At 50.1% G+C, this 60,948-nt stretch overlaps 1 protein-coding gene across 1 annotated transcript; it reads left to right on the plus strand.

The window, feature by feature from the left end:
• Positions 1–11,976: 11,976 nt before the first annotated feature.
• On the plus strand, positions 11,977–47,827 carry LOC142423243 (integrin alpha-M-like). The gene is made up of 30 exons (XM_075528470.1): positions 11,977–12,004; positions 14,530–14,635; positions 21,482–21,585; positions 21,923–21,993; positions 22,120–22,237; positions 26,471–26,601; positions 27,006–27,151; positions 28,649–28,802; positions 29,658–29,808; positions 30,332–30,405; positions 30,517–30,646; positions 30,927–31,069; positions 35,554–35,694; positions 35,791–36,000; positions 37,482–37,612; positions 37,718–37,881; positions 40,896–41,050; positions 41,155–41,286; positions 41,712–41,785; positions 42,485–42,626; positions 42,722–42,844; positions 43,257–43,336; positions 44,175–44,258; positions 44,609–44,684; positions 45,657–45,764; positions 45,965–46,048; positions 46,164–46,277; positions 46,365–46,466; positions 46,744–46,854; positions 47,360–47,827. The coding sequence occupies exons 1-30, from the start codon at positions 11,977–11,979 to the stop codon at positions 47,429–47,431; spliced, it is 3,459 nt and encodes a 1,152-aa protein (XP_075384585.1). The 3' UTR covers positions 47,432–47,827.
• Positions 47,828–60,948: the final 13,121 nt, after the last annotated feature.

Below are 60,948 nucleotides of genomic sequence, written 5' to 3' on the forward strand. Positions count from 1 at the left end.
CACCTTTCTGTTATTTGTCCCCCTGGGGGGTGGTATACAGCCAACCTTGTGGTGGCTTCCCCCTTCCTCCCCCATCCCCCATCCCTCTACCCTCCTGATGTTGCTACTCCCACCACTGTCCCCGGGGTTTGATTTCTTGACTGCTGCTTCCTGGGTGTTGGTTGTGGACACAAGGAAAATAACAGCCTCAACTGCGCCTCCATTTATCGTGATGTTGGTTGTTGTGCCAGCGGGAAGGAGTTTCTTTGTCGCCTTTACAATGAGTTCTAATCCATTCTGAAGGTGCAGGTCATTGTGTTAGTTTGGGTAAACAAGGGAAACAAAATTCTCAGACACTCATATTTTATGAGAGAGTTTAATATAAAGGGTAAGCATACATTAAGAAAGCATCCCAGCCCAGTGCTCTCCAAGTCCACAAGTCCAACATTAGCCTTTATGTCTGACACCAATCTACCGAGTCCTCCTCAGTCTCACCAAACACACGTGATGATGCCGACTGCAGGAGGAAAGCCGAGTCTGTCAGCGTGTAAGCATCTCAGCGTTGGCAGGGTCTCCACGCAGCTGCTCCAGCACCCAGGGCTGCACTGGGGGAGGTCCATGCTGCTTCTTCTCCTTGGGGATGTCTTGCAGGAAGTGAGCCTTGCCAGCTGAAGCAGGGAACTAGCTAAGGCAGCCGCACCCTGTTCTGACCATCAGAGGATGAGACAAGACAGGCGAGGCTCGCCGAGCCATTTATCTCTCCGCCTTTCAATTAATCCCACATGTGTTCATTGGCCAGGCTGGCACAATCAACCTCAGCAGTCACAGTGGTCTTGGATCTTCATCAGTTCTCTTCATTTCCAGCAAGCAAGCTTGGGCCACCTGTATATGGCAGGCTGGTAATGAGTCTTGTCCAATCCGCATGCCACGTTCTTCGTGCACTCCAGGCTCTCAGATAATTTTCTCACATGCAGATTGACTACGTATGGTGAAAAGGTACAACCCTGATAGATACGTTCCCTGCTTTGAAGCCACACAGCATCCCCTGGCGCTGTTCAAGTAACCGCCTCTTGGTCTATGTACAGATTCTGCATGAGCACGATGATGCGTTCTGGAATTCCCATTTTTCTCAAGGTTATCCAGAGTTTGTTATGATCCACACAGTGTCAGGTTTTTGCATAGTCAGTAAAATGCAAACATTTTCCGGCTAGTCGCTACTTTAGTCTCGCTCCATCTAATGTCAGTAATGATGTGTCCTCTGGTGAATTTGGCCATGAGACTCTGGCTGCTCTCTGTCGCTGTACTGCTGCAACCATTGTTGAATGATCTTCCGCAAAACTTTACATGTGATAGTAATGATATGGTTTGATAACTTCCACGTTCTGTTGGGTCAGCTTCCTTCGGAATGGGCAAACATATGGTTTCTTCCCGTTGGTTGACCATGTAGCCGTCTTCCACCTTTCTTGGCATAGACTAGTGGGTGCTTCTATCGCTGCTTTTGTTAGTGGAAGCATTTCAATTGGTATTTCACCAATTCCTCGTCTCCTTTCTGAACGATGCCTTCAGTACAGCTCGAACGTCTTCCTTCAAAATCATGGGTTCTAGATCATAGGCTACCTTTTGATATATTGAGTGCTAACCGATTCTTTTCGATACAGTGGCAGTGTGCATTCTCCTCTTTTTCTGTTGTTGCTTCCTGCAGCATTCAATGTTTTGTCCATAAAATCATTCAGTGTTGAAACTTGAGGCTTGGCTGTTTCTTTAGTTCTTTCAGCTTGAGATTTGTTGAGCAGAGTCCTACCCTTTGCTTTTCCAACTCGAGGTCTTTGCTCATATTATTGCAAAGCCTTACTTTGTCTTCTTGAGTGAGTTGCCTTTTGAACTTTTCCACTCAACTCTTTGCTTCATCATTTCTTCTACTTGCTTTAGAGACTCTGTTTTCAAGAGCAAGTTTCAGAGTATCTTCTGATATCCACTTTGATGTTTGTTTGTTTTAAACTGATCGTTTGCTTTCTCCATATATGATGTTCTTTTAAAAAATCATTTTCTCGGGGCCTCTTACAGCTCTTACAACGTTCCAGACATCGACTGCATCAAGCTTACTTGTGCACATGTTGCCATCATCATTTCCAAGACATTTTCTACTTGAGCTCTTGGTATAAGTTCATTTTTTAGCCCCTCCCTCCCCAACCCTCCCACCCATGTGAATCCTTGATCAATGATATATTGTTATTATTATTTCATATCTTACACTGTATGTTGTCTCCCGTCACCCACAAGTCTGTTATTCATCCTCTTCAGGGGTGGCGGGAGGCTATATAACCAGCCTTGTGATGGGTTCCCCCTTTCTCTCTCTTCCTCCTTCTGGACCATCCTCCGACCCTCCGTAGATGGTATTCTTGATGTCATATCACACCTTGTCTGGCCGTGGGCCGCCCGTGTGTCGTAAGCATGAAATCTGTGTTTGAAATGATCTAGAAGGTCATGTAGGAATTACTCAAGGCGACATTTTGGTTCCCAGAGACTTGTTTTTAATTTTCTGATTCAGCTTTAATCTGAACTTGCATGTGAGCACTTGATGGATTTTCATAGGAGTGACCGTTTCATAATCAGCCCGTGGACCTTTTCCTTTGGCTGAGGAGATTGAACTTTCCATGGTCTCTTCCCACAGATATTGATCCATTTGATTTTTAAATATATCTGGAGATGGACCATGTGCACAGTCGCCATTTATATTGTTGTAAAAAACAAAAAACAAAACCCACACACGGTGTTTGCACTGAAGAAGGTGCTGGTCTTAAAAGAATCCCATCCTGTCACCTCTAGCGTCATTTCTATCACCAAGGTTCTCTTTTCCAACTGTGGATCCTTCATCTCTGTGCTCAACATGTCCCAGCCACCACTATTGATCATGGCGGCTCAAGTGCATGTTTGATCAACTTCCGACGGAAGAAGCTGGCAGCTTCATTTTTCATCGTTGGCTTTACTTGAGTAATTACTGCATTGACGGGTTTTGCACTTCAAGACAGATCTCGAAATGTTCTTTTAAAACAGTTCTATCCTTTTGGACGGCAAATGTGATGCCATTTATCCTGAGATTTTCATTCCCAGCGTAGTGCATCCTCTGACCTCGGCTTCCCAATGGCCAACCCCAGTCCGTCTCAGCACACGAGCATGTAGCATGTTCACCTGCACATGAGGGACCCGTAGATGGACCAAGAGGCATCATGTGAACGGAGCATCCCCCTTTCATCCTACTCGTTCAGTCTGGACGCCGAGTAAGCAAGCGGAGAAACGGGATTCTAGAGGGAAGTATGTGAAAGCAGGATTGGAGGAAGATTCCTTACCAGCCAGTGATCTGCAAAGATTAAAGAATATAGCCTTCAGTATGGATCACAGATTGGTATTAAAGAAAAACACTACTGGGCCAATAAGCAATCTCATGCTAAATGGTGAAAAGATCGAAGCTGCCAAGATTCACAATCAACGGCCGCAGCAGTTAAGAACTCAAACAATGGGGCACCAAGAAAATGTGCACCAATGGATCGCCGTAGAGTGCTAAGAAGCGAAGGCAGCACCTTGATACCCAAGTACCAAGACACTCCTGCCAGGAGATGCTCAGTGGCCTCAAATGCGTGGGACAGTTGGACAACGAATAAGAACGACTGCAGAAGAATCGGTGCGTCTGAATTGTGTTCTAAAGGTGCCGTAGACTGCCGGAAAAACAAGCACATCTTTCTTGAAGGACGTTCAGCCCGATTCCTTCTTAGAGGAGAAGATGTGAGACTTCATCTCGTGGACGGTGGACACACCGGCAGAAGAGACCAGAGAAGTTGCTCATCAGGCTTTGTGAAGTAGAGAGTCAGTGAGAAGAGAAAGCCGCTCCAGAGGCCAAACTGACCCAGCGACTGCAGCGGTGGGCTCAGGACACAGCACGACGGCCTGGGAGGAGGGGGCTGGGCAGGCCGTGTTTGGTTTCGATGTGCGTCAGGGCGATCTGAGTCAGAACTAACTCAATAGCATCCCCAAAAGAGTCATGAGCTGAGCCATGGCTAAGTGTTGATTTAAGTACAGGGTTGACTAGGGAACAAAAACTCATTGGTAACGTGGGGGCTTCCTCTACTGCGTTTTGTGTATCTGTCCAGCTGTTGACGCACATTTTCGCTGTTTCACCATTGGGTTATTTTGAATGGACATGGCCATACACGTTTCTGGTTGCGACCCTTCTTTCACTTCTTCTAGGGGGAGACATGTGGCCGTCCTGCCTGGCTTTTTGAGGAACTGCCAAATATACTCCTCAGCAGCTTTGACTAGTTTGCATTCACACCAGCAATGGAGGAGGGGGACCAATTTCCTCACCAAGACTTGCTGTTCTGAAAAAAAAAAATTGGGGGGGGGATCATTGCTATTCTCACGGGGGTGAGGTGGTATTGTGCCTTGGCCTTACCACTTGCTAGTGGGCAATGGGCTGCTTCTGTAAGGATGGACAGCTCTGGAAACCCATGGGGCAGGTTCCGTTCTGCCCTGCGCAGCTGCTAAGAGTTGGTGTTGACTTGCTTGATGGCCCTGGGCTGAGCAGTCACCTGGCTAATGGCATTTCAGGTGACCTCTTTGGTGCAATCTTGGCTCGAGTCCTTTGCCCATTTTTGGCTTGGTCTGTATGAGTTCCTGGCACCCTACCGCATTTAAGTTCAGGAGGACGGATGAGAATCAGTAACGGCATGAAGCCGATTTTCCTATGAGGTGGAGGTTGGAGACGGCTCTGCTCTCCGTCTGTCTTTTTCATCATTGTAGACACCAGACACCAGCTGTCCTCCAACCCACAGTCCTCTCTACTTCTCTGTTGGCTTTGATCATGTGTTCTCATGCCCACAAAGACATCCGAGGCCACACTCAGTGTGGCTGGCTGGGGGAAATACAAGGTCAGAACTTGGGTTCAGGCTCAGCTTGGGAGCAAATGAACACCACTCAGGGGAAAGGAGGCCATCGGGACAGTGGACAGTCAGGGAGCTTCCAGCTTCTTCTCAGTCGTGCCTGCAGATCTTTGCTCTTGGCCAGGCCCATTTCTGGGCCTTCTCATCTGCTCTTGTCTCTCAGCTGTACTCACTGCTGGGCAAGTGTCACAGCCGCTCAGCTCCACTGGCCGGACCCACCTCTGCTAGAAAGCTTTATGTCCAAAGATGCTCAGCTCGTTTGCTCCATAGATCAGCAAGGCCTGGTACTTGTCTCATGGGCTCTGCCTCTCCCACTGCTGATGCCATTCGACTCTGCTGTGTTTTCTGTCGTTTGCCACCACCTCGAGCTGTTGTTGATGTTACAGCGCTGTCTCTCCTGTGTCACTTTATTTGTCCAATCACATATTGATGGGCATCTGGGCTGCCCTCACCTTTGGGCCATTGCGAATAACGCTGCAGCGAATATTGGCTTCTAAGCATGCTCATTTTTTCAGTTGGGTTCTGCGCATTGTCATTGTTCAGTTGTCCGAGTTCTTTAGGTGAGGGGGCTTCAGAGAGTTTGGGGAACATCAGAAGACCACAAACAAACAAACAAACAATCTGGTCGATAACGAGAGGTGTCAGAGCAGAGACCCCAAACCTATCTGTAGACAATGGGACATCCCTTCACAGAGGGGTCACGGGGATGGGGTGAGTCAACCAGGGCGCAGTAAAGCACCGATGAAACACACAATATTCCTCTGGTTCCTTGACGCTTCCTCTCCCCCCACTATGAAGACCCCAGTCCTGCCTTCCACCGTGGCTGGACTGGAGCATGTGCACAGGTACAGAGAAGAGATAAGAGCTCACAGCACACGGAATCCAGGAACAAGAATGGGAATAGCGATACCAGAAGGGTAGAGCGAAAGTGGGGAGGGGAGGGGAGGAAGGGGGAACTGATCACAATGATCGACAAATAACTGCATCCCCCTCCAGGGGGATGAGCAACAGAAACCATGGGGGAAGGGAGATAGTGGTCGGTGTATGATAAGAAAATAATAATTTATAATTTATCAAGGGGTCACAAAGGGGAAGGGAGGGGTAAAAAGAGGAGCTGATTCCAAGGGCTCAATAGATAGTAAATAATTAGAGAAGAATGATGGCAACATCTGCTTGATACGGTTGATGTATGGCTTGTTGTGAAAGCTGTACGAGCCCTCAATAAAACGAGGTCCGCATGCACAGTCACCGTGTTGCTAAAAAGAAGATATTTGCAATGAAGAAGTCCTTGGTCTTGCAAAATCCTATCATGTGGTTTGTTTCTATCACCAAGGCCGCATTTTCCAACTACGAATCCTTCCTCTTTGTTTCTAACTTTCACATTCTGATCACCAGCAGTTCTGAATGCGTCCACATTACGCATCTGATCCATTTCCGATGGAAGAAGTTGGTCAAGTTCTTCCGTTTCTTCATCACTGGTTTTATTGGTTGATGCGTACATTTGAATATTAAGTCATATGAACCAGTCTTCCTTATAGTTGTATAGAGATTAACCTATCACAGATAGCACTATTCTTCAAGATAGACCTTGAAATATCCTTTGGATGACAAATGCCACAGAGTGGCCAAGACCAGTGCAGTTCAAGTCCATGGGTTGGATGCTAGCTGGAGGCCTGTTCTGACTCAGCAGCTGCCAGAGCAATGAAGCAGGAGGCAGGCAGGCCACCGGCTGGTGGAGGTAGAGTCAATGGCAAACAAGGTTGACAGGCACCCTGGCAGGCCACTAACAGCTGTTAGCAGGCCATATGGCCCAAGTCCCAAGAAGCCAGACGCAGGATCCAGGCCAGCAGGAAGAAGAAGGAGAGCCAATTCTCCACGGCATTCACTTACAGCCACAAGCTAGGCCATGCATCTACCTTATGGGGGAGTCCTTAGTGCCCAACCATTGAGGATCCTGGTCCAGCCAAGTTGACACAAGACCTATACCATCATCACAGTGAGCTGACTTGAAATGGGCCAACACCAGTCCATTGCAACCCACGACTGCCTACGATATCTCTATTTAAGCATTCCATCTTACTTTCGATAACCTCTGATTTCCTAGTCTCACCCATGGCTCATTCCGGGTGCTCCCGATCAATGGATGTCGGTAACGGTGTCTTCTCGTCCTGAGGCACAGGCCATCGGCAAATGGAGGTCCCGAGAGCGGGGTTTCGTCTGGGCCGTCTGGGCCAGCTCTCCTTTGAGAGGAGGCAGCGCTTCGCATCGTGTTTTGAGTGCTTTCCCACCGCTCCCTGGGACTCGCTTCCTGGAACTATGTCAGGTAATGGTCTGCTGCCATTCATAAGGTTGTCAGGGACGAATTCCCAGAAATGACGGGCTAGTCCTTTTTCCCGTTCCTATTCTGGAAGCTCTGCTGAATCCTGCTCACCACGGGCGATCCTGCTCTTATCAGCGGGGTAGCTTCCAGAAACACGTCAGCCATCAGAGTATGAGAAGTCATTAGAGCAGGGGGTCCTCAACCTTTTTACACAGGGGGCCAGTTCTCCGCCCCTCAGACCCGGTGGAGGGCCCAACTATAGTTAAAAAAAAAACTATGAACAAACTCTTCTGCGCACTGCACATAGCTTATTTTGAAGTAGAAAACAAAACGGGGCAAGAACACCTGGCGGGCCGGATAAATGTCTTCGGTGGGCCACATGTGGCCCGCGGGCCGTCGTTCGAGGACCCTGCATTAGAGAGAGGCCTCGGAACAACAGAGAGATACCCTCTGCCTCCGGCGCCGGTAGCAAGACCCAAAACCAGAACCAACCCAGAGAGCAACGGATGCTAAGAGGGCGCAACCACGGTGGCAAACGGTATGGTGCAACTTCCGACAGTCGGAACCAGAGAGACCGTATTGGGGGTGGTGGTGAGGAATGAGGAGTTGATGCCACGGGTTCAAGTAGAAAGAAAATGATGATGGCAACATATGTGTACATGTGCTTGACACGGTGGATGGATGGATGGTCTGCGATAAGAGTTGTAAGAGCCCCTGATAAAATGATCAAAAAATAGAAACAAGGTGTTGCAACAGCACAGTCACCATGTATTTATGTGCATATATGGATCACTATATACATGATATTCCATATATATATATATATATATATATATATATATATATATATATATATATATGTGTGTGTGTGTGTGTGTGTGTGTGTGTGTGTGTGTGTGTGTGTGACCCAGCAAGCCCTCTACTTGGTACGTACTGTAAAGAAGAGCGTGACACGAACCGATGTCTGCACACTCATGTGTGTCGTGGCATCATCCACAGGAGCAGGATGACGGGTCGTTCTAAACGGCCACCAGTGGAAGCTCGGCGCACCAGACCGTGGTGCGCATGTGCCGTGTCATACCATGAGGCATGAAAGGATACTGAGGCATCTGTGAAATGCCACATACCAACTCGGAGGACATGGTGTTGAGTGAAACGAATCCATCACACAAAGGACAAACACTGCACATGAAAAAAATCAAGGAAAGGTTTTCACCCACCCACCGTATATGTATTTGATGGTTACCAAGGCTGCGGGGGGAGGGGGGTATGTCGTCACTGGCTAGAGGATAGACAAATGTTAACTTGGGGGAAGTGGAAACAATAAAGAAATGTGGTAGGGGAAGGTATTGGGAGGATTGTGAGTGTGAAGGGCTGGGGGCGAGGGGAAAAACGAGGAGCCCATTCCAAGGGCTTGAGTAGAAAGGCGATGTCTTGAGAATGATGATGGCAACAAATGTGCTCGACACAATGGATGGATGATGGATTGTGATAAGAGCTGTAAGGGCCCCCAATAAAATGAATTTTTTTTTAAAAAGAGACGGGCAAGAGACATAAATACTGTTACATACAAACATACCACAACAATGATCTAGGAGGCAATGCATGGCTGGGCACACAGGCTGAGCAGTGTGGGGGGAGATGGGAGTATTCCCACAATACGTATGGATTTGAAAGATTATATTTGTACATGGGTATTCAATGTTCCTTCAAATGTCGTTGTGAATGCGACGGAGTCTACAGGGGTTAAAATCATGACAATTTCTCAGAGATAACGGGATACCTTGAGACAATGAGTCGCTGGACTTCGGGGCTCAGGATCATGGTCTTGGGTGCCAGCATGCTCAATGGGCCTCACAGACACATCTCCTACACCCTACTTGGGCGAGCAGTGACTGGGGTCTTACAACTCGTGAGGGGCCACCTAAGGTGCACTTATTGGTCTCTCCCTGTCCAGAGGAAAGAGGACGGGTGGATATCAAAGATAGGTGAGAACACTTCCTCCAATGGATCCATAGACCACATCAGTCTCCACGACTCTGAGACCGGAAGAAGATGGAGCCTGGCTTCCACTAGCAACTGCTCTGACAGGGATCACCCGAGATGTTCCTGGGATAGAGGGACAGAATCATGCGGAACAAAACTCAGAATCACACAGAAGACCAGGGTTACTGGACAGGGACTGGCAGAACCCCAGGGACCGTGTCTTTTGCCGGCCCTCCTTTCTGGGGATGATTCCCTCCCCTGGCTCCGTTTTCAGTCCAACAATAGCCGGGAAGGGAGCAATACCTTGAGGAAGGTGTGCACACCTTACAACAGTCAGACATTGGAGGTCAGAAGGGAAGCATTTGCCCAAGGACACAGTTCACAAGGGTTGGGAAAGAAAGGGAAGGGGGACCAGGAACCGCAGGGAGGAAGCGGGACAAGTGATGTTTCCCTGCGGGGGTTGTGCGAGGAGACCAAGCGTGCATAAACTGTCGAATGCACAACAAGTGTGCTTCTCTGTAAGCCCTCACTCCACTCACAATGGGAGTTTCAAAAAGTCCAGACAGACAGATCACTAGACAAACAAAAATGAAACGCGGAGCCTCCAGAAAGACCTGCAGCAGTGACAGGCCCCCACAAAGACACAAGCTCCAGTGAAAACATGGGCAGAGGACACGAGCAGACACCTCACCAAAGAAGACATGCAGGGGGCCAGGAAATATCACCCAACAATGCTTGTGGTCAATAGTCATTAGAGGTCTTCAAATGCGAACAACACTGAGATACCATCTCACCCTGCATTCGGAGCAAGACTCAGACAAGAAAACAGGAAATAACAAATGCTACAGGTACAGGTGTGGAGGGGCTCACCGCTCAGCCACCGCTGGCGCGACTGCGCACCGGCACGACCTCTTCTTTATGAAACGAGACCCAGAGGACCATGTGAGCCCAGAACCCCACTTTTGGCTCTGCATCTTTGTGAATCAAGAGCTGGGACAGAGTAGATAAGTGCACAGTATGGTCATCACAACACTGTGGACAACAGCAAACACACAACCGTGAAAACACCCTAAATGCCCATTGACGGGAAAATGGATAAACCATCTGTGGTACATACACACAGCACAATCCTAGCCAACGTTAAGGAACAACGATGAATCTGCAAACAGCAGAAAACAAGCGTGGGTGAATCGGGAGGACATTGACTGAGCAGACTAACAGGTCACGGAAAGATGAGTGGTATACAAGGACCACGATAATCAGAAGCCAAGCAATGGCTTTCACACCAACAAATATTCTTTTAATAGTGACCAGGTATAGAAGGGGTGGGGGGATAAGTCACTAGCTAGAGAGTAGACTCATATCGACTTGGGGGAACGAGAGGGCAATACACAATCAGTTGGACGCCAGCAAAAATGACCAGGACACGGGGAGGGGTCTACGAGCGAAAGGCAACAGAGACCACTACTGCCATAATCACAAGCCTGCAATAACCATCATGAGAGGATCCATAGATAGATGAAATGAACAGGTGTAGGAAGGATCCCTCCTTGTATACGAGCCGCACGCAGATCTACCAATACAGGCGAACAGGCTGGGGCAAAGGCTTGTAGGTGTTTCAATCAAGGCCAAACACCTTGGAGGAATGTCTCTGGGCCTGGCACTCAGGACCGGAATTTCAGGGGACATCAAGGTCAACTGGCACACCGTTGTCCACACAGAGAACGCTCTGCGTCCTACTTTGGTGCATAGTGACCGGGGTCTTAAAACTTTGCGAGCAACTGTCTGGGGCACAGGTATGCTTCTCTCCTGGTCTGAGACCAGAAAACACAAACAAACAAACAAACAAACAAACAAACCCTGGAGCAAACCCTGGAGCAAATCAAAGATGGATGGAAAGAACCAGCTCAAAGGATCACTGGACTCTTAGTCTCCATGACTGGGAGACCAGCAGACCCAGAGGGTGCCTGGCTACCACTGCCAACCACTCTGAAAGGGCCCGCAGTAGAAGGTGCTGGACACCATGGGAGACAAATGTGGAACGAAGCGCAAAGCCAGAACAAAAGACCAGGGTCACTGGTCAGAGAGAGACCGAGACTCTGGCTCCTCGATGTCCTTTAGCACTGGAATGGAACCAATGTTTTCGCCAAACAACAGAGTCTCTGTGTTGAGCGACGGCAGGAGGGAGGGAAGCGCTCCTTAGGACTGCAGGCGGGATAAGAAGGAGGCGTGAGAACAGCGATGTTCCATCGCGGGGATTGCAGTCAGTGACATGAAACACAACACGTGTGCATTGTTTCATGGAAAACCGACGTGTGCTGTAAACCTCCGCCCAGTGCACCACAGAAGGCTAGAAAGAGAGACAGACAGAAAGAAGCAGGACAACTCTTGTTTCTGTGGGCTCGAGGTGCGTGGGACGCACAGAGATATGTTCCGGGAGGTAGACCCTGAGTCTACTTCACTTGTTTTTCAGGATGTGTTGGTTAACCCCAGCAACAAGTGGGCCACAAATGACACCCTTTAAAAAACAGGGGTGGGTGGGCCCAGAAGGTAGGCAAGGAAGGACACGAGGGTATGGGCCATCTGAGCAGGAAGGTCAAGCTGAGCTGTGTGCTGAGCTGTGTGCTAACCGAGCCTCCGCCCCCTTCCTTTGAGCCCTCAGTGAGATGTGTGCCTCTAACTTCTCTCTTTCTGCTCTTGCTGGCTTCCCCCGGGGGACCTCGGCAACCTCAGGAGTCGGCTCCGCGCCTTTCGGCCATGGCAAGCCGAGTTCTTCTGCTGACAGGTACACGGAGGGCCTTAAGGGAGCGCCACTGCTTGGGGAGGGGGAACTTCTGAATCTTTCAGTGGAGATGGGGGGCAGAGAAAAGCTAAGCAGTTGGACTGAGACGAGGAACGAGGCCATGGGGTAAGAGAAAGTGTGAAAGGAGGAGCCGAGGACAGAGCTGGACTAAGGTGCGATGGCCAGAGGGGGCTTGAGCAAATGGTGAAGTTCACAGACTTAAGCAGGGGGTTCTGCAGGTACCTTCCTTCTACCGATAAGAGAAGTCCAGAGCGGTGACATGACTGGCCCAAGTGTGTGGGGCCCCCAGTGGCGTTCCTCTCCCAGGGGGTTTGGGCATCTTCTGACTCGTCGTCCTTGACCTCCCGTTCCAGTTTCTAAGGATCCAGACTGATCCCAGTGCTTCCACATTTGCTCCCGTGGCTGGCTGTGTTTGGTGGTAAATGGACCATTGTTGAGAATTGCGTAGGCAGGAATTTATGTAATGGAGAGGCGACAGGAACTTGACTATTGGGCAAATTGACAGAATGGAAACAATTGCAGTGGACCCTTTCATACAGTTCCTCATGTGGTGGTGACCCCCAACCATAACATGATTTTCATTGCTACGTCATCACTGTCATTTTGCTACTGTGATGAATCAGGCGACCCCTATGAAAGGGCCGTTCACCCCTCGAAGGGGTCGCGACCCATAGGTTGAGAACCACTGCATTAGAGGAAAAACAGGCCTGTGAGTTGGAGATGGGCTACATGCACCCCACGATGGTGATCTGAATAGGCCTCAGGCCAGTGGTCCCCAAACCACAAGCTGTGGGTCACAAGTGATCCACAATATGCTTTGTACCACCTGTGAGCTAAGAATGGCTCTTATAGGGAGAAGCAGGGAGGGCGGAGAAGGGGAGAAAATGGAGAAAGGGGGAACCAATTGCAATGATGGACATATAACCCCCCACCCCAGGGGAACAAACAACAGAAACGTGGGTGAAGGAAGACAGCGGACGGTGTAAGATATGAAAATAAGAATAATTTACAATTTATCAAAGGGTCATGAGGGTGGGAGAGTGGGGGAGGGAGGGGAGAAAAGGAGGAGTGGACACCAAGGGCTTATGAAGAAAGAGAATGTTTTGAAAATGATGGCAACATATTTGCACATGTGCTTGGTGCAATCGATGTGTGGATTTTTACAAGAGCTGCAAGGGCCCCCAGTGAAATGATTTATACATAAAAAAGAGTGACTTTTACAGATAAACACTTGTAATTGATTTGGTGAGAGGAAGAGTCACTGTGCTCCTCAACTGAATGAAATTTTATCTCCCTCAAAGACTAACACTAGTCTCATTAGTAAGACCTTTATCACAGAAAGAACATGCTCAATTACTGTTGCTAGAATTCCTTCCATAAACATTCGGGGACACATATTTCATCTCTTGTTATATATGTACCCGTGTCACACAGTAGAGCCCCGGACCTTGACGCTAATCTGTTCTAGAAGGAACGTCGAGATGCGATGCGGTCAAGTTCCGAATCAAGTTTTCCATCAGAACTAACTGAAAATGGATCCCCCTGTTCTCGACCACCAAGTCTCTACCCGAACCTTGCCCTTTTATCCAAAACATTACACAGAAATTTAAAAGTAAATAGGTGCAGAGTTAAATAATATAATTTAAATCAGAAACACAACATTAACAACGTTTTTTAACAACTGCAGTATGGCCCATACCTTGAGACTGATGAGGCTCTGGATCTGTGGACACGGATGTGCAGAGGAGGGATGGAGAGAGAGTCATTGTTTGGGAGGGGAGTCCCCTTCCATAAAATCAACTGGTAGCTGCTTTTCAGGAGATTTTTCCCCCTTCTTTGCCTTTTTTCACTAAGACCTGGCTGACTTTCTCTTTAAAAAAAAATCGGTCTAAATGTGGTCTGCTGTTGGCATTTCCCTGTTTTCTAGAAGGGTTTACTAAATGATCATCAACAATATTGATAACATGGTTAGCCAGTTCCTTATCATGAAGATTCTTTTCAAAAAACTCTTAGGACCCATTTTTTTTAAAATCTAAAAACAGTACAAAAAGCCACAAGAACTAAGAAAATTATAGCAAAACGCTCAGAGCACCGCCGCAAAAGTTCTGAATACGCGTGCTGACGATGCCAACTAAGGGCGAGTGAGCACAACACGGACTGCCTTTGTGTACAACCTTCACGTGCGTGGGGTGGCTCGATTCCGATGCTTTGCCTGAGCTGTAATGCAAAAGACAGTCCGATGCTTTCTTCTCCACGTTTCCCATCCACATCCCAAGATGATGCTGAGGTCTGATGCGCCGCTCCAGAGTTCCAAGGGACTACTGTATATTCTACTTTGCCTTTGAACCACAAAGTCAAAAAAGTCTACCATTTGCCCCTTTTCAGGAAAGGAGCGTGATCCAGCTGGGAGGCAGGCAGGAGGCTGGGGGAATCCTGAGCTGAAAACGCACCGAGCGTGCCGACGCCTTTTCACCGCCTAACTCTCCCCCCCCCTTTTGCCCTTCTAGCCCTGGCCGTATGTCATGGCTTCAACCTGGACACAGAAAACATCATGACTTTCCGAGAGAATGCTAGGGGCTTCGGGCAGAGTGTGGTCCAGTTTGAGGGATCCAAGTAAGCAAAGACCCTCCCATGACTTCCCCTGTTTCCTATCTTTTGCTCCAGGGCTGAACTACCTGAAAAAGTGCCACTTTTCTTGATGTGATGTTTTGAATTGGGAATAAGCTCCCAAACCCACGGTCATTGGGTGGATTCCAACTCTTAGGGACCCTGTGGATCTCCGAGACCGGAAATGTTTCAGGGAGCAAGCAGCCTCATCTGTCTCCCTCTGAGTGGCTGGTGGGTCTGAACCTCCCACCTTGCAGTTCAGCAGCCCAAGCCCCAACCCACAGGGCTACCAGGGCTCCGTGGGAATAAATATGCAGGCTTCTAAAGGTAAAAGATGTCGAAGGGGGATGAGGGCCAGAAGTCTCCCCGCCTTCTCTTCCATATACCCGTAGACGAACTGTCTCCCGTGGACAGCTGGTTGCTTTTATAAAGACTATTTTATCAGGCGTGATCCCACCCGTTCATTACTCACTGTCTGTGGCTGGGTTTGAGCCTGAGTCGCTGTGACAGATGGTCTGGTTTGCAAAACCTAAAATAGTTGCAGTCTGGCCATCGACAGAAAGAAGTTTGCTGACCTCTGCTATATCCCACGCCTTCTTCCCTCCTCACCTCCCCTTTTCCTTCATTGGACCGGGCCTGTGGTCAGATAAATATACAAAGAACTTCTTCATGACCTCTAGTACTGGCATTTCACCATTCCAAGGAGGTCCGGCAATAAACACTGATGTGACATAAAGTCTTTTCTTTAAAAATTTTTTTTCTTAATCAACCTTCGGATTGATTTCCAAACTTGGCATGCATCAAAATATGATTTTGATGGCTACTCCGTCCACACCAGACATTCATGAAAATGACTTCTCTTCCACCTTGAAAAGTCCAGTGTGTCGCCCAGCATTGATACTTGCACATGGCCTTGGTGAGGAGTGGCGACAGACTTCGTCCTTCAAGGATTTGAAAGTGTGCTTCTGGGGCTTTTCTGAGATTCATGAGGTGGTGCACCCACCGTGAACCCCAAAAGTGAACCCCACTAAGCAGTCATCCTTCTGCCTCCCTCCTCCCCCTGCCCCTACATCTCCAGGCAACCACGAGTCTATTTCTGGCCCTGAACATAGGTCTATTCTGGTCATTTTCTTTCTTTTTTCTTTTTGTGGTCAAATTAGTCTCCATTGAATTTTAAAATGTCATATCGAAAAATATCGCAGAGTTAAATCCACTAATAAACACCCTGTAGCCTCTTTTAAATGCTGACCTAATAACTGGCAAACATCGACACATTAAATTTCCTCAGACTCCGGGCAGGTGCATGTGCGCATCTCTATTTTTAAGGATTAGAAAACGGAGATTTAAAGCAAAGATCAAACATCTAGTCTCAGGATTTGAACCCAAGGCTCTCTGAAGTACTTTGAATCACACGTTCCAATGTCCTGCTTTCGCTGACAAGGATTCTGAAAGCGAGGCACAAAACGACCCAACAGCTTATTTCTGCGATAAGACAAAGATGGCAGGACAGTTTAGAATAGACTGGTTAGTAAAACTATTAGAATCCTATCGATGATAGACTTTTTCATAGACTTCTTTTTGTTTTTTAAATGTTGATGTAATTTAATTTAATCAGGGCTCATTTTCTATTAATGCCACCAGACACTCAGTGGCTTCCTTCTTTCACTTAGCATAACGTTTTCAGATTCAGTTCATGTGATCCGTATGTTAGTCCTTCCTCTTGATGGTCAGGTCATATTCAATTGTATGGGCACACCCCCTTGTGCTTGTCCAGTCATTGGCTGAGGGACCTTTTCATTGCGCCCACATTCTAGCTATTGTGTGTGTGGGTGTGTGTGTGGGGGGTACTTCTGTGAGCATTTGTGCACAACTTTTTTGGGTCTGAATCCTTATTTTTCATTTGGAGGGGCACATACCTCGGAATGCAATTGTTGAGTCAGAGATGGTAACTCAAGTTTAAAATTTTGAAGAATGGTCAAGCTCCACCCCACCCCACCCCCCAGCTTCCCCGCTCACCCCCCTCCCCAGCTTCCCCCTGTTGATGTGTGAGGGTTTGGCTTTTTCCACATCCTCGCCAACACTTGTTAGCTTTCTACATTTTGAAAGTCTGGCCATCCTTGTGGGTGTGAAGTGGTTTCTCGTGTGGTTTTGACTATCATCTCCCTGGTAGCTAAGGATGTTGAGCAACTTCTAGCTTGCCTTTTGGTCATGGGTGTATCCTCTTTCTTCCAAGTCGTTTGCCCTTTTCTTCATGGGGCTGGTTGGACATTTTTCGCTGATGAGCTGACTGAATTCTTGCAGTCGTTTGCGCCCTAGACCCTCAATGGAAAGGTCACTTGAAACGATTTTTCTCTCACGTGTCTTTGGGCTTTCAGAAAAGGCTTCTTTGACACCTAAACTGATCACTCTGATGAGGCCCCACTTATCTCCTGCAGTGGCTGCTTGTACTTTTGTCGTTGTACCTTAGAGTCACTGCCAAGTTTAGATCGTGAAGCTTACTCCCTGTGTTTTCATCTAAGCGCTGCCTAGTTCCAGCTCTGAAATGCGGGCCTTTGGTCCATGGTGAGTTCATTTCCGGTGTATGGTATCAGGCAAGGGTCCAACTCCGTCCTTTTTGTGTTCGCCTGGGTAGACTGGAGAAACAAACTCATAAACACGCATATGTATATAAGGGAGAGGTTTAGATACAGGAGGATTGAACATGGAGAAAACATCCCAACCCAGACCAGTCCAAGGTCATAAGTCCGATATTAGCCCATATGTCCATCAGCAATCTATAAAGTCCTCTTCGCACTCATGAATCACATGCAATGACGCCGAATGTGGAAGATCACAGGCCAGTGGGTAGAAAGTCTTTGGTAGTAGAAGCATCTCAGCGCTGGCAGGGGTCTCCACGTGGCCATTCCAGCTCCCAGGGCTGCATCAGGCTAGGTCCATGTGGCATCTCCTCAGGGATGCCTCGCAGGAAGTGAGCCTTGTCAGCAGGGAGTTTCCAAGGGAATGAACCGAGAGAGTGTCTCCTGCCTCCAAGAAGGAATTCCCAGATTTCCTCGAATTTTCAGGAGAAGGCCACGCCCACACAGAAGTCTCATTGGCTATCTCCAGATTGACAGCCTAGACTCCACCCCTACACTCTTCATCCTCAAATGGACACCATAGTAGGTGACTGCCACTCATTCCAGTAAGATTTTATTGCGCCCGGGTGAAGGTTTATGCAGCACTAGAGACGCCCATTCAACAATTTCCATACAAGGGGTTCAGTTCCCTGCGGTCACAGTCTCTACAATGCGCGAACCTTCCTTTGATTCCTCTTCTGGTTGTTCCATTTCCATTCATCTAATGTCCCGGCCCTTCCATTAATCCCCTGTCCCCCTTGTCCACCTTTCCTCTCCCCTCCCTCTTCCTGCCTTCTGAACGTTGTTTTTGGGTAAATGATGGAATTGTTCTGAGAAGCGTCTTTTTCATAGGCCTTATTTTCACTCTATGGGTCTGTCTGTCGTTTGGCCCAAAGGCGATCTCCGGGACCGGATTGGTTCCATATCGGAAGGGTGTCCGAGGGCTGTCGGCTCAGGAGTTCCCCCAGTCTTCAACAAACCAGTATGCCTGGTCGTTTTTATCATTTAAAATTCTGTTCTGCATTTCTTCCCCCTCCTCCATCCAGGGCCCTTTCCTGTGATCGCCGTCAGAACGCTTGGCAGTGGCAGTTGGGCACCATCTAGCTCCTGTGCTCTCAGGGTCATGGAGTTTATGGCTTATGTGGTTCATTAGTCCTCTGGACTAATTACCTCTTCCAGTCTATGATTTTCTTCATTCTTTGCTCTGGACAGAAAGAGACTGATATTTCTTTCTTAGATAGCCATTCACAAGCTTTTTAAAAAGAATTGTGATTTGGGTGAAAGTGTATAGTGCAGATTGGTTTTCCATTAAGGAATTCATACACGTTTTGTTCTGTGATCTTGACTGCAAGCCCCACAATGTAACAGCACTTTGCCCACCTCCTTCCTGTGTTGGCATTTGTCCGTTTCCATCCCTTACTGTCTGAGCTTTCTCCCTGGGCAGGGCTGCCCTTTGGATTACCCTTGATTGCTCTAAGGAACGTGCATCTTGTTGGTGTTACTGTTGAGTCCATCATTTAGTTGCAAGTTAAACCATGTGTGTTACTCCAGGTAGACTAGAGAAGCAAATCCAGAAACACTCTTATGTGTGTTAGAGAGAACGTTAGATAAAAGAGCAGTTGAATATTGAGAAAACATCCCAGCCCAGTCCAGATCAAGTCCATAAGTCCGATATTAGCCCATATGTCCAATACCAGTTCATAAATTCCTCTTCAGACTCATGCAACACATGCAATGATGCTGAGTGCAGGAACATCACAGGCCAGTGGGTGGAAAGTCTTGTGGATCCAGTGATGGTGGGAGCATCTCAGTGCTGGCGTGGGTCTCCATGTGGCTCCTTTCGCTCCAGGGCGCTGGCTCCATCAGGGTCTCCAGGTGGCTTGTCCATAGGAATGTTTCTCAGGGAGACAAGCAGAGAGAGTCTCTGTGTGTTCCACCTCCAGTGAGCTATTTCTCTCCTTAGCACCTCCAGAAGAGGTCATCAAGCTGCGACCTGACTGACAGGCTAAACTCCACCCCTTCACTTTTAATAGTCTCAAGTTGACAACAGATTATGTAACTACTGTACCATGGGATCGGGCTTGAAGGGCGTCCAAGGGTCAGAATCTTGGGGGTTCCACTCCTCTCTTCCAGACCAGTAAGCCGGGTTGCTGCAAACAAAGACTATCCCAGTTTCTCGCCACGCAGCAAAGTAGAATGTACACATTATCTTGATGTCCATCTTACACCAATTAGACTAGACGTCCTTTGAGATTGTGAGCCTAAGCCCTTAAGCCTGGTGACTAAGTCCCTCAAAGTGCTTGGTGAGAGCTAAAAAGTTTGCATAACTTTGCCCACTAGAGGCTACATGATATACCTGCAGCCCAGATGTGTACATCTCTGTGGGTTCTACAAATAGGGATAGAGAGATGTTGCTATTGTGTGCCTCTGAGTCGATTCTGATCCCTAGTGACGCTGCACACTACGGAACAAAACATCGCCCAGTCCTGCGCCATCTTCACAATTGTTCCTGTCAGACCATCTCATTGAGGGCCTTCCTCCTTGTCACTGCCCCTCTGTCATGTGGGAATACCCACGGCCAAACCTATCTGTACGTGGGGTTTGCTCCCACACACCAGCCCACGCTGGCTCAGCTCCCACATCTGCCTGCACATCCACTCATCAATTATAGCTTGTTAGTACTGTTATTGTAGGGCTTTGTACCAAGGATTACTTTTGGTTCAAGGTCTAAGGAGTATCTCAGGGCAATAGTCTTGGAGGGTTCTCCAAACTCAATAAATAACATGTAGGTTTTTGTTTACTTTTTTTAAGGAATTTAAGGTTCTGTTCCACATGTTTCTGTCAGGGACTATTGTGGCCCTGATTAGAGATGGGTAGTGGTCGTCAGCGTCATCTCCTTCTTCTACTCTTGGGACGCACGAGGCCCTGGTGTTTGTAGATGATTTGTCCTGTAGAGTAGTTTCTTCTGTGCGTCTTTGGCTTTCCTTTTCCTCAGTTGCTCCAGGTGAGTACAGACCAATAGTTTTATCTCTAGCTTCATCCTTGGCGCATTGATTTCCAGTGGTCTCAGCAGCGTTTGTTGAAAGGACTATTTTTGGGGCCGTTGCGTGGTCTTGGCACTCTTGATGACAGTCAATGCTGGGTGTGTGGGCTTTGTTTCTCGACGCTGATTTCTTCTATTCTGTTGATTTATGTGCCTACCCTAATACCAACACCACACTCTTTTAATCAGTGTAACTTTGAAAGTTTTGAAATAGAAAATGTGAACAATTCATACTTTGTTCTTTTTTTTTCTTCTCTAGATTTTTTTTTTTTGCTTTTTGGGCCCCTTGAAAATTCACTTGAATTTGGAGAATAGCTTTTCATCTCTACAAGAAGGGCAGTTGGGATTCTTAGTAGAATTAAAACTTGTGTTTCTATTTTTATGCGTGATTCATTTTCTTTTCTGGGAGCCTTCTTTTTTCTTGCTACCAAAGTTTCTATTGGGGTGTTGCTTTTTGGGTTTATTTATTTATTTTAATTTTTTTTGTTATTGTTTGAAGTGAACTTGTTTGTCCCAAGACTCCAAGTCCACATCAGTTTCACTTTCCTCCTTTTTTCTGTAAGCCCCTCAGACCACTGTTTAGGTTTGAGGGCTAAGGAATCTGGAGGGGGGTTTATTTTTTATTGTATATAATTCACTCATTGCCAAGCGAGGGAGTCATAGTGACGCACAGTAACCCTGTAGGACAGGGTAGACCTTCCCCTGTGAGTTTCCAAAACTGTAACTCTTGATGGGAGCAGAAAGCCTCCTCTTTCTCCCTTGGAGCAATGTGTGGCCTTGAACTGCTGTCCTTAAGGTTGACAGCCCAGCGCGTAACCGCAGTACCACCAGGGTGTCTCTAATGCTTTCTAGAGCTTGGAGTCTATTAAGGAAATTGACTTGGGAGTTGAGTCACTAGCTGAGTTCCTGCTCCAAGCGTTGCTTTTGTCAGTCTACACGCAGACACTGATTTAAAAGTTTATGAGAATTCCATTGACCCAATTTTACTGAATCTGAATTTGGGGTTCTTCTTCAAAAGGGCCTTTCCCAGTTCAAGATGGAAAAGAACTCCATGCTTTGCTGCTCCAATTCCTTCTCTCGCTTTGGGGGAGGGGGTGGCTGGAGAATCCCTCCAACACTCTCCTCTGGGTGGTGGAACTCTGTCCCTGGTTGTCTGTTGTCCCCATGGTGATCTGCGCCAACCTCTCCCCACAGAGTGGTGGTTGCAGCCCCCCAGGAGGTGAAGTCTGCCAACCAAACAGGCAGCCTCTTCCAGTGCGACTACAGCTTGGGCACTTGTGAGCCCATCCCCCTGCAGGGTAAGTCTCTGCCTATGTCTGGAGCTCGCCCGGGCTTCCACCTGAACTATACTTGCTGGCAATTCCTGAGCTCTGGGGGAAGGTTGGAAGGGGGGTGGGTGGGGAAGAGCCCATGAGGGTGGGCTTAGGATTCCTATGTTCAGTCTTGCGTGTGGTCCACAGCCTTCACCCCCAGAACCCTCTCAGTCAGCTTCTTCCGGCTCTTTTCTCAGGATCTAAATGCCCCCTCTTAGCTTCAAGGTCAGCAGGGCTGAGGTAATTCTGAACAGTCCTGTTGTTCCCAAAGTTTCCCCTTCCGATCCCCCAAGGGTAACAATGTTAACATTTATCTCCCCAGTGCCTGTGGAGGCCGTGAATATGTCTTTGGGTTTGTCCCTGGCAGCCAGGACCTCTCCGTCCCAGCTGTTGGTAAGTTGGCCTGGGTCCTCAGGGGAGGGGTTTGGAAGTCAGAGGCACTGGGGCCAGAAGGTTGAGCTGTTGGGACAAAGGGTGGAAGACACGAGCATCCTCCCCAATTGGCGCTCTGCTCCCCAGGCCTGTGGCCCCACTGTGCAACAAGTCTGCAGGGAAAACACCTATGTGAATGGCTTCTGTTTCCTGTTTGGCTCCAACCTACGCCAGCAGCCCCAGAGGTTTCCGGAGACCCTGAGAGGTAGGCTGTTTTGGGAAGAGGGAAGGGAAGTCCCTGGGCAGCACAAAACGGGAAGTTCAGGGGCAGGGTTGGCCCGGCTGTCATAATCTGGGGAGTGATATGGAGTCTAGATGCAGAGTGGGGAGGGGGTTGGGTTACCATAGAGACAGATCAGCTGGAGGAGGTGGTAGGGCTTTGCACATTAACAAACTCTGAGTGCAGGTGCCTACACACCAGATTCCCCAACGATCACAACCCTTAGAGTAACCCAACGACTGTCTCGCAGGATCTAGGTGGTGTGGCCCCAGCCCATCTCTTCAATTTCTCTCTCATCCTTAGCAGCTCAGTCTTGGAGTCACAGCACGCCCACCTTGTACCTCTTTCAGGGGCTCCTCATGAGCCAGTCCTTCAGCCTGCCATCTTCCTTCTCCCCAGGTGGTTGACACCTTTATGGTCATCTCAGCTCAAAGGTCACCTCTTCAAAGAGGCCTTCCTGGACTCACTTCCACCCATCGACTGTCATTCCCCACAGCAGGGTCTATATCCTGCTGAGTCAGGCGGCCACCAGGGTCATGATCTCACCCAGTCTCACATCTATCCATTTCCCTCGTTAGTCCTCATCCTCATGAATTTTAAGACGTCTTCTCTCTGAAACACGGTCATCTCTTTGAAAGTAGATAATACTGCTCTTGTTTCAAAATTTAAAAGACACCAAAGGAGGACTTCCCCTTTCTGGGTTGCCCAGCCTATGTCTTCCCTGAAGGGCAGTTACTCTTAGTAGTTTCTTATGACGCCGTAAGGAGAGGTATTCACCAACATCTCATTCAGGGCCACGGAGTCGATCCTGACTCACAGCGACCCTAGAGGACAGGGTTGAGTGGTGACTCTTTCCGGGAGTAGGACGTCCCATCTTTCTTGCGCGGATTGACCAGTGACTTCCGACTGTTAAGATCGCCACATGAGTGGGGTGAACTTCACCATCTAGCATTTGAGAGTCATCCGAGTTGGTGCGTTTATCAGTAGTTCGGGCCATTTTGGGCGCTGTGTGATTTCCTTGCATGGTTTTAACCCCGTGCTACTCTCCCACGGAAGGTTTTCGGATTGTTTCCAGCATTTGGAAATCAGGACTAGAGCCGTTAAGGCAATTGTCTTGAAATTGAAGAGCAATAACCTCATTTCCTTTTCTAAGAACTTGCCGTCCTCCCCACACCTGAAGGCGAAGTCGAGCTTCTGCTTGGGGTACAGAGGCCCTTCCCCCCGGATCTCTGCTGCATGTCCTAATAACCTTTTTAAGTACCATTTCCATTTCTTGATTCTGCCAGAATCCTTATAGGCTCCTGTTCCCCTATGTTCAGCCAGGGCCCCAACCTGAACAGACGGCTCACTCCAATTAGGGATATTCACAGGTGGCTTCTTTTCAAGGTGGGAGTAGGGTCCAGGGGGACGACTAGGGTCTCTCAGAACTTAAAGCAAGCAGCAGCACGCCCGTTGCCACCCATTGGGTGATGAGATGAAGACAGGGAGTGTGTACCCGAACCTGGGAGGCTTAAAGCAACGTCGTAGGGAGGCAGCCAAGGGGAGGATGCCCTGATCTCACTCTGTTCTATTCTCTCTTTTTAAAAATCATTTTATTGGGGGCTCGTACAGCTCTTATCACAGTCCATACATCTGCCCATGTGTCAAGTGCATTTGTACATTTGTTGCCCTCATCATTCTCAAAACAATTGCTTTCTGCTTGAGCCCTTGGTATCAGCTCCTCATTTCCCCCCTCCCTTCCTACCTCCCACTCCCTCATAAACCCTTGATAATTTATAAATTATGATTATTTTGTCATGTCTTACACAGTCCAATGTCTCCCTTCACCCACTTTTCAGTTGTCCGTCCCCCAGGGAGGAGGTTATATGTAGATCCTTGTAATTGGTTCCCCCTTTCCACCCCACCTTCCCTCCACCCTCCTGGTATCACCATTCTCACCACTGGTCCTGAAAGGATCATCTGTCCTGATTTCCCTGTGTTTCCGTTCCTATCTGTAGCAGTGTACATGCTCTTGTCTAGCTGGATTTGTAAGGTGGAATTGGGATCATGATAGTGCGGGGGGAGGAAGCATTTAGGAACTAGAGGAAAGTTGTATGTTTCATCATTTCTACCCTGCACCCTGACTGGCTCATCTCCTCCCCGCAACCCTTCTGTAAGGGGATGTCCAGTTGCCTACAGATGGGTTTTGGGTCCCTACTCTGAACACCCCCTCATTCACAATGATATGATTTTCTTGTTCTTTGATGCCTGATACCTGATCCCTTCAACACCTCATGATCACACAGGCTGGTGTGCTTCTTCCATGTGGACTTTGTTGCTTCTGAGCTAGATGGACCCTTGTTTACTTTCAAGCCTTTAAGACCCCAGATGCTATATCTTTTGATAGCCTGGTACCATCCGCTTTTTTCACCACATTTGCTTATGCACCCATTTGTCTTCAGCGATCGTGTAGGGAAGGTGAGCATCATGGAATGCCAGGTTATTAGAACAAAGTGTTCTTGTGTCGAGGGAGTACTTGAGTGGAGGCCCAATGTCCATCTGCTACCTTAATACTAAACCTGTAAATTCATGTACAAAGATCTATTTTCACATCATCACATATAAATGTATTTACATATGTACATACCTGTATTTAGACCTCTATAAATACCCTTTGCCTCCTAGTTCTCTCCTCTATTTCCTTTTACTTTCCTCTTGTCCCACTATCATGCTCAGCCTTCATTTGGGTTTCAGTAATTCCTCTCGGTTACATTACCCTTGTTCAAGCCCTGCCAGGCCTCTTCCACCCTCCTCACCACCAATTTTGGATCACTGTTCCCTTGTCCCTGGGTTTGTTAACATCAGTTCCTTTCCCCCACCTCCCCCTCTCCCATGTGCCCCTGGACCGGTTGGTCCGTTGTTTTCTCCTCCAGATTGTTTATCCATCCTGTCTGATCTAGATAGACCTGCAGAGATAATAACATGCAGAGAAACAGGACAGAGAAACACAAAGCAAGAAAACAACAATAACAACAAAAGTAATGACAAAAGAAAAGCCTGCAAATAGTTCAAGGTCTGTTTGTTGACCTTTAGGAGTGTTTTCGGTCGAGTCTGACAGAGTGCCACACCCTGGCCCCAAAGTCTATTTTTGGTGTTCCCTCGGAACTTCCTTGTTCTGCTCCCCTTGCTGTTCTGTTGCATGCCCTTAGTGTTTTGCCTGGGTGTGGCGGGGTCAGATCTGGCACAATTCCCACATCGTATCTCCAGTGTTGTCCCCTGTAGGGCTGTGGGTCAGTGACTCTGCTCTCTTCTTTCAGTCTCCTGCGGACACTCCTAATTGGCCAAACCCAGAGATAAGTGTGCTAGGCTGGTTGACTAGAGAAACAAATCCAGGGACACTCGTAGACATGCAAGAAAGAGCTTGACATCAAGAAGTAACTGTATATCAGGAAAACACCCCAGTCCAGTCCAACTCAAGTCCCCGAGTCTGAGACTCGTCCTTCAGTCCCTCTTCAGACTCACAGCCACATGCAATGATAGAAAATTCAGGAGGATCGCAGGCTGATGGGGGCAAAGTCTTGTGGATCCAATGATGGCGGACGCATTTCCAGGGCTCTGGCAGGTCTCTGAGTGGCTCACCAACAGGAAAGTGAAGGCAGAGAGAGAGAGAGAGAGAGAGAGAGAGAGAGAGAGAGAGAGAGAATCCTCCAGAGAGCCATTTACCTCCAAAGGAGGTCATCGAGCTGCGACCTGATTGACAGGCTAACCTCCACCCATATCTTCTTACAGGTGCCATGTTGGCACAAAAAACCTAACTGTCACCATCAGCCAAGGCAAGGAGGAGGGCTCCCTGTTGATATGGTCCTTGTGGGTCCCAGAGCAGGCCAGAGAAGGAGAGAAAGATTTGAGGATGGGGCAGAGAGAGAGAGTCAGCACATTTTTATATGTGCTGTGTTCCTTTTATCTGTGATTTATTTCTCCCTTTGTAATCCTGGCCACATTATTTCTTGTTCTTCACGGTCCAGCTTAAATAGCCCTGTGTCCTCTGGTTTCCTCAGACAGAATGGATGTAATTCTGCCTTAAAACGTTGCCTGTGTTTTGGCTTCTCTCAGCTCCTGGGTTGTGTCCTCTTTACCCTTCTATCCCCAGTGCTCAGCAGAGAGCTGGCTCGTGAACAATGGACGTTGAGTCTCTAATTATTTAGCTACTCGATTAATATTCTCTTTCTTCTTGCCCAGAATGTCCTCAACAGGAGAGTGACATCGCCTTCTTGATCGATGGTTCTGGTAGCATCAACCCAAGAGACTTTCAGCGGATGAAGGAGTTTGTCTCCACGGTGATGGGTCAATTCCAAACATCTAAAACCTTGGTGAGGGCCAATGGGTTCTCTCCTCCTTCAGCTGCCCCCCCGCGTGGCTTTCTTTCACGAGTCTCTCTCTCACCCATGCGTCTCTGGATGCTGCCTGAGCATGAGTTTCAGCTCCATGTGAAGGCAGTCCCGTCGAATGAATGACTAGGGTGGCTTGGGCAATGACACCTTTCTGTCCTTTCTGGGTGAGTTCTGTCGCCGAGATGTGGGAGCGAGTGGACAGAGCTCCATCCTGGCGGGGCAGAGGGGGAGAGGGGAAGTACGGAGAAGGCATTTGGAGGCTGGCTGTTTTAAGATTGGCGATAGACTTGCTTGGGTGAGCCACACCTGTTCTTGGGTCGGAGATGTCCAAAGGAATGGAGAGGCGTCTACTCCTTATAATTCCAGCTGCCTTCCTCCCCCAGTTCTCACTGATGCAGTACTCCGAGAACTTCCGGACTCATTTTACCTTCAACGATTTCAAGCGAAACCCGAAACCAGGAACGCTGGTGATGCCAATACAACAGCTGCTCGGGAGGACGCATACTGCCACGGGGATCCGAAAAGTGGTGTAAGGGCCTCTGTCCTTGCTTCGGATGGAAGGAGACGATGGGCAGTTTCTCCGGGCTTTGAAAGATGAGGGGAGATGTCCAGACAGGGGAGGAGTAAAGGACGTCTCTGACGGAGGGAACGGTGTGAGGCAAAGTGTGGAGGGGGCCCGTGCGTGAAAGGTTCACCAAACGCCCCATGGAGAGGCAGGGGAGACAGGGTGGGGAAGGTGCCGGAGGAGGGCTAGAAAGGTGGGTTGAGGCCAGGTCACTAAAGATGATCCAAAGCTTTGGATTTCATTTCTTAGTCTGTGGGGTGTCTTCGAAGGTGCTAAGCAGTGGGGAGACATCGCCACATCTGTGTTCTGGATCACTTAATCTGATCCTCTCTCTCTCTCTCTCTCTCTCTCTCTCTCTCTCTCTCTCTCTCTCTCTCTCTGTCGTTGATAGTGGAGGTGGGGACAACCAGGAAGATAAGCTGAAAATCAGTGGCCGTGTCCAGCAGAGGCTGGATGTGGACGCACTGTATATACTATGTGGGTGTACTGTATACACTACATACATGGTATATACTATGTGCTCAAGTATAAGTCGAGGCTCCTAATTTTACCACAAACAACTGGGGGGTCTTTTCAGCACAAAAAATGTGCTGCAGCGTAGCAACGATGAAACATACAATTTTCCTCTAGTTCTTGAATGCTTCTCTCCACTCCTCGCCCCCTCCATCGTGATCCCAATTCTACCTTACAAATCCGGCTAGACCAGAGCATGTACACAGGTACAGATAAGAACTGGAAACACGGGGAATCCAGGACAGATAAACCCCTCAGGACCCATAACGAGAATAGCGGTACCAGGAGGGGAAGAGGAAGGTGGGTTAGAAAGGGGGACCTGATCATAAGGATCTATATTTAACACCCTCTCTGGGAAATGGACAACAGAAAAGTGGGCGAAGGGAGACGTCAGACAGTGTAAGATATGACAAAATAATCATAATTTATAAATTATCAAGGGTTCCTGATGGAGGGGGGAGCAGGGAGGGAGGGGAAAAATAAGGAGCTGATACCAAGGGCTCAAATAGAAAGAAAATGTTTTGTGAATGATGATGGCAACCAACGTACAAGTGTGGTTGACACAATGATGGATGGATGGACTGTGATAGGAGTAGTACGAGTGCCCAGTAAAATGATTTTTTTAATTTATTTTTTTTAATGTGCTAGGGGAAAAAACCCGGCTTATACACGAGTACATATGGCATTTCTTTTCCATTTTTAAGAATTTTTAAGTAATAATATGTAGCCTGCAAGAGTGCCGTTTCACATTCCTCCCCCCTACTGGCTCCTCCTCTCCTTTCAGATATCGGGCGGCCACACTTCAAGGTCAGTCTCACTGGACGCCCAGGCCTCCCTAGACAAGTCCAGTTCCATTTGCGACTGTGACCTGACTGGTGTGTCCTCCTGAGTATTCGGAGAATCTTGGTCTACTTGCGTTTGATTTTGTCCCTCCTCTTCCCGGGACAGAAAGGAGCTGTTTCACAGTAACAACGGGGCCCGGAAAAATGCTCTCAAGATCCTGGTTGTCATCACGGATGGGGAGAAGTATGGCGACCCCTTGGGTTACGAAGACGTCATCCCGGAGGCAGACCGAGAGGGGGTCATCCGCTATGTCATTGGGGTAGGCCGGCCGGCCGTTGTATGGAGAGTTTCTGCTTGGCTACTCCTCCCTTCCATTTGTCAATCTTCATCACACCAAAGCAGGGCAAGGGTCACCGCTAGCCCATCCACACCTGGATCCGTTCTCTATTGTCAAAGCGTTAACAGCTGTGTAAACAATCATGTACAATTCCCTGGCTAAAAACAATATACGAGTCGAAAAGCCAGCTGGTCAGTTTGTCTGGTCTCGGCTGGCTCCAGTCAGGCATCTGTATTCAGCTGCAGGCAGCTCTGTTGGTCCTGGTTGGGGGTCTCCCACTCTGTCGGTGGGACTGGAATGACTGGACAACGGAGACAATGATCCGGAACGTGTCTCCACGGCAACTGCCTTTTCAGCCCTCTGCTGGCACCACATTTGGCAGCACCAGCTGACCCTGTCCCATTGCTGAAGCCAGACCCACGACTGGTTGCAGAGACGAGGACCGGGCAGTGCACCCCACCATTCGTAGAAAGACGCACAGGGCTTGGCTACAGGCCACACCCGAGAGTGGGGGGGCTTTAGACTCACCACACGGCCGACAGCACCTTCTGTGAATTAGAAAAAGGCATCGCCATGGACCCCTGGGTTTGGGAGTCAGAGACCCCCTTTGTGTCAAGAAAAAGACTCCACATCTTCCTGGGGGAGGTCAACCCTGCACCCCCCAAAATGCCACACTCCACGGTCCAAAGACAGAGTCTCAACCTGTCACCGCTTCTTTGGGAGGGTGCTCTTGTGCAGCAGGGAAATGACCTGTCCCAGGGGCCTTCTGGTGCATTCCCTCATTTGGCAAATGATGCTCAGACAGTGTCTTATTCGGCCTCTCTCCCTTGCTATCAGGTGGGAGATGCCTTCAACAATTTGCAGTCCCGCAGAGAACTGAACATCATCGCTTCCAAGCCACCTTCTGAGCATGTGTTCCGGGTGAATAACTTCGAAGCCTTGGAGACAATTCGAAATCAGCTGCAAGAAAAGATCTTTGCCATCGAGGGTGAGTCAGGCCTCTGTGTTCTCCAGGCGAGTCCGGAGGCAGTCCCTCATCCAAACGCTTAGGTCCTGCTAGAAACCCGGCCCTCTCAATCCTTAGTATCCTGGCTCGCTCCACCCCAACTCTCCTTTCAGTTCCTCCAGACCCCAGCATCCTAGTCTGCGCCGGTCAATTGCTTTGAAATAGAAGAATCCAGATCTGTCTATCTCTAAGTGTGGCAACTCCTGGCTGTGGGCTGAGCCAGATCCCATATTGAAAGTGTAGACCTTTAGATGTGGTACCAGCATTGGCCTCGTGGCCTCCCTGCTCCCTCCTCCACGCCCAGTCCATGGAAGGTGCTCAGCCAGTCTTTGACAAAGAGAGGACGGTAGGAACTGGAGACTGTCACGGACAGCTTGCATTTCTGACCTGGCCGCACCTTTTAGAGGGATGTGTCTATTCGGGTTCAACCCCATTCCCGCCGGAGTCTCTTTGACTTGGCGCCCACAGGGATTTGAGTCTGTGCTCTGTTCTCCGCCCCCTCCAGGGACTCAGAACGGAAGCAGCAGCTCATTTGAACATGAGATGTCTCAGGAGGGCTTCAGCGCTGCCATCACCTCCGTGAGTGGTCCCCCATGAAGCTGTGAGGGGCAGAGAAGAGGCGCGAGGGGGTCAGAGATTCTCTAGCAGTGGTTCTCCTCCTTTCTCATGATGTTCTGACCGTTCCCCCAGAATGGACCCTTGCTAGGCGCTGTGGGGAGTTACGACTGGGCCGGTGGGAGTTTCCTGCGAACTTTAAACGGCAAAGTCACCTTCATCAACACCACCAGGGTGGATTCCAACATGAACGACGCTTACTTGGGTAAGGCGGGAAGGGCGGGATTCTGGGGGGTTGGGGGGGGATGTCACAAAATCTTTCAGAGGCCCCTGGGACACCTTGGAAGGCAAAAATGTCCAGGCTTCCTCTTCATGAGGAACATCACTGAAGAGGGACGTTGTGTGGGTACCAGAAACCTGTCAGTGGACCAAGCATGGGCTACCTCATGGTTCCCACACAGGGGGGTGGGGTGGGGGGCTACCTGGTGGAGAGGGGGCAGGGTCTGGGGGTGAAAGCCCTTCTCTACTTGGATCACCGTCTTCAGGTTATGCCATGGACGTCATCTTGCGAAATCGGATCGAGAGTCTGGTTCTGGGGGCACCTAGACACCAGCACACCGGCCTGGTGGTGATGTTCAAGCAGACTGCTGGCACCTGGGAGACCAGCACCATGATCAAGGGGACTCAGGTGAGCGCAGAGTGCGCAAGACATGGATGGGCGGAGGCCCCGGGGTGGAGCGCTCCCAGGACGGACAGCACCGGTTGTAAGTACAGTGTGCGGCAGCCAGAGCGCCATCAAGAGCCTCACAGAGAAGGCTTTGAGCTGGAGAGTCCTAGGCTCAACTTGACCCTGGTGGATGCTGTTTCCTTAGCTTTTCTGGCAACAATTAGCAAGAAATCGCCCTTGGCTCATACAGAGCTCCAGGGCAGCCTATCTAACCCCAGAGCTGGTATCCAAGCAGTGCGTTGGCGAGACCAGTCCCTGGGGTAGGCCGTCGCTCGGGAAAGTGGAGAGACAGCAAAAAAGAGGAAGGTCCTCCTGGAGCTGGACTGACCGCATGGCTGCCACAAGGGCTGAGCCCTTCGGCACAGGGACATGGTGGGGACGGCACAGCACCCGGGCAGTGTTCTGGTCCGTGGTGCACAGAGTCGCGGGGGTAGGCTCTGGACAGAACATCCACCGCCTCGTTACATTAGCTATTAACCTGTTGAAATGCTTCCGTGCCTGCAAAGAAGCAGCCACTTCCCTGAGATGCTCCCCCTGCCATAGGGACGCTGGTCCCACCTGCAGAACCCGCCGGGCTTGCGCGTGATTTAACAGCAGTGAGGTCGGGCAGGACGCTTCAGGTGGCCTTTCAGAGAGGCTGTGGCAAAACCTCCGGGTAGCAGGTGGGCGACCGAGCTGCTCGATATTTTGATGTTGCGCATCCTGCCTGATGTTCCCTCACACAAATCATGATCAAGTCTGGGTTTTGCTACCACGACAATGTACCTGCTCACACAGCTGTCTCAGTGCACCAGTTTTTGAAAAAAAAAAAAAAAAACAACAGCATGTCTCTCTTACCCCATGCACCTGACTCACCTGACCTCGCTCAGTGCGACGTCTTTTTGTTTCTGTGACTGAAGAGGGACATAGAAGAGGCAAAGAAAGCAACAACAAATAAACAAGGGAGGTGCTGTCAGCCATCCAAACAGATGAGCTTGAAGAATGGCTCCAAGAATGGAATCACAGATTTGAGGAATGTATTACGTGTCATAGAGAGTACTTTGAAGTTGATAAGGTCATTTTAAAAAAAGTAAATACATAGCTTTGAAAAAAGAATTCTGCTTTTAGGGGGTGGTACCCCTCGTCTACCTGGGATGCAGTGTTTGGCAGTAAACAGAATGAAGCGCTGGCGCAGGCTACAAGACAGGTGCAACGCAGACACATCTTCCTGAGCGGAAGAAGAACATGGGAAAGAAACCAGCCCCAGAAGGCTGTACAATGTGTGGTCGCATCCATACGACTGTGTGATTGCAGCCGGTATAAAACGTCCAGGGTTGGCAATGTTGTCACAGCCGCCCGGTGCGATCGAGTTCAGTGCCAACTCTTAGTGATGGTCGAATTCCCCAGAGTCAAGCCTTTGCTCAGCCCGTCACCATCCTCTTCACCATCGCTATGGTGGAACCGATTGTTACAGCCCCCGTGGAGAGCTGCCCCTTGAGGGTCTCCCTCCTTTTTGCTGACCCTCCACTTTGCAAAGCACGGTGTCCTCCAGGGACTGGCTCCTCCTGAGGATGCGCCTGTCGACCTCGAGACAAAGTCTCGCCATCTTCACCTCGCAGGGTCTCCTGGCTGGACTTCGTCCAACATGAACTTGCTTGTTCTCCTGGCAGTCCCCAGCACGTTGCCGTTCCTCACCAAGACCACCCTTCAAAGGCACCGACTCCTCTCTGACTTCTGTTAGCCATTGTTTGACCTCTGCCTCTGGCTGAGGCCATGGAGCGTACGGTGGCTTGGGTCAGGTGCACCTTCATCTTCAACGTGACATCTCTGCTTTTTAATACTTTAGGGAGGTCTTTTGGCAGTTACCCAGTGCCACACGCCGCTTGATTTCTTTTCTTAAAAGCCATTTTATTGGCGTTTCTTCCACATATCGTATAGTTCAAGGGTTCAGTCCTATCAAGAAGAGCCGGAGAGTCGTTACCACCATCAATTTTAGGACATTTGATCCTTCCTTGTGCTTATTGCTAGTAGGGGAATGATTTTTCAGTTGTGGCAAACATATACACAACCGAACATCTCCGAGTCCACGAGTTCCGCATGCATGATTCAGTGTCACTGATTATACAACCTCCACCGACACCCTTTGCCAAACGACCCCCCGCCATGAACATAAGCTCAGTGCCCTCTGGGCAAAACCTCTTCCTCCTTCACCCACGGCAACCATTGGTCAACTTTGTTTCTTTCACTTTTAGTGGTTTCTGTGATACAGAATCCACATGTCAGACACTTGCATAGTGAAAGCTCATTTTTAAATAGTTATATAAAGCCTCGTCGCAATCAGTTCTAGCTCCTCCCTCTGCCCATTCGACTCCTTGACTTCCGTGGGTGCCGAGTGGGGGTCCACGGCAAATGAAACCCTTGACCACGTTGGCATCTCGTGGTGTGGCGTACAGGCCCGGTTGTGAGGATTTCTGTTTTCTTAATGTTGAAATGTACTTTATATTGAAGTCTGGTCTCCGTCAGTAAATAAGTAGGTAATCTTTGAACTTCCTCAGTAAATAAGTAAGTAAGAGTAGACATCGGAAACCCAAAATAGATCCGTGTTTCCAGGAGAAATAGGGTGGACTGCTCGTCAAAGCAAGGTGTCATTTTGAGGTGGCTGAAATAGTCTGGAACCAGGTGTTCGTGGTGGTAGCAGAGCATTGTGAAAAGATGAAAAACTACTGAATTGTCTTTTTCAAAACAATGAATCCCATGGAATATAAAGGAGCCCTGGGTAGGCTCTTGGCTCGACCCCACCAGTGGGCTCTGCGGGACAGATGTGATGTGCTGCGTAGCCCAGTAAGGCAGCTTTACTCCATCACACGGGGTTTCGGTGAATTAAAAATACATTTGACTGCACTTAACAATAGCAATACATTATTTAAGCTCTAAAAAAGCTCAAGAAACAAAGTTGACCCATGGTTACCTTGGGTGATCAGTAAAACAAAACCATTCTGAAGGAAAAAATTCATTCACTCTAACAGCAGATTCCCAAACCCAAATTCATGCCATTGAGTTGGTTCCGCTTAAAGTGACCCTGTGGGGCAGAGTAGACAGGCCTTGTGGGTTTTTCCAAGGCTGCACCGCTTTATGAGAGCACAGAACCCCGTGTCTCTCTTCCAGAGCAGCTAATGGGCTCACACTACTGACGGCACCACCAATAACTCGCTGCACAACCACTGCGTCTTTATGGACATGGACTAGAGGAGAAGAAAGCCTGATCATCTTAGCAAAGACCGAACATAATTGGACAGGATACATCTTTTCAGGAGAAACCAAAACTTGTAGCAAAGTAGGAATGAAAGGGAATTCTCTCAACTAGAAAAATAGCATTAAAAAAAAACCCCTACAACTAACATCACACTTAATAATGACACAGGATACTTTTCTCCTAAAACCGGCAGCAAAGCAAGAATGTCTACTTTGAATTTCTGTTCAGTATTGTGCTGGAAGACATAACCTCTGCAGTAAGACAAGGAGGAGGAGGAGGAGGAGAAAGAAGAAGAAAGGCTGAACTATATTAAAAAGTTCAGATGTTCTATAAAACTAATACGTTATTTAAAAAAACGAATAAGTTATTTTGTGAAGTTTTCAGGGTACAAGATCAATACATAAAAAACAGTTATATTTCGAACTAGCAGCAAACCACAGCAGATTTACATAAAACAGTACCGTTTGCAACAACACCAGAACCGATTACATACTTAGGGGTAAATCTATCCAAACATGTGCAATTGCTGTGTAATCAAAAACCACAAAATACTGGTGAGGTAAAACCAAAGCTCTAACTGAATAGAAAGATACATTGTAGTCCTTGATGGGGAAGACTCCGAATTGTGGAGATGTCCATTTTCTCCCAGTTGATCTCTAGTTTCAAATCAGAATCAGATCCCAGGATGGATATTTTATAGAGTGACCAAATAGCTTTGGCCATTTATATGGAAGCTCAAAGGCAGTGGGTGATGAGTTGGGCTGCCACCCTCGGGTCAGCAGTTGAACCCACCAAAGCTCCGAGGGAGGAAGGTGGGGCTCTCTGCCCCTGTAAAGAGTCTAGGCTCGGAACCCCCAGGGGGGCAACTCGGCTCTGCTTTGCAGGATCGCAGGGAGCCGGAACTGACGGATGGCAGTGACCTTGCTTTGGTATTGGTCGAGAGAGGAACCAGCCATCCTTCCAGACCTCTCTCTCGATGCATCTGATCAGATTTCCCCTTTGCTGCTTTAATAATCTTGCTGGAAGACCATTTGGGGAGCCTCCTAACCACTCCATCGGCTCTCTCATCTGCTCCGAGAATTTTAACGTGAATTAGAACATCAGGTCCTGAGGGCTTTCCCCAGCAGGCGCCGCTTTCCTTCAGGAGGCAAGCTCTATAACACTCGCCCTGCTTTGGTTGGGACATTTGTGATCCTGGGTCCATCTCTTTCAGATCGGCTCCTACTTTGGGGCCTCGCTCTGCTCTGTGGATATGGACAGAGATGGCAGCACTGACCTGGTCCTCATTGGCGCCCCCTTTTACTACGAGTCAACTCGGGGGGGCCAGGTGTCGGTCTGCCCCTTGCCGAAGGGGGTGAGTGACTGAAAGGTTCTTTTGGGGCTGGGTGGGTTCAGGTGGCCGGTGAAGGGGTTGCCCCAACTGGAGCCTGGCATCTGTTTTGTCTTGCAGAGAGTGAAATGGAAGTGCCAAGCTATCCTCCGAGGGGAGCAGGGGCATCCTTGGGGCCGCTTTGGGGCAGCCCTGACAGCATCGGGGGATCTGAATGGGGACAAGGTGACAGATGTGGCCATCGGGGCACCCGGGGAGGAGGAGAACCGGGGTGCAGTCTACCTGTTCCATGGGACATCAATGGATGGCATCAGCATTTCCCACAGCCAGGTGAGACCTGTACCTATCCTTGTCACAACAAGAGCTATTTCAATGATCTGCCCTTTCTGAGACAACATGCCAACAGCAGCTAGCTCAGTCATTCCAGACTCCTTTTAAGAACCTTCAAAAGGAACTGTCTTCTAGCCACTTTTCAAGAAACCCTGGTGGTGCAGTGGTTACGCATTGGGCTGCTAACCATAAAGTCAGCAGTTCAAAACCACCAGTTATTCCGTGGGAGAAGGATGAGGCTTTCTACTCCCGTAATGAATTACAGTCTCAGAAACGCACAGGTGCAGCTCTACCCTGTCCTATAACTCTACCCTGTTGCTCTGAGTCAGAATCCACTCGATGACAGTGAGTTTGGAGTGAATTCTCTCCACCATGTAGGACGCCCCTGGCCGGGGGTGGCTCGCCACCTCTCCATTATTGATGAGGGGCAACACAACGATAGATGGACAACTGGAGAGGTTGGGATGTCATTCCAGTTAAAATTCTGGGTGGAAACTGACCAGGGATTTGGCCAGGCCCATCGTGGGTTTGCAGACCAGCCCCGGTGGCATAGTGGTGACAAGCTGGGGGGCTAACCATCAGGTCAGCAGTGGAAACCACGAGCTGCTCCTCAGGAGCAAGACAGGGCTTTCTGCTCCCATAAGGAGTGACACGGAAACCCACAGGGGCAGTTCGCCTCTGTCCTATGCGGTCACTCTGTCGGGATGGACTCCAGGCAGTCAGCTATCCTAGTTTTGATTCCCGGAAGGCCCTCCTCCAGTGAAGTCCCAGTGGCTGGTCACCTTACTAGATGGAGCGTGACATGCACGGTGGCCACTGGTGCAGCGGCACAGGACTCTACTCTCCGGAGAATGCGCTGGGGTCCCCGTCTTGAACTTCCAGTCCTTTTTGAATCAGGAGCTTTGCTTTATTCTTTTGCACGGAGTCTACAAATGACGTAGCCCATCCTGGTGGGCTGTCTCCGTGAAGCCTGGTCCACGCAGCAGGTTTCTCTCGAGTAGCTCCCTCCCACACTGGACACCAGCCTCGGTGCCATCGAGCCGATTCCTCCCCTCGGCCACTCAGTTCCCCTCTCATCACACATTAGAGCCCCTTCCGTTTCTCCACCCTCCTGTCTCCTTCACGCTTTCCGTTTATCGGAGGTTGGGTCAATATTCAGTGTTTGCATGATTCTAACCACGTCCATGAAATTCATTTGCACCAAAAAGCATCCACTCTGTTCCTTCGCTTTCCTGTTAGACATGGTTTGTTTTGTTTTTCCCCGGAAAATCCAGGTAATCGATGGAACTTTGGGGTATCATCTTGAGATTGTGCTGTATGGCAAATCGTTCCCCTGATTCCTTTGGAAATTATGGGAGTTGACACTTGAATGAGGGCCTGAGAACCTAAATTGGCCAGGTCACCTCGGGTGACTGAATCACATCCCCCCGCAGCCCCCAATTCCCTTTCTCTCCTTAAAAAAAAATTATTTTTTTCTTCAGCGGATTGCAGGCTCCCAGCTCTCTCCCGGGCTCCAGTATTTTGGTCAGTCACTGAGCGGGGGCCAGGACATGACCATGGATGGACTAGTGGATTTAGCTGTGGGGGCCAAGGGCTCCATGCTACTGCTCAGGTGAGATTCCCTTTGAAACAACTGTCCTCTCTTGAAGGAGCTTGTTTGTTTGTTTGTTTGTTTTTGCCGACTGAAGACCTCTGGTGGTCTCTGGTCTCCCTGCAGGTCCCAGCCAGTCTTGAGGGTCATGGTGACCATGGAGTTCACCCCCAAGGAGGTGGCAAGGAACGCATTTGAGTGTCACGAGCAGGCGGTGAGCAACCAGAATGCCGGGGAGGTCAAAATCTGCTTCCAAGTTCACAAACGCACGGGAGACCGACTGGGAAGAGGTGAGGTGTGGAAGGTTAAGGGTCAGAGGTTAAATGGCATCCACGTGTGTTCAGCCTTCTGCCAGTCCAGAGTTCAGTCCTCAGAGGTTCTCGCAGCCGCTCTGCAAGTTTGGTTTTCGTGAGCGGGCTATTTCCTGTGGGGTGTGGGGGCCCAGAAAACCCTACCAAAGCAGTGAGCGTGTAACCCTCCTCCTCCTCCGTGCTCTCCAGAGCAGCAAAGATGCCACACGTGTGCACCAGCCAGGCTTTCTCTTTGAGATGGGATTTGAGAGGAAGCTGAGCTCATCGTTAGAGAAGGACGAAGTTGATCAGTCATTCAGACACACCTTTCATCACAAGCAGCCGAACTCCGTCCTGCGTCCCTGTTGGCTGGACGCTTGGTGCGAGGGAATAAAAAATGTCAGTACTACCAAGCAAGTCCCAGAGAAGAGGACGTTACCGAGAGGGTACCCTCCAAATCTACTTAGGAGATGTCTGTCAAGCCAGGAAGGTTCAGGACAAGCCTCTAAAGAACCGCAGTCGAAAACATTAGTTGGAAACCGTAAAAGCTGAACCAAGAATTTAGCAGGTTTCCGGTGCGTGAGAGAGGTCACTCTGTGGTTAGCAGGCCGGCACTTTCCAAGTGCACCATCAGGCGTCTTGCTCAGGTGTGGAGCTCGAGTGCAGTTCCCCCTCCTGTCTTGGATTTTGTTACTTATCATCCTTGGATCACACAGGCTGCTGAGCTTCTTCTGTGTGGTGTCAGCTGTCACCTCACTTGGATGACTGCTTGTGCTAAGGCAAGTCTTTAAGGCTCCAGACGCTCTACTTACTGATAGCCGGGCACCATTTGATTTCTTCACCACACTTTGCTGTCGCACCCACATCTTCAGTGGATCTCTTCATGAGCGCTCCCTAGTTCACTTTAGAGACATAATTATTTTATCAGGCAATATTATAAATCACCGCTAGGGGGCATAGGGTGATTCTATTGATAGTATTGTTCATTTAGCCAGTGGTCTTTCTATCTTCCTTGGATGCTTCTTGCACCATTCAGTCTTTTGCCCATAGAATTCCTCGAGATTACATCTTGAGGCTTGATTTTTCCCCCCTTCTTCAGTTCTTTTGTCTTGAGCTAGGTGGAGCATGGTCTTTCCTTTTGGCTTTCTAACTTGGGGTCTTTGTACACTTCTTTATAACCCTTTGGGAACTTGCGCGGTGCTCTGAGGTGCTCTAGGCAGGTCGTAGGCTTCATGGTCTCTCTTAGGAACCACGCATTGCCATGGACTTGATTCCGGACAGGACAGAGTAGAGCTGTCCCTTTGGGTCACCAAGGCTGTAACTCTTGACTGGAGCAGAGAACTGCATTTTCCTTCCACAGCGTGACTGGCTAGAGCGTCTGGCCTTGGGGTTAGCCCCCACTGGGTCATCCATTGTGTCACCGGGGCTCTTTCGCGCGCCTAAGGGGTGATGGAAAATGCGATGACTTGGGTCAGATGTACCTTGGTCCTTGAAGTCTTGTCTTTGCTGTGGAACAAGGCCACACACTGTTTGTTTTCCCAGTGGCAGCATTAGTGACCATTGATTGTGAGTCCAAGGACAACGAAACCCTTGACAACGTCAGTCTTTTCTTATTTGTCATGATGTTGCTTATTGATCCCACTGTGAGGATTTTAAATTTCCTTATATTGGGGTATGATTGAATACGAAGACTTCAGTCTTTGATCTCTCTCTTCTTTGAAAAAAAATCACTTTATTGGGGACTCATACAACTCTTATCACAATCCATCCATCCATTGTGTCAAGCACATTGGTACATTTGTTGCCCTCATCATTCTCAAAACATTTGCTTTCTACTTGAGCCCTTGATATCAGCTCCTCATTTTCCCCCTCCCTCCACACTCCCCCCTCCCTCACAAACCCTTCATAATTTATAAATTATTATTTTGTCATATCTTAAGCTGTTCGATGTCTCCCTTCACCCACTTATCTACTGTCCATCCCCCAGGGAGTAAGTTATATGTAGATCCTTGTATTCAGCTCCGGCTTTTTACCCCACCTTCCCTCCACCCTCCCAGTATCGCCACTCTCACCACTGGTCCTGAAGGGATCACCTGTCCTGGATTCCCTCAGTCTTTGATCTCTTATCAGCAAGTGCTTTCAGCGAGGCAAGCTTCCTCGTCTGCAGATGGAAGGGTGTTCACGAGGCTTCCTCCAATTCTGCTGCGTCCAATGTACACAGAGCTCAGCCTCTCAGATGATCAGCTTGGCCTGCAGACTGAAGAAGTACGGCAGTTTGGTGAAAAGGCACAGCCCTGCCAGAACCCACCCTGGGCTTAAGCCATGGAATGTCCCTGTGTTCTGTTTCAATGGCTGCCTTTTGGTCTTCTACAGGAGCACAACGGACATTTCCGGAATTCCCATGGCTTGCCATGTTATCTAGCACATATTATGATCCACACGGTCAAATACCTTAACACGGTCCATCAAAGGTCAACATCTTTCTGGCTCTCTCTACTTTCAGCCAAGCTCCCTCTGACATCAGGAGTGATCATCCTGGTCCCACAGCCTCTTCTGAATCTGGTTTGGGTTACAGGCGACTCTCTGGCAACGCACTGTGGCAACTTCAAAAAGAAACGCCATCTTCAGCCACAGTGTGCTTGCAGGTGGTATTCCCGAGGTTGTCGGAGCGCCTTCCCATCTGTGAGATAACCTTTCTTTGCCACGGCACAGCCATAGATCTCTTCTAGCTGGGTGGTCGGGTGTGCTTGGTAAACTAGTGGGGTGGCAAGAAAGGAGGCAGGCCCTTGATGAGATGGACGGGCTGACACATCAGGACAGGACCCAGCTGTGCCGTCGATCCTCAGTTCTTCATAGGGTCACTCTGAGTCAGAGCGGCAACATTTGAGGCTCAGAAAAGTCAGACAATGGATTCAAAGTCACACAGCTGGGGAGCAAGGCGATTGGGGCGGCTGCCCCTGTCTGTTTGCCTCTAAAGCTTGGTCTTGTCACCCCACGCTACTCTGCCCCGTCAGGAGAGATTCAGAGCACCATCACGTATGACCTGGCTCTGGACCCCAGACGGACAACCCCCCGGGCCATCTTCTTCCAGAATAAGAACAGGACACTTCAACAAACACAGGACTTGACCCTGGTACAGAGCTGTGAGACCCTAAAGCTACTGTTACCGGTGAGCAGGCGCATGATTGGACCCTCGGGTCCTCCAAGCACTGGGTGGGTTTGGGCAGCTGAGGAGGGCAGATCCCAAGACCCGCCCCCCACCTTGTCTCTCAGAATTGTGTAAAAGACTCAGTGGCCCCCATCACTCTGCAACTCAACTTCTCTCTGGTGGGGAAGCCCTCCACCTCTTTCGGGAAGCTCCGGCCAGTGTTGGCTGTGGACGCTCAGAGGCTCTTCACAGCCATGGTGAGTGCTGGAGCCAGTTAGGGTTAGGGTTAGGGTTAGGGTTAGGGTTGGGGTTAGGGTTGGGGTTAGGGTTAGGGTTAGGGTTGGGGTTAGGGTTAGGGTTAGGGTTAGGGTTAGGGTTAGGGTTAGGGCTAGGGTTAGGGTTAGGGTTAGGGTTAGGGCTAGGGCTAGGGTTAGGGTTAGGGTTAGGGTTAGGGTTGGGGCTGGGGCTGGGGTTGGGGTTGGGGTTGGGGTTGGGGTTGGGGTTAGGGTTAGGGTTGGGGTTGGGGTTGGGGTTGGGGTTGGGGTTAGGGTTAGGGTTAGGGAACACGGGGGAGGCTCGGGACAAGTGGCGGACGTTCACCTTACGGGTTCATCTTATTGCTTCCCCGCCATCGTCCCATTGTGTCTGTTTCTCTCATGTCTCGCGTGTGCTTTATTTCCAGTTCCCCTTTGAGAAGAACTGTGGCAACGACAGCGTCTGCCAGGATGACCTGAGCATCACCTTCAGCTTTGGGACGTGAGTTTCTTTAAGCCAGCCCGGCTGGAATCTGCTCTCTCCCGGCCTTCCAGGAACCCTGGCCTAGGGCAGTTCCCTGGGACGTGTTTGTGTGAGTCCATCCCATGGCGCTATCCCATCCACCGTCCTCTCTCTTCGTGTCTCCACATCACCTTTCCGCCAAAGCAGGTTGGCCACAGCACGTCACGGTCTGGGTTAGTCGGGTGGACTAGAGAAACAAATTCAGAGACACTCATGTGTATAAGAAAGGGGGTTATATACAAGAGCAATTGAATATGAAGAAAACATCTCAGCCCAATCCAGATCAAGTCCATATGTCCGATACCAGTCTATAAAGTCTTCTTCAGACTCACGCAACACATGCAATGACGCCAAATGCAGGAAGATCACAGGCCAGTGGGTGGGAAGTCTTGTGGATCCAGTGGTGGTGTAAGCACCTCAGCACTGGCGTGGGTCTCCATGTGGCTCCTTCAGCTCCAGGGCTCTAAGGTAGTTGCAGGTATCTTGTCAGCAGGAATGTCTCCCAGGGAGTGAGTGGGTGTCCCGCCTCCAGTGAGCTGTTTATCTCCATGGCGCCTCCAAATGAAGTCGTCAAGCTCCAACCTGATTGACAGGCTAAACTCCATCCCTTCACTCTTGCGTCTCACATTGACAACAGATGATGTAACGACCACATGGTCTGTCTTGTTCCTCTGACAGCTTGAACACACTGCTGGTGGGTGGCCCGCAGGACCTCCATGTGATGGTGACAGTGAGAAATCAGGGTGAGGACTCCTACGGGACTCAGGTTGCCTTCTTCTACCCTCCTGGCTTGTCCTATCAGAGAGTCTCAGTAGTCCAGGTAGTTGACGCAGCCTCAAGTTCTACCTGACATTTGCTTTTCGCTCCCCGCGACTGGTGGTTGACACCACCGTGCCTTTCTCCCTTGCTTTCCAGAACCAGCGCTCCCAGCGGTCCTGGGGGCTGTTCTGTGACCCCAGACCCCCCTCGGACGGGCCTGAGACCCTGAAGAGCTGCAACTGCAGCGTCCACCACCCCATCTTCCCAGGCAACTCTGAGGTCAGAACGCCCCTCCCCCCTGCAGCTTCTTTTTCTTTCCTCCTTTGTCTTCTCCTGAACGGCATCGGGTTCTTCTTCTTCTCTTGTTTCACAAAGAGCTTGCCTGCACACAGAGCTGTGCACCTGCTGTCATCAGAGAGAGCCCGCACCCCCTCCCACCCTCCTAGCGACTCTTTCTGTCCTTCCCTAGAAATGCCATCACACAGGAGGAGGGCTTTGGTGACGAACGGTTTTCACTTGACAGTCATGTTTTTGGAAGCTTAACCACGTCGTAGCAGGGGCTGCTCACGTCTTTCTTTTTAACCGATGCAAGCGAACCCATGGTGCACACGTTTCAGTCCGTCGGTTGGTGGCTATTCGTTCGTACGGCTACGTCTATTCTCACTGCTACCTCTTCTCTCTCCGACCCCAGGCCAACTTTGAGATCACTTTTGGCGTGGACTCGGATGCTGCTCTTGGAAATCAGTTGCTCCTCAAGGCCAACGTGACCAGGTATGCGGGGCCCAGTCCCCCCACGAGTGTGCTCCCCTTTGAAGGCCCTTTGTCCAGGTTGGCTCTTTGCCCATTTCCCCGCCCCCTCCACCACCCCCCCCCCCCGCTCATACATACACTTTAGCTCATAACATAGCCACAGAGCACCCTCAGTGTGCCAGGTGTATGCTCAGTGCTGGAGAGACAGTCCTGGGCAGGACAGACGCGGTTATACGTCAGTGGTGAAGACAGACCAGTGACTTGGTCATGGTAGCTCTGTAGGGAGTGAATGGCTAGATGGGGAAAGCACATGCTTCTTGGCATTCAGAGATGATTCCAGAAGATCCAGGCTGTGGGTTAGCCGAGCAAAGGCATGAAGTGATGGGGAACGAGAGGTAGGAAGACGGATCCCGGTACCAGGCAGGCCTCGGAGGCTGGGAGGCTGAGGATGTGCCCAAGGAATGGCAGCTTGGTGTAGTCTAAGCAGATAGTGCTGGGTCTCGGGAGCTGGTGGGGGTTCGACATGGTCTGGGGGGGCTGCCACAGGTGGCCTAAAATGACGGGTGGGTGACGTCAGGGCAGTTGGCAGTGTAATCTGTGGTGTGACACGATCACTTGGGGGATTGGAGGAGGAGCAGTTATGAATCTTGGGACCAGGGAAGAGAAGCCCCCTCCAGACAGCCGTACCCATGGGGGTGGGCCCGGGCTACGTCAAGGGGAGGAGTTTGGGAACCGTGAGGTTGAGGATGCCATGATGACTGGAGTTGGTGGTCGAATGGAGTCGGGCAAAGAGAAACAGCGGGAAGGAAAGGTTGGGTCTCAGCTCAAGAGCTGACCAGAGCTCTCTCTTTCCTTTCAGTGAGAACAACATGCCCAAGACCAGCAAAACTGAGTTCCAGCTGCAACTGCCCGTGAAATATGCTGTCTACCTGGTGGTCACAAGGTGTTGTCTTAGCTCAGTCTTCCCGATTGGACTGGACACAGGCAATTTTGTATCTCCTTGTATGTGTGTGTGTGTGTGTGTGTGTGTGTGTGTGTGTGTGTCTGAGGATGTAGATGCATTTATAGATGCATGCCTGTGTATATGTTCATACATAGTGTGTGTGAGACTGGCCCAAATAGGCACACACGGTAGTCAAAATTCATTGCCTTATCACACCATCTCGCCTATACCCATCAGGGCTGACTTACCCATATGCCTGTTGACCCATCACACGCTCAGCCCAAGACACCTTCTGGGGCAACCCTGATGCTCTGCTGACTCCTGTCTGTATCCCTTCTCTCTGTCATCAGCCACGAGAACTCTACCAAGTATCTCAACTTCACAGCCTCCAATAAGACCAGCCGGGTTATGGAGCATCAATATCAGGTGGGGAGCTGGAGAGGCCGGGGGGCCTGAGGAGGAGGCTGGGCGGGAAAAGGAACGTGACGGGCTTGAAGAAGTCGTAAGAGGACATGTGTTAGTCCAGGTAGACTAGAGAAACAAATCCATGGAGGTTTATATACAAGAGCAATTGAACATGGAGAAAACATCCCAGCCCAGTCCAGATCAAGTCCTTAAGCCCGGTATTAGCTCATATGTCCAATATCAATCTATAAAGTCCTTTTCAGACTCATGAAACACATGCAATGAAGCCAAATGCAGGATGATCATAAGCCAGTGGGTAGAAAGTCTTTGGGTCCAGTGGCTTTGTCAGCATCTCAGCGCTGGCAGGGGTCTCGCTGTGGCTTCTCTGGCTTCCGAGGGCTGGTTGCATCCATGTGGTTTGTCTTCTGCAAATGTCTCCCAGGGAGTGGCAGAGAGAGAGAGAGATGTCTTCTGCCTCCAAGGAGGAAGTCACAGATTTCCCAGAATTCTCAGAAGGCCACGCCCACACAGAAGTCTCATTGGCTATCTCCAGATTGACAGGCTAGACTCCACCCCTACACTCTTAATCCTCACATTGACACCAGATTAGGGGACTGCCACAGGACACCTGCACCAGGTGGGTGCCTGTGGTGTGGGAAGCACAGTTCTGAGATCATTGCCTCTACACACAGAAGAACACACACACACACACACGTATACATACATATGTTCATGCACATGCACACACACCCTCATTTTTATCTTCAAAACACCTTTGTCATCATTCTCAGTTTACAGATGAAGAAAGTGGGGCTCAGAGATATTTAAAAAAAAAAAAGAAGCATGTCCAAAGTTTCCCTTAAAGCTCGTCTGGCTCTCCACTGCCTCCCAGGATGCATCCAGGAGGCAAGCCTCCTGGGTAGGCGCAGTCTAAGGCGGGGGAGCTGGCTCCCAGACCCGGAGCCCTGACACCTCCCCTGTCCCCCTGTGTAGTTCAACAACCTGGGGCAACAGCATCCTTCCATCAGCGTAGTCTTCTCCATCCCCATCCTGCTGAACCAGGTGACCGTGTTGGAAGATCTACAATTTACCTTCTCTCAGGTAATCCCAGTTGGGCTTGACAGGGGGTGACCCCAACTCTTCCCTTCCTTGCCCTGAAGGAATCTGTCCTCAACATTGGTTCCCCCTGCTCTGGAGGACTTCGGGGCCCTCACCTGGACCCAGGTCATCTTGTTCCTCCTCGGTGACGGATCCAGGAGCCCTGGTCACTGTCTTCTCTCAGCGCATCTTTCTTTCCTCAGAATGTAAACGAGTCATGCCATACCGAGGACGTAGCTCCTCCGAACCCCGATGTCCTGACTGAGATTAAGAAGACTTCGGTGCTGGTGAGCTACACACACCTGAGTTCCAGCCCAATAGGGCGTCACCATGTCGTGGGCTGAATGCTCAGGGAGGCTTTCTGCATGGCCAGCCATCTCCCTTTCCCCCTACTTTCCCCAGAACTGCTCCACTGCACTCTGCAGGAGAATCCGGTGTGACATCCCATCCTTCAGCAGCCAGAAACATTTCACGGTCACCCTCAAAGGCAACCTCATGTTTGATTGGTTCATCAAGGTGTGCGGGGTCTTGGGGCTCAGTAGGATGCCGATGTGACACCCCAGGGTCCCTTGTGCTCAGCTCCCACACCACTCTCTCCCACAGACGTCGAATAAATACGTCCTGGTTGCGACCACAGCAGAGATCCAGTTTAACAATTCTCAGTTTGCCGTGATTCCAGGACAAGGGGCATTTGTGATGGCCCAGGTATCTGCTGGGGCACGGAGGGATTGTGGGAGGGAGGAGAGAAGACTGCTTCTGGAAACCTCTGGGTAAAGGGAATGAGAGAGAGAGAGAGAGAGAGAGAGAGAGAGAGAGAGAGAGAGAGAGAAAGAAGAGACATAAAGGAAGTGGGAAGGAGCAAGGATCAGGGTTGGGAGAATACTGGGAATTCGGGGAACATTCAAAGTCTAATTGGGGAAGCAACCAGGAGCCCCAAATCCAGCTCTTCTGATGCGCCTCTGTCCCCAACTTTGTCCTACAGACAGAGACCAAAGTGGAGGAGTATGAGGTTCACGACCCCTTACCGCTCATTGTGGGCAGCTCCGTCGGGGGGCTGGTGCTTCTGGCCCTCATCACGGCGGTCCTGTACAAGGTATTTCCTCCTCCTGCCCCCTTCCCGCTTCTCCACCCCTCACCTCTGAAAGCGGGTGCTGGGGGGCTGCGCTGCGCGGTTCAATCCCCAGCAGTGAAGACAGCTGCGTGACCTTGGGCAATGCGCAAGTCTAGTCCTCAGAGTCTTTGACTGTCAAACGAGAAGAAATCTTCGCCCCGAGGGGTGGTGTGAAAGTAGGTGGGCTCAGACACCGAGAGCACTTAGCAAGGCCCGTGGCAGCGTGTGGCCACTGGCAAAGGACCAGTAAGTGGTTGTTGTTATTGGAATTTTGCCTTGGATTCAGTCTCCCCTTCCCTGCCCACGGTGGATGCTGCTTTCCTCTGTGCCCCATTTCTTCCAGGTCCCATCGAGGCAGTACCTCACCCTGCTTGGCCTCTCGGTCCTTCTGACTTCCCTCCTGACCTGCACAGCTCTCACGCACTCCCCCTGGCTTCCGGGATCCCACTTCCTCGATCCCTAAAACGCTTTACCACTGTCCCCACAGCTCGGCTTCTTCAAGCGGCAGTACAAGGACATGATGAGCGAGGGGGCTCCTCAAGCTCCCGAACCCCAGTAACGGCTCCTACTGAGACACCGCTCCTGCAGGGAGCTGATCTCTGGTCAGCCCGGCGTGTCAGCCCCCAGGCTGCTGGACACCCATATCCACAAGGAGACGGGGCGATGACAGCTCACCCAGAAAGGACCAGCTGGGATTTTCATTTGTGTGTCTGTGTGTCCGTCTGTGTGTGAGACTCAGAGGGCTTGTGGTGTAGAGGCAGCCGCCTTCAGTACAACCTCTCTGGCTGAAGATCATTGCTTGGGTTTTCTTGGGTGTGTGATTGAAGACGCTGTTGGTCCGTCTGGGCGGGAGGGGATGGCAGCTCATTCCGGTGGAAGTCAAAGTTGACGCAAGAGATGCTCGCGAAGTTGACAGGACGGGACCTTCCATCCTGGGCGTATGTGCAGCCCTGAAGGAGCCTCCAGCTGCTGGCCTTGAACCTGCTATGAAGCTGTGGGTGGAGCCAACTGCCGGCCGTGCTGTAGACGCCTATCCCAACCCACTTGAGCAGATGAGCTTAATAAATACATCAAATGAAGGAATGTGAAACGTCCCTTTCTCGACTCACGGTCTTTAGTTTACTGTTAGGTCCACTTGTTGCTTTGTTAGACTCGCCCACACGCAAAAATCAGAACCAAGCAAGAGTAGATGGTGAAACGCCTGTCTCTCCTCTCCCCCTGCCTGCCCCTCTTCAAGCCGCTCCTTAAAGGCAGCAGATGCGGAGTCGTTTGGGGCTCCCTCCGCAAGAGTCTAGGGCGATGCAAACATACATACACACACATGCCTGCATGCATGGGGACGCACATGGAAGGGGTTGTGTTTGCACACAAATAACAGCCCACCTTATTGGTGCTGGTCTGCATGTGGCCTTCTCGTTAATATGAAGCAGACACTGCTTTCTACCCAGACACACAATTTCACGTCTTTCTGCAGCCGCCCATGGGGACCATCACAAACGTCCTGCGTCTCCTTGGATCGTCTTTCTAATCTCTCTCCACGACCAACGATGCCAAGCAGATGCACAGGACACGCATGATTCTCGTATGTGTGTAAGCAAAGTGTGCAGGGGACCGTCTTACAAGCTGGCGTCCGTCCAGGAGCAGGCCCTGCGGCTCCAATGGGAGCGCGATGGGTTTCTTTCAGAGGAAACGCAAAGCCGGAGGTGCCTCCTGACCTTGGAGCATCCCAGTGGAAGCTGGCAAGCCGTTTCTCCTTACAACGAAGCCTGGTTTTCTGGAAGCAGCCGACTTCTGTCTTTGGACGGCAGATGGGATGTAGGTTACTTGCGTCTCGCGTGTGATAAGCTGCTCTTACTTTGGGATGGGGCAGTCTCCTCCTCCTTCCATACTGGAATGCTGGACGACTTTTACAAAGGGGTGGACATCGTTTTGTACAAACAAACAAACAAAAGCCCCTCGTGGGCAATTGCTCTGGTTGCAAGGTTCTGACTTATTTCGCAAGGCAAGCTCACTGGCAAGTTTGCCTTCAGCTGTGGTTATTGATTGCCTGGTTTTAAAATGTTGCCTTTGGGGACAGCTTTTTCTAATAAAAGATCTATCTATCTATCTATCTATCAATCAATCTATCATCTGTCTACTATCTATCATCTGTCTACTATCTATCATCTATCTATTAATCATCTATCTATCAATCACCTATCTATCTTCTATCTATCTATCATCTATCTATCTATCTATCTATCTATCTATCTATCTATCATCGGTCTACTATCCATCATCTATCAATCATCTATCTATCAATCATCTATCTATCTATCTATCAATCATCTATCTTCTATCATCTATCATCTATCTATCGAAAGAAGGAGGAATGTGCTGGAGAAGGGAAGGAGCCAGTAGAGGGCGTGCTACCAACATAGTCGCTTTTGTGGGCCTCCCCGAGATTAAGCTCTACTGGGGAGTTCTGGGTGACAGGGGAGAACACACTCCTGAGTGGTATCCCACCGGGGAAGGAACAGAAGCGTTTATAGATGCATCACACATCGTTAGAGACGGAATGCTTGGAGGGCATTAGCTTCCTGGCCCTTCTGGTCTGTCCTGGGTGGATGCAGTGCAGGCTCTGGTGGCCAGAGAGGTGTCTACCTGCTGAGCCCAGCTCCTGGCAAGGCCCATGGGGACATGGGCGGTACACAGAGAGCATCTGCTCCAAAGGGTTTGTGCATGTCGTTTGGACAGTTATATCCAGCTAGCCCTCCTTCGTGAGAGGGAGAGTTTAGAGGGAGAGGGAACGAGGGCTTGCCTTTCATCCGGCTCCCAGCGCACCCTCATTCTCACACCCCTCCGCATTTCATTCTTATAAAAATTTCACATAGAAGAGAAAGGAGGCCGTACCCACAGGTCATGCCAGTTGCCAGAGGACAGACAGATGAGACGGGCGGCAGTGGGACTCTGCCTGGCTCCCTGATTCTCTCCTGCTCTGCTGGTCGTCTTACAAGAATGGCAGCAGGCCTGAGGGAAGGTGTGGGCACAGAGAGGTCCACATCTGGCTGGCATAGAGTTATTGAGCCATGGGACATTGCTGGCACACAATCTGTTATTTGGCTAAAGGAAAACAAACAAAACCAAGCCCCATTCCATGCAGTTCATCTTGAAAAAAAAGATTTAGACAAGGGGCTGGCACACTGCAGCTGCGGCTCTCTCGGTCTGTGCAGGTGACCCTGAAGTAAACTTGAAATTAAGACTGTCATCCTTTCATTTATAGACATTTTAAGGGATGTTATTCAGATAATGGTGATGTCATTTGTTTATAAAAATACATGTATGGCTCTCGAATTCAGTTTTAAACTGTGAGGGGCAGCACTGGCTCATCAGTCTCCAAAATTTGCCCATCTCTGGTTTTAACAAACTGAAACCAAATGAAACTTACTGCTACCGAGTCAACGCCAACTACAGGACCCTACGGGACAGGATACAACTGCCGCTATGGGTTCCTGAGACCGTAGTTCTGCACGGGAGTAGAAAGCCTCGTCTTTCTACCAAGAAGTCGCTGGTGGTTTTGAACTACGGACCTTGCAGCTAGCAACCGAACATGTAACCACTATACCATCAGGGCTCCTACAGTTTAGCCTGTTCCAAAGATGATAGGAAGGAGGGCGTATCTCCCCCAGGAATTCCCGGCTCAAGTAGGGGCAGGGCTTTCCAGGGTTAGTGGAACACAGGGTGAGGCCGGAGGAGTGGCAGCACTTGGGCCAATGTGGGCCGATGTGCTTTCTAAGTCCAGGATGGATTTTCACTGGATACCAAGGGCCATTGGATCCACTGAAGCGTGTCGGAGGAGACCAGAGCCCTTGGCTTCCTTTGAAGGGATTTCTTATTAGCAACACATAACTAACACAGCGACTCTACATCTCCCAGTCTCCTTTGCAGTCACAGAGGCCCGCATGACTGCCATTGTTAGGTGACAACGAGTTGGTGTCGACCCATCGCGGCCTTACGCACCACAGGACGAGACACTGCCTGGTCCTGCGCCGTCCGCACAGTTGTCCCCATGGCTGAGCCCAGTGTTGCAGCCGCGGGGCCAGCTCATCTCAAGGCCCTTCCTCCCTCCCCCGGCCTCTGCCTTAGCCAGCACGATGTCCTTTCCCAGGGACTGGTCTCTCCTGTCAACACGTCCAAAGTCTGTAAGATGGTGCCCCCCACCCCCCCCATCCTTGCCTCCGACTGCACATCTTAAAAGACAGATCCTGTTTGTCAAACAGTTTCAGTGACACGTAATCCACAGATTGCGCACTTCGATGGTTCAATGGTAACAAGAAGAGTTATGTAATAATTACCACAATCAATTTAAGAACAACACTCCCCCCCTCTCCGGTGAAATCGCTTTTAAAAGGAGCTGTGTATCATCATCAGTTCTAGAGAGTGCTCCCTCCCCTCCCACGTACACTGTTAGCTCAGCCCGCCTCCCTCAGCCTCCTCCTCTCCCTCCTCCCTCCCTCTGTGCTTCGAAAACTGGATGTTTGTTCTGTTGGCAGTTCGTGGTACTTCCAGCATTTGTCGTTCCCCACCACAATGTGAGCGCGTTCATTTTCCCCTGGTCCTCTCTATTCCACGGCCAACGTTCACATGCCCAGGAAGCGATTGAACATATCAGGCCCAGGCCTTGGGTCAGGGGCCCCTCAGGTCTCAAAGCAGCAGCTTGCTTTTCAGTATTCCACAGAGGGCTTGTGCAGCCGACTGGCCCAATGCAACACGTCTCTTGACTTCTGGACCGCTGCTTCCACGGGCATTGATTGTGGGCCCAAGCCATCCCATGACTCGGTCCAGGTTAACGGGGTGTAACTAGAAATGAGTGCTCAGCTTTGGAGTCAGGTCCTTTACTAAGGATACCAGAGAGAGTTACAATGAGCCAGGGCCCAGATTCGGTAGAATCCGCAAGCTGTCACGCGGTCATGGTGAACATCCCTCTTACGGTATGGCTATTCTGCGTCACCAAGATAGCAGCCGCTGTGGTGCTGTAACTAGTACCGCTCCCTCCCCAAACGCTCTGATTCTCCGCTGGCCTGAAGACACCGAAGTCAAGGGAAAGGCTCGCGGCTTCTCGGCGGTGCTGCTGCCCTGTCCTAGCACCCTAGTCCTTTCTCCTTGGTGGCACTAGGGTTGAGTTTCTAGTCTCCAGGTCAGCGGTCAGAAACCACTCGACTCTATGAGAGAAAGACGAGCCTTTCCGCTCTCATCATGATGAAACCCACTGGGGCAGGACTACACTGTCCACGGAGTTGAGGTCCACTCCCCGGCGGTGAGCGTGGCTGTTGACGTTATCACCACCCCAGAGCACAAACCGACAAGCTTGGCAGTCAGGACACCAATGGAGGGGGTCTATCCATCCCGGAGTGGAACCATTTTTCTTGCTTCTCCTTCCTCCCAATGGAAATGGGTGAGGGTAGGCTTCAGGGCACGTCTTTCACCTTTAGGACCTTGAGCCCGGTTCATTTGGTCTTCAAGGGTTTCTCTTGTAGGGTGATTTCCCATTTCTTCCCCATGGTCTTAGGGAATGGAGAGGGTGAAAACCCTATCCTAACCGGCCTAATGGGTAAAAAGAGTGGGACTTCACTTTTAGTTAAAAAGTTCACTTGGAGTTAAATGAACTTTGGTATTTAGAAAAATAACTTGTCTTCTTGGAACTGCTAAGATATGTTAGAAGTAACTGTTTTGACTAAAATCCAGGTGTCTTTGGACTTCGCTGTTATCCCAGAAGAATATGTTAGAAGCCAAGAAATGGGGTATAAAAAGAAACTCAGCTTTTAATAAAGTGCCATTGCATACATTCACGCTTGAGAATGTTTCTTTGGTTTTCCTGAACCCTACTTTTTCTATATTCTCCTTTTTTCTCAAGACCACTCACCTGACTTCAAGCTTTCTGTTAGGAACACTCCGGAGCCGGTCTTCGGCATTCTCTCAACCTTTAAAGGTGCAGCAAGAAGGTCTTACCCCTTCCTCTCAGAAAGCCAGAGAGATTGACTTCTTCCCCCTGTAAACACACGAGGAAAGGACTCGTCTCAGCTTCCGAGTGCTGCCGTGCCAGAGACACCGCAGTGGTTGATGGGCAACGTGCCCAACGTAGGGCCTTGGCCGTGGGATGTGAGTGAGCAATCCCTTCCTGGTCCGCAGTCTCGGGCTTCTTTGTTCCTTGGCTGGAAGATGAGCTTCACGTGGATTCCGCTCTGTCTGTGCACCTCCCTGTCCAACCTACTCTCGACAGCCCAGAAAGGAGGAAGCTCCGGATCCAGCCTACATTCATATGACCTCAACCGATGGATCGATTGGTTGGATTATAGAACGTTACTCAGCTAATTCATTCCCACAAATCAAATCGTAAGTGCACAAGGGTAGGTTCCAATACTTCTTTTCTTTTGAGGTTGGGGAGGTACTGTTCAATCACTCTGTAGCAGTGTTAGAAAGGTACGCCCCCCCACACCTCTTAAGAAAAAGGTACACCCCCCCCACACACACACACCTCTTAAGAGAATGAAGGAAGAAGCCCATGCTGTACTAACAGCAAGCAAACAAAACACCCAAACTCACTGCCACTGAGTTGATTCTCACTCAAAGCAAACAAACCTACACGGACAGGCCAAAACTGCCCCTGTGAATTTCTAAGACTGTAATTCTTTTTTTAAAAAAATCATTTTATTGGGGGCTCGTACAACTCTTATCACAATCCCTACATCTATCCATTGTGTCAAGCACATTTGTACATTTGTTGCCATCATCGTTCTCAAAGTATTTGCTTTTTTCGTTGAGCCCTTGGTATCAGCTCCCCATTCTTTGACTGTAACTTTTCACAGGAGTAGAAAGCCCTGTGTTTCTCCCCTGGAGTGGCTGATGGTTTTGATCTGCTGACCTTGTGGTTGGGAGCCCTCCACATGACCACGATGCCACCGGGGCTCCTGCTCACAAGCAACTGCTAAGTATGTGCTGAGTGAATGAATGAATGAATGAATGAATGAATGAATAGGCTTTTACTTTCCAGCTTCATTGTGTGTGTGTGTTTACTGAAAAGTAGAGTTGGTCTACTTAACTTCACAGTTTCTTGATTTTTATTTTTTATTATATCGGTTCGTTTTCTAAACCTGATGGTCCAGCGACAGTGATAAATAAATAGACAACTGTTGAGCACAGACTCTGAAGAATAACTGTGAAGTGAGGTTACTTCTCTGCCTCTCCTTCCCCTACTGCCATCCTCCAGAGCCCGACCCTCGGCGGCTGGGCTGAGCGATGAACTGAACGCACTGGTTGCCAGGTTCTGCCATATATATATAGCTGATTGCCACGAGGAACCATTCTGCCAAGACCAAGATCAAGGCTAGGATATAGAAGCTGAGTTCAATGGCTCAGCCTTTCCTCTCGCTCAAGTTCTCTCTCCTCTAATTCACACGAGTATCCTGATCCCAGCCCTCCCAGGCACAGCCCACTGCAATGGATTCTGTTTAGCCACTGGCTGGAAGTCAGCCCTGTAGATCTCCTTCTAAAAAGACCCTGGGTTCCACGTGGGCCCTTCCTTCACAGGTCTTCCCGACTGTGTTGACATCAATTTCCAGCGGCCTAGGGTTCACGACTGCCTCCTCCTCTGGGCAATGACCCTGACAGACAAGGGGAGCAGCCTCTGTTCTGGGTTGGAGGGGTGGAGGGAGTTAGGGGCTGTGGTGCTGGTGGGTGGAGGTGCTGTAGAAGAGTGACCAGGGATCCCTAATGGCTGGCTGACGAATCTGTCCTCCAGGTGGCACTCATTCTGCAGTAAAATTCATGTTCCAGAACTCTCCATGGGGTCCGGCTAAAAGCTAGATACCCAATTGAGCCTCATTCTTTTTTTTTTAATTCATTTTATTGGGGGCTGCTATAGTTTATTGTGCCAGCCTGGCCGATAAACACAAGTAGGCTTAACTGAAGGGCAGAGGGATAAATGGCTCGGTGAGCCTCGCCCTGCTTGTTCTGTGCCTCAGTTTAAAGGGGTACACTACCTGTGGGATGCCTAGCCTGTGGACTGTGTCACTGTAAGTTGAGGCCCCTTTAAGCCCACACGATTGGAATGTTCATCTCTGGAGCTGGGGACCGACAGTTGATGACAGTTGGGGACCGGCCTTGCTGTTTGCTGCCTGGGTATATATAGCCCAGCTCTCTCTACAGAAGGGGACTGGCAACTGGCAGCTCTCAAGCCTTGAAGGACTGCTAGGGTCTCACTGCTTTATAATTTAACTGTTAATTTCTTGTAGTATCTATCTGTATATAATTTAACGGTTCATTTCTTGAATTATATAGCTATCTTTATAAATATATGTATATATAATTACTAGCAATCTTGTTTGTCTCTCTAGAGAACCCTGTCCAATACAGGGGCTCATACAACTCTTATCACAATCCATACATCTATCCATTGTGTCAAGCACATTTGGACATCCATTGCCCTCATCATTCTCAAAACATTTGCTCTCCACTTAAGTCCCTCGCATCAGCCCCTCATTTTCCCCCCTCCCTCGCCCCTCCCCCCTCCCTCATGAACCCTTGATAATGTATAAATTATTATTATTTTGTCACATCTTACACTGTCCGATGTCTCCCTTCACCCACTTTTCAGTTGTCCATCCCGAGGGAAAGGCTTATATGTAGATCCTTGTGATCGGTTCCCTTTTGGGTTTTTTTTTTTTGGTGCATTTTAAAAATTATTAAGGAAGCTGACCGCACCCCCCCCCCACACACACACCCCTTAGATAGTTTATAAGTTTTAAAGAAAAACAATGTTCTTGAGCTAAAAGTACAGGCGGCAGATAGCTGCAGCACAACATGTGAGCGTGGCATGTAAATGAACACCCTTGGGGACGTGTGGGTCTTCGAAAGCTTGCTTGGCGCTGCATCCGCACGTCTCACAGCTGGTCGCTTTTGGGAGCGGCGACATCTTGTACACACTTGGAAAGAGTAAGGCGGGATATGTGTGTGGTGGGAGGGGGGGAGCAGGGTTGACGGGGCACATCCTTCTGGGGGAGTGCTTTAACCCCTGGTCAGTCCATACTGCTGGACCTTTTCCTCCTCTTCTTAAGCTGCTTGAACTTGGCGTCCCGCGGTAGTGCAAATGCTCACGCAACCCAGTTCTACTGTGACCCCACCACATCCTGGGTTGAAATCAATCAGTTAAGAGCAATCCCCAATCCTGGGTTAAGAGCAATCAGTTTGGGGATAAAGCACAGGCTTTATCCTGCCCACGTCCCCGCCTGCTTAGGCGCCCTGCTGGCACAGTGGGTACACTTTGGGTTGCTGACCCCAAGGTTGGCAGTTCGAAACCAAAGGTGAGACTTTCTAGTCCGGTCAAGAGTTACAGTCCCGGAAACTGACAGGGGCAGTTCTATGGTGTTGCCGCGAGTTGGAATCGTCGCGATGGCTTTGGGTTTGTGCTTTGTTTTGGCCTATCCCAGTTCACTGCATGCTTTGGCAGGCCTCCCTCTGGAGCTGAGCTTCTCAGCCATGCAGCCTCTTGGCCTTTCAGCCTGCTTGAGAAAATGCTACAGAGCTCCTGCCGTGTTGTCGATAGATACCCAAAAAGTACACTTCTGTGCCAGAAGCCTCAGTCCAAAGGCGCTCAGCACCTCCCTGGGGTCGGCACACCTAGCTCCTCTGATGAAGTGTCTGGGGGCAACCCACTCTGCCACTGCAGCCTGAAGGCACCAAGCGCGAATGCTCCATGGTATAGAAAACCGGTTGCTTCGCTCTTATGTTCTTGATTCTTGGTTCTGCTGCCTCTGGTGCATCTGCTCCCCACCAGGTCTCTGGTTCGCAGCTCTCTGTCTCCTGGATAGAGGTGGCTCAGGGCAGGGATCTCATCCCTGGCTCTTCTTTCTCAAAGATCATGAGATCCACACACCCGCTTCTGAAACAGCTCATTTAAAACCCAGTGGGATGGCGAAACTGACCCATCCCCGCACTGGAAGGCCACACTCCCTGTTTGCCTGGTCCCATGCAGTCATGTGGTGGGAGTTACAGAGACAATGGCCAGAAGAGCCATCTCTGGGTCGATGGCAGTGAGTGAGAGAAGAGCCGTAATTGAGTCCACTCTGAATGGCACTACCACTGTCTCCTTCCTTCCTTTCCCGAGTTGTTTCTCCCCTAGTTACGCAGACTCACCGCTCCCCAAGGCTCCGGGCCAATCTCCCAAGTGGCTGTTGTCACTTTGATCCCATTTACAAACCTACTGCCATTGAGTCAATTCTGAATCATGGCAACCCGGGAAGACAGAGTAGTGGGCTCCCTAGGACTTCTGAGATTGTGAGTCTGTATAGGAGCGGGGCAGCCCTATCTCTTCACCACCGGACCTCATATAGATAATTCTTCAATAGCATAACCCTCAAGGCCTACACTCTGTGCTAGTGAAGCCAAACCCCTGCCTGGTAGCGTAGAGGGGCATCAACAAAGGAGAAAGACCCTCGGTGAGACAGGTGGACACCAAAGCCGACACAAAGTTCAAGCATGACCCCCACGATGAGGACGGCGGGGCATCCTTGGGCCGGGCTTCATTCTCTGAGTTGGAACTAACTCAGCTGCACCTAACAACAACAACAACAACAAGATGATTTGGTTTTGAGAAGACTCGAAACAGAAGATTTCTAAAGTCTAAGATGTTAAGTTTTAAAGACGATTTCAGAGCTGAAGTTTAAGGAATTCAGCCACCATGGCTCCAGGAAGTGTGGCGTCCATGAGAATTTAGCATTCTTTGTCTGCATTTCTCTCCCTTCGATCAGGATTTTCCTTCGGACTCCGTGATGGAAACGTTCAGTACAGGTAGCTGGGGACCGCCCGGTTCTTTTGGTCTCAGGGTGAAGCCGGCAGTTCATGGAGCCTAGGAGCCTCACATCTCACATCCTCCTGCTGATCAAGACCCTCCTCCTTCCTCTGATGCTTCTGCGGGCAGAGACCCACGGTGGCATGCATGCCTGCTGGAAGCTTTAAGAGCCCAGACGCTCTACGACGAAGCAGGGGGCAGAGCACGAGCACCACATGCTATTAGGCCAAGTTAACGAGGATGTCTCATGAAACCATGACCCAAAACCTCCACAACACGCTTCTATTCATTCATCCATCCATCCATCCATCCATCCATCCATCCATCCATCCATCCATCCATCCATTCATGTCATGACCAGACTTTAGCTAAATTAGATCTGAGTAAGTCTTGTCCTTAAACCCAATCCAAATCTCATTAAATCCCGCGCAACCACCAATGAGATAGATGCGATTGTTCCCACGGCGCAGACCAACTACCGAGGCCAGGGGTCCGCCACCTTCCTCCTGCCGCGACCCTTTCATAGAGTTCCTCATGTGGTGGTGACCCCCCCAGCCATAAAACTATGTTCGTTGCTACTCCATCACTGTCATTTTTCTACTGAGATGAATCATTATGTAAATATCTGATGTGCAGGATGTATTTTCATCGTTATAAATTGAACATCATGGAAGCATCGTGATGCATCACAAAAACAAGATGTCATTCTATATGGTGAGCTATTTATTTCTAATCACAAATCAATGACATGTTGTCTGGAAGCAGGTTGTAGCCTGGGGAACAGTCTTCATGCCAGGTCCTCATAGGTGGGCGTATCTGCATGTGGGCGGACCCGCCTGGAGACGGATAGAGGAGCGGTGTCTTGGGTCCTAAGACCATCGGAAATAAGTTTTCTGATGGTCTTGGGCAACCTCTGTGAAAGGGTAATTCGACCCCCCAAAGGGGTCGTGACCCAGAGGTAGAGACCCGCTGTGCTAGAGGCTGCCTTTGAAGACAGGGACTGAGGGAAGTACCCTGGGAACTTGACAGGGAAGGATGTACCTGTCATCTTTGAGCGGAACCCAGACTCCCAGAGACCAGCACATCAACACCCAAACACCAACCCTACTCCTCCGACTCTGAGCATCCCTTTCGACCCTCCTTCCTCTTCTCTCTTTTGCTCTATTTCCCCAGTGGCTAGTTCTCACTTCCCTTTTCCCCCTTATGTCACTTTCCATCCGTGGGAGTCTGAGCAACAAGAGCACCCCCACCCCGCCCCTTAGAGGCTCCTGAGGGTGAAGTCAGTGGGCAGAAGTAGAGGAGGCCCCTCTAACAGCCTCAAGTTCCTTCTTTCTTGACCCCCCCTGGCTAGTAGCCCCTGTCTTCCTTGTCCACCAGGTGGCACCAACATGCGCTCATGGCGCGCTCTGGGGTCCCCCGACCTCCCCCTGGTTGCCTTTGACTCCATAGATGTTAGGCTCTGTTTTTTCCTACATTCGCCCCAATTCAATTCCGTTTGCGTCCCCCAAAGGCGGGTTCTTTATTAGACTCTTTCAACGCTGCCTTCTGTTCTGGCCCTGCCTGACCTGCGTCAGCAGCCTCTACACGGGAACCAGTGTCTGTGCCGGTTCGTCATGGTGAGGATGGTGAACTTCGTCTGATGTACTTCAGACGTGCTGTCAGGAGAGACCGGTCCCTGGAGGAGGACTTCATGCTTGGTGGCATCGAGGGGTGGTGGAAAGAGGAAGGCCCTCAGCAAGACGGATGGACACCGTGGCCGCAAGAATGGGCCCAGGAATAGGAGCCATGGCGAGGTTGGTGCTGGACCGGGCAGTGTCCCGGGGCTGTTGTGGATCGTGTCCCTGTGGGTCGGAACTGCCTAGATGGCTCCGTACATCAACAGCATGTTGGGGATTCGTGAAAGCATGTTGAATGAGCTCTCCCAGTGGGTCACGGACGCTGCCAGATAGAAACTGCAGATGACCCCCTTACCTCTCCACGTGGCTCCCAGGGCGCGTGCCAGACCTGCCAGACCTTGGACACGCCCCTGCATGTGTCCCTCACCTTGAAGCACTTGGTCCTTTCACTTGTCTCCCATTCACCCATCTGCTGCCCCTCCCCTCATCCACAGGAATACCCCGCTCTCCTGTACACACGTGCACATCTCCGGGGCTCAAACATAAGAACAGCTGTTGAACAGTGCAGGACCAGTCCCGGTCTCCTTCTGGGGTCGAAATGGACCCGGTGCCACCGAATAACAGCAGCAACCAGTCATTCAGTCAACCCCCCGACAGATACGTGAGGACCCCGATTGTGGCTGCTCCAGGAGAATGAGGCCCGGGATCTGCCTCACACTTTATTCGGGAAGGATGAGAGACAGGCCACCCCAGCCCTCAGCTTATAACACACCGCAGCCACGAGAAGCCACTGATGCCATTTCCCAGGCGTCGCATGGATCCGCAGCTACGGAAACGATTCGGCCCTCTGCCCAACAAATTGCCCCCTTGGCGGGGGTAGCATCCCGTCCTCCAAGAACTTCACACAGCCACGCGTGGTTGACTGGGTGCCTCCAACGTGTCAGGTGCCACGCAAAGGGTGGGGGTTGGAAGGAGGTCTCTGTCTTGAAGAAGGCCACGGTCCTTACCACACATCTGGCGGTCACCTTGGCCCCAGGGTTTCCTGTGAGACTCACCAAGGTGACGTCAACCACTTCCTCTCTTGAGTCAGTCCACTATCTACCACTGGGCTAGTCGGTCTTTGTTAAGCGTGAGCTCTTGGCCGGTTTCCTGTCTGTCTGTCTTTCCCCTAAGGCCAGGCCCAGAAGAGCTCGTCGTGTGTGCAGGTGACATGGGCAGGTGAACAACTGGGGTGCAGACAGCAGATTGGGGGGGAGCGGAGAGTAGTAAGTCAAATCATCAGTGGGGTGGTTAAGACTCCACCGCGTCTAGACTCACTCCACCTGAGTTTTAATCCCGCTTCCGTCCCCTTTGTACAAGCCTGAGTGCCCTCAGGCAGGTGACACCGTATCTGAATTCTGCAGCTCACACAAGGCTGCTTGCGGAAAGGGAGGAGGGCTTGAAGCACTTGCTGATGAAGATGAAGGAGTTCAGCCTTCAATACGGCGGGTCACACCTCAACCTAAAGACGGAACTCCGCGCCACTGGATCAGTAGGGAATATCATGATAGACGGAGAAAAGATCGACATGATCAGGGATCTCGTCTTGCTTGGATCCACCATCGTGCTCATGAGAGAGTAGCCAAGAGACCCAAT

This window comes from Tenrec ecaudatus, chromosome 12, assembly GCF_050624435.1.
Source record: "Tenrec ecaudatus isolate mTenEca1 chromosome 12, mTenEca1.hap1, whole genome shotgun sequence".
Classification (NCBI taxonomy): Eukaryota; Metazoa; Chordata; class Mammalia; order Afrosoricida; family Tenrecidae; genus Tenrec; species Tenrec ecaudatus.

What these genes read in the sequence shown, in the direction of transcription:
- LOC142423243 (XM_075528470.1), top strand. Translation starts at nt 11,977, where the DNA reads ATGGCAAGCCGAGTTCTTCTGCTGACAG. An exon ending in TCCAAACATCTAAAACCTTG is followed by an intron (nt 26,602 to 27,005) that starts GTGAGGGCCAAT and finishes TTCCTCCCCCAG; the next exon opens with TTCTCACTGATGCAGTACTC. An exon ending in TACAATTTACCTTCTCTCAG is followed by an intron (nt 45,765 to 45,964) that starts GTAATCCCAGTT and finishes TTCTTTCCTCAG; the next exon opens with AATGTAAACGAGTCATGCCA.